The sequence below is a fragment of the Hemitrygon akajei genome, unplaced genomic scaffold (assembly GCF_048418815.1).
Source record: "Hemitrygon akajei unplaced genomic scaffold, sHemAka1.3 Scf000112, whole genome shotgun sequence".
In the NCBI taxonomy this organism is placed as follows: domain Eukaryota; kingdom Metazoa; phylum Chordata; class Chondrichthyes; order Myliobatiformes; family Dasyatidae; genus Hemitrygon; species Hemitrygon akajei.
The window spans coordinates 1606774-1668447 of NW_027331998.1; the positions used below are offsets into that span (position 1 = coordinate 1606774).

General features: G+C 47.9%; 1 long non-coding RNA gene across 2 annotated transcripts; it reads right to left on the minus strand.

The window, feature by feature from the left end:
• Positions 1–15637: 15637 nt before the first annotated feature.
• On the minus strand, positions 15638–41972 carry LOC140723399 (uncharacterized). Of its 2 annotated transcripts, none has more exons than XR_012097883.1 (3): positions 41860–41972; positions 23644–23750; positions 15638–15773 (listed from the first exon to the last, which is right to left on the minus strand). It is a non-coding gene; the product is annotated as an uncharacterized lncRNA (long non-coding RNA). The 2 variants fall into 2 exon arrangements; XR_012097884.1 differs by lacking the exon at positions 15638–15773 and adding an exon at positions 23455–23514.
• Positions 41973–61674: the final 19702 nt, after the last annotated feature.

A 61674-nucleotide genomic window follows, 5' to 3' on the forward strand; every position in this document is an offset into this window, starting at 1 on the left:
ACTCCTAAATCCTTTCGCATCATCTCAAAGTTAGCCTTTCTCCAATCAAAAATCTCAATCCTGGGTCCAGTCCTATCCTTCTCCATAATTATATTGAAACTAATGGCATTGTGATCACTGGACCCGAAGAGCTCCCTAACACATACCTCCATCACCTGACCTATTTCATTTCCTAACAGAGGATCCAACACCGCCCCTTCTCTAGTCAGTACCTCTATGTATTTCTGCAACAAAACTATCCTGCACACATTTTACAAACTCCAAACCATCCAGCCCTTTTACAGTATGGGCTTCCCAGTTTATGTGTGGAAAATTAAAATTTCCCACAATCACAACCCTGTGCTTACTACAAATATCTGCTATCTCCTTGCAAATTTACTCCTCCAATTCTTGCTCTCCATTAGGTGGTCTATAATACACCCCAATAAGTGTTACTACACCTTTTCCATTCCTCAATTCCACCCAAATAGCCTCCCTAGACAAGTCCTCTAATCTATCCTACCAGAGCACCATTGTAATATTTTCTCTGACAAGCAATGCAACACCTCCCCCTCTTGTCCCTCCAATTCTATCACACCTGAAGCAACAAAATCCAGGAATATTTAGTTGCCAATCACACCCCTCCTGCAACCATGTTTCACTAATAGCTACAACATCATATTTCCAGGTATCAATCCATGCTCTAAGCTCATCCACCTTCTTACAATGCTCCTAGCATTAAAATAAATGCATTTAAGAAATTCTCCACCTTTTCCTCTCTGTTTATCTCTAACAGTACAAAGAACTTTACTGTCTTCTTTTTCTTCCTTCTCCAATACATTTGTTCCTACACTCGGGTTCCCCTCCCCCCTTGTATCCAGTTTAAATCCACTGGAGCCTCTCTAGCAAACCTACCTGCAAGAATATTTGTCCCCCTCCAGTTCAGACGTAAACCGTCCCGCCGGAACAGGTCCCACCTTCCCTGGAAAACTGCCCAATTATCTATAAATCTGAAGCCCTCTCTCCTGCACCATGTCTTCAGCCACGTGTTGATCTGCACTGTCTTACTATTTCTAAACCCACCTGCACGTGGCACTGGTAGCAATCCTGAGATTGCTATCCTAGAGGTCCTGTCCTTTAACTTGGCACCTAGCTCCCTAAACTCACCTTTCAGGATCTCCTCACTCTTCCTACCCACGTCATTGATCCCTACATGGACCACGACATCTGGCTGCTCACCCTCCCTCTTGAGAATACTGAGAACTTGATCCAAAATATCGTGGACCCTGGCACCAGGGAGGCAACAGACCATCAGGGATTCTCGATCTCTTCCACAGAACCTCCTATCTGTCCCCCTAACTATTGAATCCCCTATCACTACTGCTCTCCTCTTTTCCCTCCTTCCCTTCTGAGCTGAGGGTCCAGTCTTGGTGCCAGAGACGTAACCACTGCAACTTGTCCCTGGTAGGTCGTCCCCACCAACAGTATCCAAAATAGTATACTTATTGTTGATGGGAATGGCCACAGGGGTGCTCTGCTCTTCCTGTCTACTCCCCTTCCCTCTCCTGACAGTCACTCAACTACCTGTCTCCTGACACCTAGGGGTGGCTATCTCCCTGTAACTCCTATTTCTGCCTCTGCCTCCCAAATGATCCGAAGTTCATCCAGCTCCAGCTCACGTTTCCTAACACGGTTTGTCAGGAGCTGCAGCTGGATGCACCTTTTGCAGGAGTAGTCATCAGGGACTTCCCACATACTGCAAACTGAGCACTCAACTGCCCTAACTGCTGCCTCCATTACCTACTCCTAATCTAATTAGATTAATTAAAGGAGCTTACCTGGCCCTACCTTACCTGGAGTGAAGCTCGTACTCAGCCTCTGCTTACTTTTAAAATTCTCCCGCTGCCTCACGGGCCAACTTTCACGTGCTTGAGCAGTCTAGCCTCTTTGCCGCGATCAGTTTAAAAAAAAAGCTTCTCTCCAAGCTTCTTTTACCTCTTCCCTCTCCGCCTCTCGCTGCAATTTAAAATCACCTAACAAACTCCACCCCATCTAGACCCCTTGCTCTAGGGAAATGCCAATCGATATTTGGGAAATTAAAATCTCCCATCACAACTCTGTTATTACACCTTTCGAGGATGTTTCCCTATCTGCTCCTTGATATCCCTGTTACTAGTGGGCAGCCTATAAAAAACACCCAGTAAAGTTATTGACCCCTTCCTGTTCCTAACTTCCACCCACAGAGACTCCGTAGACAATCCCTTCATGGCATCCACCTTTTCTGTAGCCGTGACACTATCTCTGATCAACAGCGCCATGCTCCCACCTCTTCTGCTTCCCTCCCTATCATTTCTGAAACAATTAAAATCCGGCACTTGAAGTAACCATTCCTATCTCTGAGCCATCCAAGTTTCCCTAATGGCCACCATATCATATCACCAAGTACTGATCCATGCTCTAAGCTCATCCGCTTTGTTTACAATACTCCTTGCATTAAAATAGACACATCTCAAACCGTTGATCTGAGTGCATCCCTTCTCTATCACCTGCCTATCCTCCCTCTCGCACTGTCTACAAGCTTCCTCTGCTTGTGAGCCAACCTCCTCTTCCCCAGTCTCTTCAGTTCCCACCCCCCAACAATTCTAGTTTAAACTCTCCCCAGTAGCCTTAGCAAACCTTCCCGCCAGGATATTGGTTCCCCTGGGATTCAAGTGCAACCCGTCCTTATTGAACAGGTCACACCTGCCCCAAAAGAGTTCCCAATGATCCAGAAATCTGAATCCCTGCCCCCTTGCTCCAATCCCTCAGCCACGCATTTATCCTCCACTTCATCCTATTCCTATTCTCAATGTTGCATGGCACAGGCAGTAATCCCAAGATTTCTACCTTTGTGGTCCTGCTTCTCAACTTTCTTCCTAACTCCTTGTCGTCTTTTTTCAGGACCTCTTCCCTTTTCCTACCTATGTCATTGGTATCAATACGTACCACAACCTCTGGCTGTTCTCCCTCCCACCACAGGATATCTTGGGCGTGATCTGAAACACCCCTGACCCTGGCACCTGGGAGGTAAACTACCATCTGAATTTCTTTCCTGTGTCCACAGAATCGCCTGTATGACCCCCTAACTATAGAGTCCCCTATCACTACTGCCTTCCTCTTCTGAGCCACAGGGACAGACTCTGTGCCAGAGGCACGGCCACTGCTGCTTCCCTCAGGCAGGCTGTTCCCCCCAACAGTATTCAAACAGGAGTACTTATTGTCAAAGGGTATGGCCACAGGGGTACTCTCTAGTACCTGACACTTCCCCTTCCCCCTCCTGACTGTGACTCACCTGTCTGTTTCCCGTGGCCCTGGTATGACCACCTGCCTATAACTCCTTTCTATCACCTCCTCGCTCTCCCTGACCACGCGAAGGTCCTTGAGCTGCATCTCCAGTTCCCTAACTCGATCCCTCAGGAGCTGCAGCTCAACACACTGGGTGCAGATATGGCCGTCCGGGAGGCTGGGAGACTCCAGGACCCACCATATCTGACACCGAGCACAGGAAACTGGCCTCATACACATAGTTCTTCCCTTCCACAATTAACACAGGTAAACCTACCTCGTCTCGTCCCGTTACCGCCTAAGCCCATTGAGCCAAAACCCTATCTCTCTGCCACCTTGCATTCTGCTGCCCACTGGATTCAGTGGTCTTTTTAAACCTTTTGCTTGCTACTGGCTGATGTCACGTGGCTTTTGACATCATGGGCATTTGTTAAATACCCCCTCTCCCAGTAAGGGCCAATAGTATGGTAGATTTTCAACAAACCAAACCAAAATGAAGACTAAAGAGCATTCAAGACAAGTGATAATATTGAAGCACAAATCTGGGGAAGGGTACAAGACCATCTCAAAGGCACTGAACACACTTAAGAACTCAGTGTAGTCCATCTTGAAACAGTGGAAAACATATGAAATCACAGCCACACTGCCTAGGTCAGGTGATCCCTCTAAACCTAGCTGCCGGAGAAGATTGGCACTTGTAAGAGAGGCGACTGTGACAACAACAGTCACTCTGAGTGAGCTGCAGGAGTCAGTGGCTGCAACAGGAGATGAAGTTCATGGCCCCACAATCTTTAAAGCCTTGCAAAAAACAAGTATTTATGGAAGAATGACAAAGAAGCAGCCCCAGTTAAAAAAAAAAGCTTATCCTTGGCTGTAAATACTGCAAAGAGTCACTCAGAAGAAACTGTAAAGGTGTGGAAGAAGGTCCTGTACTCGGATGAGACTAAAGTGGAATTTTTTGGCCTCAACACTAAGCACAAATCCAATATTGTGCATCAGCCAGGTAACCCAATCTGTACTGGAAAGTATGGCTTCCCATCATGCTAAGAAGATGATTTTCAGCAGCAGAGACCATAAGATCTTTCAGAAGGACAACAACCTAAATCACACTGTCTGAGAAACCATGGAGTGGCTTCAAATGAAGACAATTGATGTCCCTGAGTGGCCCAGTCAGAGTCCTGACCTTAACCCCATCAAACATCTCTGGCAAGATGTCAAGATTGCTGTCCACCAGCACTCCCAACTAACCTGGCACAGCTTGAGAAAATTTGCAAGGAGGAATGGACAAACCTTGCTCCGTCACATTGTGCACAGTTAATAGAGACTTATCTAAAAAGACTACCGGCTGTAATAGCTGTGAGAGGTGGTTCAACTGAGTACTGAGCAGAGGGGAATGAATGCTTTTGAACTGCTGACATTTCAGTTTTAGAATTTTTAGTTTTTCATGCTTTACAACTTTCCCTGTTGTTTGGGCTCTACTGTGAAAAAAGGGAGCATCTGATTCACAAATAAAAGTTCTCAGTTAAATTGATCAAAATCCCTGGTTGTAATATTCACATATGTGATCAAAAGGTTGGGGCTGAATATTTTTACAAGGCACTCTAAGTACTTGATGAAAATTTTTCTTTGTAATTTGAAGGATGACCGTCCAGTTGCACTCACATCTACTGTGATGAAGTACTTTGAGAGGTTAGTCATGGCCAGAATCAACTCCAGCCTAAGCGAGACCCTGGACCTGCTGCAATTTGCCTGTCACCACAATAGGTCTACAGTGGATACAATCTCACTGGTTCTACACTCGGCCTTGGATCACCTGGACAACAGTGATACTTCTGTCAGGCTGCTCTTTATTGATTACAGCTCAGTGATCAACACCATCATAGCCTCAGTACCAATCAACAACCTCCAAAACCTCCCTCTGTAACTGGATCCTTGACTTCTTCATCAGGAGACCTCAGTCAGTGCAGATGGAAAATAACATTACCTGCTCACTGACGATCAACACTGGCACACCTCAAGGATGCAAACTTCATGTGTATAACATTGACTTTTAGATTTCAAAAGTTGCTGCTCAATGGGATCAGTCAATAGCAAGTCACGGTGTGTTTGAAATTTCACCCTTTCCTTGTATAAATCTTCAGTAGGTGATACTGAATAAACTTTATTTCTTTAATCCTGTTAGTAATCACTAAAAGCTCACACTTTAGTTTTCCTTCTTAAAGCTGCTGAATATGAAATTATCTGTCCCCTAAGAAACAATTTCAACATATCCCAAATAACCAAATTTGACATACCCTCAGTTGCATTTAATTCAAAAAATAAAGAGATTTGCTCTTTAATAAAACTTACAAATGCTGAATCATGGAGCAATGCAGCATTAAATCTCCACTGAGAAGCATTCCGTGTATTATCAGGGAGTTTCAGTCTAAGTCTCATGGGCGCATGATCCAACAGTGCACAAACAGCAACAAAAGACACCAATCACATCTCCAACAGAAAATAATCAATTCTTCAATATTTATGCTGTACATGTGAAAATAAAGAAAAATTCTTATCTTTATGATAAAGAAATCTCCAAATATCCACCAAACCGTATTCTAGTAAAAAGGAATTAATACAGGATGTAGCCTTATTAGGAAGGCATGGATTGGTTGATAACCTATCAATCAAGGGATTGAGACAGCAGTTAAAGTCACCACCCATAATCAGCTTAAATTCATTTAAATTTGGCAGTGCAGAAAATAATCTCTTAAAAAATTCAGGGCTACTCTACTGTCAAGATGAAGCCACACTCAGGTTGGAGGAACAACACCTTATATACCGTCTGGGTAGTCTCCAACCTGATGGCATGAACATTGACTTCTCTAACTTCTGTTAATGCCCCTCCTCCCCTTCTTACCTCTTTCTTTTCCTCTCTCTGCCCATCACTCTTTGCCTGTTCTACATCTCTCTCTGGGGCTCCCCTCCCCCTTTCTTTCTCCCTAGGCCTCCCGTCCCATGATCCTTTCCCTTCTCCAGCTCTGTATCCCTTTTGCCAATCACCTTTCCAGCTCTTAGCTTCATCCCACCCCCTCCAGTCTTCTCCTATCATTTTGCATTTCCCCCTCCCCCTCCTATTTTCAAATCTCTCACTATCTTTTCTTTCAGTTAGTCCTGATGAAGGGTCTCGGCCCGAAACTTTAACTGTACTTCTTCCTATAGATGCTGCCTGGCCTGCTGCATACCACCAGCATTTTGTGTGTTAATTGAATTTCCAGCGTCTGCAGGTTTCCTCAAGTTTGCATTTTTAAACAATACATTCAGATTCTTTAGATGGAGAGGAATGAATAATATTCAATAATCTCTGAATATTAAAATATGAGTATCTATTCTTAATAAATCTAGTTTGATCCTTAGAAATAACCTTGGGTAAAAATTCTCAAGCCTGTTGACCAAAATCTTAGAAAGAATTTTAGAATCCACATTTAATAAGGAAATTGGTCTATAAGAGGCACATTCAGATAAATCTTTTCCTTTTGGGGGGAATTAATGAAATTGATGACTCATAGAAAGTTTTCAGGAGGATCCCAGAAGATATAGAACCAGTGAAAATTTGGCATAAAATGAGGTGTAAGTGTTTCAGTAAACGCATTGTTTCCCTTGATGCAGAGAAAGCCTTTGATAGGGTAGAATGGCCCTATTTATTCGAGGTTTTAGAAAGTTTTAATTTTGGTCCAGGTTTTATTTCCCGGATTAAGCGGATCTATCAAGCTCCTATGGCGGCAGTTATAACTAACAATTAAAAATCTCCTTATTTTAGGTTATATAGATGTACCCGGCAGGGTTCTCCTCTTAGTCCGCTGTTATTCAACCTGGCTCTAGAACCTCTTGCTATTGCTCTTCAGGACTCCAATAAGGTTCATGGTATTAAGAGAGGAGATAAAGTGCATAAGGTTTTGTTGTATGCAGATGACTTGTTAGTTTATATTTCAGATCCTAAGAAATCTACTCCTGCTATGTTATCTATATTTTCTGAATTTAGTAGTTTTTCTGGATGTAAATTAAATTTGCACAAAAGTGAGTTATTTCCTATTAACAACTATTTGGATCAATATGACCAAATTCCTTTTACTATTGCTAAAAATAACTTCACTTATCTTGGTATTAAAATTACCAAAAAATTTAACAACCTGTATAAATATAACTTTCTTCCATTAATTGAGTACACGCAACAAGTACTTCCTAAATGGTCTCCTATGACATTATCATTAATTGGTCAAATTACTGCTATTAAAATGATAGTGTTACCGAAGTTTCTATATGTATTCCAAGCAATCCCTTCTTTTGTTCCTAAACTGTTTTTTGATAGAATAGACTCTAAAATTCTATCTTTCATTTGGAATAATAAAAATCCTAGATTGAATAAGCCTTTACTGCAGAAATTAAAGAAGTATGGTGGTATGGCTTTGCCAAATTTTAGAATGTATTACTGGGCAATTAATATTCGATATATCTCTTTTTGGATTCATTTCTCAGACATACATGATTGTCCTTTATGGGTGGATTTGGACAAAAACTCGGTGAAGGGATATTCCTTGGCCTCTTTACTGGGAGTTCCTCTTCCTTTTTTGCTTTCTAAGATTGGTAGTCAAAACCTTAATCCTATTATTAAACATATATTAAGAATTCAGTTTCAGTTTTGTAGATTCTTTGACTTTAATAATTTTGTTCTTTCTAGTAAAATCCATCTCAATTATTTTTTTAAAAACATCAATTTCCAATCAGACCTTTTCAATTTGGAAATCCAAAGGAACAGTAACTTTTTTAGAATTGTTTATGGGGAATTGTTTAATGTCTTTCACTCAGTTAGGGGACAAATATGACCTATCTAATGCACACATTTTAGATATTTACAAATTTAGAATTTTCTATGTAGTTTATTTCCAAATTTTCCCTCGGCTTATTCACCCAATATAATAGATAATCTTTTTCAGGTTAAACCATTTCAAAAAGGACTGATAGCTATAATTCATAAATAGTTATTGAATTTGCGTATTGTACCTAATGATAAAATTAAAGCTGCGTGGGAATTGGAATTTCGAGAGTCGCTTTCAGATAATCAATGGCATAAAATTTTTCATCTATTTGTGTCCGTCATTTCTTGATGCAGTTCCAGGTAGTGCATCGGGCGCAAATGTCAAAGAACAAAGTAGCCCATATCTTTTCCAATATTAATACTATTTGTGATAGATGTAATATTGAGGTGGCTACTTAACACATATGTTTTGGTCTTGTACCAAGATAGAAAATTTTTAGAAAGGAGTCTTTAAAACTTCATCAAGAGTCTTGGATTTGGATCTACAACTGAATTTACTTACAGCAATTTTTGGGATCATTCCATTGGAAGCAGGATTTATTCCTGTTTCCACCCAACGGATGATAGCTTTATTCTCGCTTTCACTCTCAGTTTGAGCTGCCCAGTTCCTTTCATTCTTTCCCTCTTTTTTGTTTTTTTTTGTTTAGTGAGTTTTTTTTATGTATATTGAAATTATAAAAGTTTCTTTATCTTTTTTCTTTATTTTCCTAGATAAGAGAATCAATTATCTTTTTCTTTATTATATACTATTAGATTAATACTATGTATGATCTGGATGTTTATTTTACCTTTTATATGAGTTGTTATTTATATAGATATTTGAGATGATTCTGCTCTTGTTTTATATATATGTACTCTTTTATTTAATTAATAAAAAGACTGATAAAGAAAGAATGCAAACTCAGCCCACTGCTCTATTCTCTCTCTACACCAACAACTGTGTGGCTCGGCACAGCTCAATCACCATATATAAAACTGCCATTTACACAACTATTGTAGACAGAATTTGAGATGGTGATGAGGAGGCGTACAGGAGTGAGTAGATCAGCTGGTTGAGTGGTGTTGTAACAACAACCTTGCACTCAACGTCAGTAAGACCAAGAAAATGATTGTGGACTTCAGAAAGGGGAAGTCAAGGGAATACACACCAGTCCTCATTGAGGGATCAGCAGTGGAAAGGGTAAGCAGTTTCAAGCTACTGGGTGTCAACATCTCTGAAGATTGATCCTTAGACCAACATATTGAGGCAATTATAAAGAAGGCCCAACAGTGGCTACATTTCATCAGGAGTTTGAAGGACTTGGTCTGACTCCAAGTACACTCGCAAATCTCTACAGATGTACAGTGGAGAGCATTTTAACTGGTTGTATCACCATCTTGTATGGAGGGGCCACCTTGCTACTGTCAGGGAGGTGGTACAGGTGCCTGAAAACACAAACTCAATGCTTCAAGAACAGATTCTTCCTCTCCACCATCAATCTCTGAATGGACAATGAACCCATTTACACCACCATAAAAAATACTTTGCTCTCTCTTTGCTCAACTTATTTATTTTATTTAAATATATTTCTTATTGTAATATATAGTTTTTATCTTGTATTGTAGTACACTGCCACTAAAGAACAAATTACATGACATATACCAGTGATATCAGACCTGATTCTGATCAATCAAACCCTTTCCTCCTACACAGCTCTCCATTCTTCTACCATCCATGTGCCTATCTATGAGTTTCCTTCCATGCCCTATCAAATATTGAAAGGCTGGAGAGAGTGGATGTAGAGTTGTGTCCGAGAGTGGAGGAGTCTCGGACCAGAGGGCACAGTCTCAGAATACAACAATGTCCCTTTGGAACAGAGATAAGCAGGAATTTCTTTAGCCAGAGGGTGGTGAATCAGTGAAATTCATTACCACAGACGACTGTGGGGTCACGTCATTGGGGATACACTCAGTGGCCACTTTACCAGGTACACCTGCACACTTGTCCATTAATACAAACATCTAATTAGCCAATTACACTCTGCACATAATAAAGTAGTCTGAGGGTACACAGTGACACTGATTTCAAGAGCAACACACACAAAATTCTGGATGAACTCAGCAGGTCAGGCAGCAGAGATGAAAAAGAATAAACAGTCAACATTTCAGGCTGAGACCCTTCATCACGACGGGATAAAACGACTGGGGAGAAAAAAGATGGACTGCTCCTCTTGCTTTCCAGTCCTGATGAAGGAACTTGGCCTGAAATATTTTGTGTGTGTTGCTATTCACAGGGCAATTTATAAAGACCAATTAACTGACTAACCGGTACATCTTTGGACTGTGGGAGGAAACCGGATCACCCAGAGGAAACCCACAGAGGGTGGTACGTATGCAGAATGAGCTGCCACTGGAAGTCATTGGGACAGGTACGATAATGACATTTAACAGGCACCTCTGTCCCACTGTGATGCTTGCCTCTGTAACGTCACCCAGCTCCGCCCCTGACCCAGTCTGTCTCTCGTTCACACCGTCAGCCACCTCCCACTCCTGCACTCTGCTCTCCACACACTCTGCTGGCTGTGCCTGAAATTGTCCCGAGGCCCCTTCACCCACCATCCCTGTGTTCACTAACCTGGTTTAGTAACATACAACCCAACTTTGCTTTCACATCCCAACATAGCCCCAGCACTTCCTCCCAGTGTAATCTCCTCCAGCCTCTTAACACTCCTTCCAGTCCAGCCTCTCGGAGTGTAATCACTGCATTTCCAGCCATGCCTTCTCCTCAGTCTTCAAGCCTGAAATTCTCTGCTGAAACCTCTCTGCCTCCCCATCTCCCTCCACTCCCTACTGTTGTTTTACCAAACCGGGTATCTGGACGTTTCTGATCACCAGCTCTAATGCCGTGTGTCCCGGTGTCAAATTGGATTCATAATGTTCCCAAGGTCCCTTCAGTACTTTCCCCCATTAAATACAGGCTGTCTCTGCTCGTCTACAGAAACAATAAATAACATCTACTTCCTCTTACTGTACACAGCACGCAGTTTGTCCCTACAAGACATTACTCACCCAGAAAACCCAGGATCAGCAGCACAACCCTCAGTTCAGCCGGTGACATTCTGGAAATGAAAGATTGGAATTAACTTAGTGAGAAATGACGCACTGGACTGAGGACAAGGTGTTAATGGGGATGGGAACTGAGGATCAAAAGAGATATCTGTCGAAAGAGGGATAGATAGGTCACTCCCTCACAGAAACCCCACGGACAGAAGTGGGATCTCTTTTTCTCCCTCACTGAGAACCCAAAGGCAGAGATGAAACTTCCCTCAGTGAGAACCCACAGAGGCGAGATACCCCAGCATCCTCACGGAAGGAGGTGAGTTCTCCCTCTCCGGATCACACGTACAGTGAGATCTCCGTGACTGAGGTGAGAAATCTCTTCCTGAAACCTCAGAGATGGATGAGACAGAGGAGCTCCATCTACCTTCATTTATTTACAACCTCCCTCTCTCTTTCTCTCTCTCTCTGCAACACCCACACACAAACACAGGGCACAAGACAAATTTCCAGATTCGATCAGTTTTGGGGATGTCTACTCACGTGTGACTCCCGATGAGGTGTTGCTGTGTGAACTGGAGGGAGATGGGACCACCTACAACCTCCTCACTCTCTGCTGTGAGTGGTGTCAGACGCAGCGACAGGTCAACGACTACTTTCCGCACCGGCTTCTCGAAGCAATGAAACCAGAGCTGGGCAGTGGAAACAGTTGATGTATGTTTTGAAAAAATATGCAAAGCAAACAAACGTCATCTATCCTGAGGCTCTGTAATGAAGAGCCTATTGTTCCCAGTCAGTGAGCTTCCTCTAACAATCACAGTGATGGGTCAGTATTGAGCAGAGGGACAGGAATGGACACAGGTGCTAGAGAGGAAATAGTCACAGTGTTACTGTTGCTAGGTTTATAATGGGTCAGTATTGTGGAGTGGAAGGTGTAGATCGTCTGTAATGGACAGCAGACATTAGAGGGGGAGTGGACACAGGATAAACCCCCGGTCAGGTGGCAATGGGTCAGTAATGGGGAGTGGATCGTGTACAGGGTCTGTAATGGAGAAGGAATTTAGAGAGAATTTTATGAAAGATGCAAAGATGTTTATACACAGATGCAAGTGTGTAATCACGCTGGTCCACCGTGGGGTGTTTAGCTCAAACTGCAGGAAGGGGCAGCAGTAGTTAGGAGGGCCAATGGCACATTGATATTTATTGTATGGAAAGGTGTTGGTCAATAGAGTCATGAAGCATAGAAACAGGAACTTTGGCCCATCTAGTCCATGCCAGCCTGCTCCTCTGCCTCGTGCCCATCTCCCTGCACCCAGACCATAGCTCTCCATGCCTCTCTCATCTCATCCACCTACCCAAACCTTTCCTAAATGTTACAATTGAATTTCTGTCTATCACTTGTTGGCAGCTCGTTCCACTCACACCACCCTCTGAGTGAAGTTCTTCCACAGGTTCCTCTTAAATATTTCATCGTTCCCACTAAAGACACCAGTCAAAAACTAAGTTATGACTGCCCATGCACAAAGCCTTGTTGACTATCTCTCATCAGCCGTCTTTATCCAAATACTTATGTATCCGTTCGTTTGCAAAACCTTTGAATAATTCACTCACTACTGATGTCAGGCTCACCAGCCTGTAATTTCGTGGCTCATTCTTAGAGTCTTTCTTGAACAAACAGAACAACATTAGCAAACTTCTATCATCTCACCCTCGGGCAAGGATGTTTGAAATATCTCTAACTGGACCCCTACAACTTCTGCACCAGCCTCCCACAAAGCTGAGGGGATATCTTGTCAGGTCCCTGGGGATTTATCCATCCTAATTCACCTCAAAACATCAAACACCTCCTCCTCTGTAATCTGAATATGGTCCATGACCTCACTACTCTTTTGCCTCAGTTCGATAGAGTCTGTGTCTGTGTCTGGCCACAGTGATGACCAGAGTGATCTTCAAGAAGACCAATTTTGTCCCTTGCTATTCTTTTGCTCTTATTGTATCTGCAGAAGCCATTGACATTCACTTTTACCTTGTCTGACAGAGCAACCTCATGTCCTATTTTAGCTCTCTTGATTTCTCTGTTCAGTATTTTCTTGCATTTCTTGTATCCTCAAGCACCTCATTTGACAGAATCTTTCAATAACTTGATAATAATTTAACTGAACTAACTTAATAGTAAAAACACATAATTTTCATTATGGAGAAAGCAAGGCAGCACCTCCACTGTCTTAGAAGTTTGCGAAATTCAGTATGTCACAAATTTTTGATAAACTTCTGTAGATGTGAGGAAACAAAAGGTTGAGCACGGTGGGACTAATATTCTGAGTTGTGTATATTTCAATACAATCAGTATTATAGGAGAGGCAAATGAGCTCAGGGCATGGATCAGCACGTGGAATTATGACACTGCAACCCTTACCGAGACTTGATTACAGGAGGGGCAGGACTGGCTGCTCAATGTTCTGAGATCCATTGTTTTAGACATGACAGACCAGGGGGATTAAAGGGGGAGTGGTGACATTACTAGTCAGGGAAAATGTCACAGCAGTGTTCCAACAGGACAGGCTGGAGAGCTCGATTACTGAAGCTATATGGATGGAACTAAGGAATGAGAAATGGGTGACCACATTAATAGGATCGTATTACAAACCACTCAATAGTCAGCTGGATTTAGAGGGGTAAATCTGTAGAGAACACAGACAGTTACAAGAAACATAAGGTTGTGATAAAAGGTGATTTTAACTTTCCACATATTGACCTGGGACTCTGAAAGGACTAAATGGGATAGAGTTTCTCAATTGTGTGCAGGAGAGTTTCCTTATTCAATACAGAGAGAGTGAGTGAGAGAGAGTGCACACTTCATCTGATCTTGGGGAATGAGACAGGGCAGGTGACAGAAGTTTGTGTTGGGAACACTTTGCATCTGCTGATGACAATGCTATTAGTTATAAGATAATTATGGAGCAGGAGAGGAGAGGTCTGGTCGGGCTGGGATTCTAAATTGGATAAATTTTAATGGTATTAGAAAGGATGTGGATTGGGACAGGTTGTTTTCTAGAAAAGGTATGTTTGGTAAGTGTGAGGCCTTCAAAGGTGGAATTTTGAGAGTACAATGTATAAAGGCAAATATAACAGGTTTATGGAACAAGAGAAAATCTGCAGATGCTGGAAATCCCAGCAACACACACAAAATGCTGGAGGAACTCAACAAGCCAGGCAACATCTATGGAAAAATGTACAGTCGATGTTTCGGGCTGGAACTCTCCACCCCCCCCCACCTTTAAAATCTATTCCACAGTTTTTTTCTCTTGTCCTGCCAGAGGTTTTCAGCACGAAACTTTGACTGTACTTTTTTCCATAGATGCCGCCTGGCCTGCTGAGTTTCTCCAGCATTTTGTGTGTTGCTAGGTTTAGGGAAACTGGATTTTTGAGAGATATTCGGGTGCTGGGTAAGAAGAAGAAGGGGGCCCGAGCAGAGACATTTAAAACATACTTAGCAACAGGTGAGGTGCCAGAGGGCTGCAGGATAACAAATGTTGTTCCATTCTTTAAGAAAGGCTCTAAAAATAAATCTGGAAATTAAAAGCTGGTGAGCCTGACATCAGTAGTGGGTAAGTTATTGGAAGGTATTCTAAGGACCAGATATACAAGTATTTGGACAGGCAGGGACTGATTAGGGATCGTCAACACGGCTTGATGCATGGTAGGTCAAGTCTAAACAATCTTACAGAATTGTTTGAAGAAGTTACCAGGAAAGTTGATTAGGGCAAGGCAGTGCATATTGGACACATGGACTTGGTCCTGTATGGGAGGTTGGTCACGAATTTCAGTTGCTTGGCTTTAGGATGAGATAGGAAATTGGTATAGACACTGGCTTTGCAGGAGATGTCGAAGAGCAGGAGTAGATAGTTACCTGACTCTGACTGGAGGTCTGTGACTAATGGTGTGCCACAGGGATCAGCGTTGGGTTTGTTGTTGTTTGTCATCTATATCAACGATCTGGATGATAATGTAGTAAATCAGATCAGCAAATTTGTGAATGGCACCAAGATTCAGGGAGTAGTGGACAGTAAGGAAAACTGTCAAAGTTTGAAGCGAGATCTGGACCAACTGGAAAAATGGGTTGAAAATTGGCAGATGGATTTTAATGCAGACAAGTGTGAAATGTTGCACTTTGGAAGGATAAACCACGGTAGGACTTACACAGTGAGTGGTCCAGCATTGAGGAGTGTGGTAGATCAACGAGACCTGGGAATACAGATCCATGATTCCCTTCTCAGCCTCAACCTCTGGTTAAAACACCTCTTAGTTGGGATATATTTATGCTGGACCATCCCCTCTGACTTTTCTCTGCACGTCACGTCCTGACTCCTCCTTGATCTCACACTGACTCCTTCTCCTTGAAGATGATTCACACTCTCTCCAAATCTGTCACGCACCTGCACGCCTCAACCCTTGAGTCAGCCTGGCCTCTTCAGTACAGAGCAAAGTGGGATGTATACTTTTGAACTGCAGATATTTCCGTTTTTGAATTTTTAGTTTTTCGTGCTTTACAATTTTCCATGTTATCTTTTAAGCTCCACTGTGAAAAAGAGAAGATCATGTGATTCACAAATAGAAATTCTCAGTTAAGTTGATCAAAAATCCCTGGTTGCAATACTCATTAAGGTGAACTAGGTGTTGGAGGCCTGAATAATTTTACGAGGCACTGTAGAGAGACAGAGCAATAGATAAATAAATAAATAAATAAATACTGAGATCATGAGATGTAGACTCCTTGAAAATGAGTCTATAGGTTGTGGAATCAGTTTAGTACTGAGGTGAGTGAAGTTATCCTCACTAGATCAGCAGCCTGATGGTTGAAGGGTTAATGACTGTTCTTGACCTGGTGGTGTGAGATCCAAGGCTCCTGTACCTCCTGCCCAATGGGAGCAGTGAGAAGAGAGCACGGTCTGGATGGGGGTCACTGATGCTGTTTCCTTGTGTCAATGCTCCTTGTATATGTGCTAATGAGGGGGAGAGCTTTTCCTGTGATGGACTGGGCTGCATCCACCACTTTAAACAGACTTTTCCGTTCTTGTGTAGGACTAGGACAGATCAACATTCAGGGGCTGAGGCAGAATGCTCTTCACTGTACATTTATAGAAGTTTGAGTGTTACAGGTGACAAACCAAATCTCCTCAACTTTCACCAAATGTGACCAGTGTCTATGATGTAAAAACCCCTCTGTTCTCAGTCTGTTCACATCTGGAGGCAAACAGGAGAACAGAACAGGGATGTTCATATTAGATTTGTAATGGCCACAATAGCAAGAGTGAATAATTTGTAATGTTTTGCAGAGAAACTGAATATTCAGCCCCACCAATTACGTGGGCATCTCTCTGACCCTCTCTCACACTCCCTCCCCTTTCTGTCTCACTCTCTGTACCAGCTCATCACATTATTCCAGGAACTCCTCTCAGTTCTGACTGTGGGTGAATTTGCATCTGTGGCTTTCAACACGATACCTGCGTGTGTGAAATGAACAGTCCATTGTTCTCAATCTGTATGTTTTTTGTTGCCAATGATTTCCTGTTGTTTGCCTCTCACCCTTCAGAAAGAGTGGAGTGACATTAACAATTTTTCATTCCTCCCAAACCAGTCCAGAATCTAGTGATAGTTGAAAGATCACTACTGATGCCTCCACAATCATTTCAGCCACCTCTTTCAGAACCCCGGAGTGTAGTCCATCTGGTCCAGGTGACTTATCGACTTTCAGACCTTTCACCTACCCAAGCACCTTCTCCTCAGTAATAGCAACTACACTGACTTCTGCCCCGTGACACTCGAATTTCTGGTATAACAATGGCATCTTTCACACTGAAGACAAATACAAAATATTTATTAAGTTTGTTTGCCTTTCTTTATTCTGCATTATGCTCTCTCCAGTGTTATTTTCCACTTTTGTCTCTATTTTTCTTTTTGCAGACCTGAAAAAGCTTTTGGTTTCTTCTTTTATATTATTGGCTAATTAACCTTCACATTTCATCTTTTTTAGTTATTGCTTTTATCTTGCCTTCATTTGGTTTTTAAAATCCTCCAGCTCCCCACTAATTATTGCTTTATTGTGTGCCCTTGCCTTTGATTTTATGCTGTCATTGACTTCCCTTTACAGCCACAGTGGCCTCATCTTCCCTTTGCAGTATTTCTTCATCTTTGGTATTTATCTATCCTGCGCTTCTGAATTACTCCCAGAAACTCCAGCCATCGCTGCTCTGCCATCATCCCTACTATTGTCCGCTTCCAATCAACTATGGCCAGCTCCTCTCTCATGCCTCTGTATTTCCCTTTACTCCACTGCAGCTTTTCCCTCTCAAAATGCAGGGTGAATTCTATCATATTGTGATCACTGCCTTATAACACAAAGCTAAATCTAGACTTGTCTTTTCCCCATTGGGCTCAACCACAAGCTGCTTTAAAAAGCCATCTCGTAGGCATTCCACAAATTTCTTCTTTGGGATCCAGCACCAACATGATTTTTCCAATCTATCTGCAAATTGAAACCCCCATGGCTATCATTACATTCCCCTTTTTACATGCCCTTTCTATCTCCTGGTGTAATTTGTAGCCCACACTCTAGTTACTGCTCTGAGGCCTGTATATAATACCCATCAGGGTCTTTTTACCCTTGCAGTTTCTTCCCTTTACCCACAATGATTCTACATCTTCCTAATGCGATGCTAACTCTCTCTCAGAATTCAATTCCCACCCCACTCCCTCTGCTTCTCCTCCTGTCCATTGGATACAACATGTATCCTTGCAAGATAAACTCTCAACCAATCTTCGCTCAACCTCAGTGATGCCCACCATGTCATACCTACCAATGTCTGGGTTACAAAATTGTTAACATTATTTGTTCAGTGTGAGCATTCAGAGATAATACTAGCAGTACTGTATTCAGTTTTCCCCCATGTTAAATTTGTATACAAGTCAAATTTTTATCCCTTTCTCAGATTTTTGTCTTTTTATTTATTCTGGAGACTTTTGTAACCTCCCCTGCACTCTCCTTCCCTTTTACTTTATCCTCACTCTTCCAAAGTTAAAACTTTGAACCGAATGTTTAGTTTAAAGACAAACTTCAGCCGATCCTACTGACTGCAATTTTGACCGGTCGTCTGCCTAAATTCCACCACCATGTTGGTTTTGGTACCAGAGGTGAGAATACACTAGACCTGGTTTACACTAACATACCAGGAGCATATAAAGCTGTTCCCCCGCCCCACACTGGGCTCTCAGATCACTTGTCTGTTATGCTAATTCCAGCATACAAACCACTGATCAAACTGGCCAAACCAGTTCTGAGGGAGCAATCTCAGCATTACAGGACTGCTTTGAAACACAAACTGGAGAATGTTCAGAAAGGCTGCTACCTATGTCAACCATGTAACATCGAGGAATGTGTGGATTCTGTGACCAGATACACAGGGAAATGAACTGAGAATGTTACCATCACAAAACACATCTGTGTGGGGCCAGTCAGAATCCATGGCTCACTGCAGAGGGCCATGCACGGCTGAGGGATCGTGATGCAGTCTTTAGATCGGGGGGACGTGACAGCTCTGAGAGAATTTTCAGTCACTTTTGTGATAGCAGAGAAACGAGGCGCATGTAGCAGGGAACTCAGAAGATTACAGACAAGCTCACCCTGCACGTCAGCAACAAGGACACCTCACTCCCTGACAGGGTGAGTATATCTTTCACTCCCGGTTTGATACACGGAACAAAGTGCCGGTGAGAGAGACACCCGGGGGAGGAGACCCTCCGTCTGGCTGAAGCTGAGGTGAGGAAGACCCTGGCCAGTGTTAACCCATGCAAAGTTGTGGGGCCTGATAATATACCAGGTCGGGTTCTGAAAGACTGTGCAGCCCAGCTAACTGAGGTGCTGACGGATATATTCCACATCTCTCTCGAGCAGTCCATTGCCCCTCAGTTTTCAAGATGGCAACTATCATTCCGGTGACAAAGAAAGTGGCAGTAGCTGTCCAAATAACTATCGTCTGGTGGCATTACATCAAATATTATAAAGTGCTTTGAGCGGCTGGTCATTGAGCACATTAAAGCCTTTCTCCCACCAATACTAGGCCCTTTCCAGTTCACTTATCACTCAAATCGATCCACCGATGATGCATTAACCTCTGCCCTCCACTCTGTCCTGTCCCACCTGGAAAAATGGGGTCTCAGCATTTAACACCATCATACCCCAGAAACTGGTGTGGAAACTATCCTTGCTTGTCTCAACTCCTCCCTCTGTAACTGAATCATGGACTTCGTAACGGAAAAGCCACAGTCAGTGTGTGTGGGCAGCAATGTCTCTCTTGAAGGAGTTAAGTACACCAAGTTCCTGGGAGTTCATATCAGGGATGACCTCACCTGGTCCTTCAACATCACCTCCCTGAGTAAGAAGGTACAGCAGTACCTCCACTTCCTAAGGAGATTGAGGCAAGCCTCCAACCTCTTCTTAAACAAATTCTACAGGAGCACAACTGAGAGCTCCATTTGTTCAGGGAGCAGCAGAGCATCGGGCCAGAAGTCCCAACAAACGACTGAGAGGGGTCTCCCTACCATCCATCAGGGACATTTATCAGGACCAGGGCCCTCGGTATAATGAAAGATCCCACCCATCCGTCCAGTATCCTCTAATTTTCTACCATTAGGCATGAGACTCCGATACGTAACAACAAGAATGGTCAGGATGGGAAACAGTTTTTCTTCAGGCCATTCGGCTTCTGAACTCCCTGCCACATGATATTCAAAATGCCACCAGTTAATTTGTTCTGTACCCTAACATTTAATTTATGCACTTTACTTTGATTATTTATGTGCAATTCATTTGTAGATTTTATTCTTACTTTACTGAGTTATTGTGTGGTGGCGCACGGCCAAGTGGCTAAGGCATTGGTCTAGTGATCTGAAGGTCACTGGTTCGAGCCTCGGCTGAGGCAGCGTGTTGTGTCCTTGAGCAAGGCACTTAACCACACATTGCTCTGCGATGACACCGGTGCCAAGTTGTATGGGTCCTAATGCCCTTCCCTTGGACGACATCGGTGGCGTGGAGAGGGGAGATTTGCAACTTGGGCAACTGCTGGTCTTCCACTAAAAAAATCTTAACCCAGGCTTGCGTCCTGGAAACTTGCCAAGGCGCAAATCCGTTGTCAATCGAGACTAACGGAGGCCTACAGTACTATTGTGTGTTATATATCTGTTATGTATACTACTGTGTTTTACACCCTGGTCTGGAGAAACTTTGTCTCATTTGACAGTAACCATGCAAATATTTAATTGACAATAAACTTGTGTTGTCTATCCTTCCTCACCGTCTCACTACACACCGTATCTACTTGTCCGTCCTTCCTCACCGTCTCACTACACACCGTATCTACTTGTCCGTCCTTCCTCACCGTCTCACTACACGCCATATCTACTTGTCTGTCCTTCCTCACCGTCTCACTACACACCGTATCTACTTGTCTGTCCTTCCTCACCGTCTCACTACACACCGTATCTACTTGTCCATCCTTCCTCACCGTCTCACTACACACCGTATCTACTTGTCTCTCCTTCCTCACCGTCTCACTACACACCGTATCTACTTGTCTCTCCTTCCTCAGCGTCTCACTACACACCGTATCCACTTGTCTCTCTGTCCTCACCGTCTCACTACACACCGTACCTACTTGTCCGTCCTTCCTCACCGTCTCACTACACACCGTATCTACTTGTCCGTCCTTCCTCACTGTCTCACTACACACCGTATCTACTTGTCTCTCCTTCCTCAGCGTCTCACTACACACCGTATCTACTTGTCTCTCCGTCCTCACCGTCTCACTACACACCGTATCTACTTGTCCGTCCTTCCTCACCGTCTCACTACACACCGTATCTACTTGTCCGTCCTTCCTCACCGTCTCACTACACACCGTATCTACTTGTCCGTCCTTCCTCGCCATCTCACTACGCACCGTATCTACTTGTCCGTCCTTCCTCGCCGTCTCACTACGCACCGTATCTACTTGTCCGTCCTTCCTCGCCGTCTCACTACGCACCGTATCTACTTGTCCGTCCTTCCTCACCGTCTCACTACGCACCGTATCTACTTGTCCGTCCTTCCTCGCCGTCTCACTACGCACCGTATCTACTTGTCCGTCCTTCCTCGCCGTCTCACTACGCACCTTATCTACTTGTCCGTCCTTCCTCGCCGTCTCACTACACACCGTATCTACTTCTCCGTCCTTCCTCACCGTCTCACTACCCACCGTATCTACTTGTCTATCCTTCCTCACCGTCTCACTACACACCGTATCTACTTGTCTGTCCTTCCTCACCGTCTCACTACCCACCGTATCTACTTCTCCGTCCTTCCTCACCGTCTCACTACCCACCGTATCTACTTGTCTATCCTTCCTCACCGTCTCACTACACACCGTATCTACTTGTCTATCCTTCCTCACCGTCTCACTACACACCGTATCTACTTGTCTGTCCTTCCTCACCGTCTCACTACCCACCGTATCTACTTGTCCGTCCTTCCTCACCGTCTCACTACACACCGTATCTACTTGTCCGTCCTTCCTCACCGTCTCACTACACACCGTATCTACTTGTCCGTCCTTCCTCACCGTCTCACTACCCACCGTATCTACTTGTCCGTCCTTCCTCACCGTCTCACTACACACCGTATCTACTTGTCTGTCCTTCCTCACCGTCTCACTACACACTGTATCTACTTTTATACTATCTGCCCCATCCTCGGCCCCATCACTCCAGTTTCTACTCCCCTGACAAATTAGTTTAAACCCTCCACAACATCTCTACCAAACCCACCCACAGTGATATTGGTTCACCTCAGGTTCAGATGTAAACCAACATCCCTTCGACTGTTCTCTACTCTGCAGATGTCGGGTTTCCTGACGTGGATTCTACTGAACTACTTTGTCAGTCCCGAAGAGGGGTCTCAGCCCAAAATGTCTTATTATCCTATCTTTTTATAATAAAATTGCCTGCCCCAGCCTCCTAAATTAAAACCTGAATCCACATCTTTTACCAAAAGTATCTTAAATTGTAAGTGCACTCTTCTGAACCATCCCTATAGCCATACGTTTATTGACCAATTCTTGTGTTTCTAAACTCAGAGCGTGCGGCACAGAGATTATAAACGTTGAAATCCGGCTCTTTAACCATCAACAATCGACAATGTAGTGGGGGGAGCTAAAGATGGTACCAGAGGTTTTTGCAGACACAGGCAATGTCTTCCAGTACATCCAGAAAACGGCTTCTTTTTCTCTTCTGGTGTCTCTTGTTAAGGTGCCTGTGGTCCTGACGGAGTCCGTGATCTACAGCTGTTCTCAAACTGAGGTTTTTCACAGGGACGGGTTCTCACTCTCGGACTTGCTGAGCAGCCAGCTCTTTCAGCGTCCCGAGTGTGGCCTGGAAGATGTGATCCTTTGTGGTGTGGCCCTACCGATGACCCAATTCCTCACTGATGTCACCGACTGAAGTGTGGTGGCCCTACCGATGACCCAATTCCCCACTGATGTCACCGACTGAAGTGTGGTGGCCCTACCGATGACCCAATTCCTCACTGATGTCACCGACTGAAGTGGTGTGGCCCTACCGATGACCCAATTCCCCACTGATGTCACCGACTGAAGTGTGGTGGCAGATTAAGACAGTAGATTCTCTCTCGATTGTGACAGTCTGACGGTCTCCGGGTCAGGGAGTCAGATTATGCGAGCTGTTGGTCTCACCTCTCACTGTTGCAGGAGCGATACCCCTCTCCCTTGCTTGTGAGAGAGAGCCAGTCTGAGATGGCAAAGTGTTGGGACAGACAGAAGCTTTTGATGGACGCTAGACCTTGGTATCAACAAGGTGTAGGAGGGTATGAACCAAGGGTGTTTAATTGGGATTGGTGTAGATGGGTACCTGATGGTCAGCATGGGCTGGATGGGCCAAAAGGCCTGTCAGTGCTACAAGTTTTCATGGCTCCAGTGGTTTTAAAGTTTGAAGTAAATCACCAATGTACATACATACAATTGAAGTAGGATTTTTGAGCAAATCTATAAAACAGTTTGCATCATGTTGAATCAAAAGAAAAAATCCAAAACTTGTCAACAATTCACCAAAAATTAAAAACCAAAATTGTGAGGCTAAAAGAGCATTCCTCCCCTTTGTAATTACTACACAGACTTCCTTCCGGTGCAATACATTACCTTACCAACTCACCCAGCCTCCTGTTTTCCATGCATTCATAAGAATAAGTACCCCATCTCTCTGTAAGGTCCAAATATCTGGAAGATTTTCAACAGACCAAACCAAAATGAAGTCAATAGTGCATTCAAGACAAGTCAGGGAAATGATGATAGAGAAGCACAAATCGGGGAAAGGGTGCAAGACCATCCCAAAGGCACTGAACATACCTCAGAGCACAGACAGTCCATGGTGAAACCACAGCCACACCGTCTCGGTCAGGCTGCCCCCTCAGAACTCAGTCACCGGAGAAGATTGGCACTTGAAAGAGAGGCTCCTGTCAAGCCAACAAAAACAAAGTTCAAAGTACATTTACTATCAAAGTATGTATAAATTGTATAATTGACGAGATTTGTCTCCATACAGGCAGCCATAAAATAAGCAACCTGAAACAATCCATAAAAAAGACCAACTAACACCCAAAGCACAAAATGAGAGGAAAAGACCAAACACAAATCATGCGAACAATAAAAGCAAGCAACAGCATTCAGAACGAAAGTGAGTCCGTGGACACGAAGCCCAGAGCCGGCCCACAGCCTCAGCCTCAATGCAGCAGCAAACAGAACCAGCCAGACCCTGGCTTCCGGTCCCAACAACCTGCAATTTCAATCGATCTGTCCCAGCGTTTCAATTGTCCAATCTCCCAAATCAGGATTCGGGCCCTCTCACTTCACTACGGCCCATATCCTACTTTCCAAATAGGCCACACTCTTACAGTGATCAGACCTCGTCTCAGTTTATGTGGACGAGCTCCGAAACCCCTCTCCACTCCCCAAGCCCCGACTCAGTCTCGACCTCGTTCTGACTACTTCTCCTTAAACATGACTCGACCTCTCTCCGAATCCATCTCACACCCACACACCTCGATTCTCGAGTCAGCCTCGCCTTTCCTTGCCTCTTCATTATTTACAGTGAATGTTTACCACAATGTTCCACAGAAAAAGTGTTATTGATAAAGTCTTCAGTAGAGCCATCTTAAACTGAAGCCACCCTGTCACTGTGAGTGAGCTGCAGAACTCAGTGGCTGCAACTGGAGATGAAGTTCATGGCTCCACAATCTCTAAAGCCTTCCACAAAAAGGGTAATTATGGAAGAGTGACAAGGCAGAAGAAGTCTTGGCTAAAAAAAAACATATCCTTGCCCACAAAGCTAATACAGACTTATCCTAACAGAATATTGCCAATATCACCAGCTGTGAGAAATGTTTCAACTAAGTACAGGGGGATGTATACTTTTGAACTGCTGACATCTCAGGTTTTGAATTCTTAGTCTTTTAAACTTTACAATTTTCCATTCTTCCCAGTTGCACTGTGAAAAAAGGAGCACCTGATTCACAAATAAAAATTCTCAGATAAATAGATCTTAATCCCTGGTTGCAATACGCATTAATGTGAACAAAATGTTGGGTGCTGAATACTTTTACAAGGATCAGGGCGATAGTGAGACGATATAATATCTAAGGACCAGAGTGTTAAATCCATCTGGGTAGAGATGAGGAATAGTAAAGGAAAAAAATCACTGGTGGGAGTTGTCTATCGGCCACTGAAAAATAACATTACAGTGGCACAGGCAGTGAGCAGAGAAATATCTGAGGCATGTAAGAATGGAACAGCAGTTTTCGTGCAGGACTAACTTGCACATCAATTGGGTGGATCAAGTTGGTCGAGGCACTCTTGAGGAGGACTTCATAGAATGCACCCATGATAGCTTTCTTGAAATACATGTTACTGAAACTACAAGGGAATGCGCTATCTTTGATATGGTCTTGTGCAATGAGATGGGTAAAAATAGTGATCTTTTAGTTAGGGATACACTTGCAAAGGGTGATCACAGAACAACCGAGTTTCTCATACAAATGGAGGGTGCAATAGTTCAATCTAAAACCAGTACATTGTGCCTAAACAATGGAGACTGCAGTGGGATGAGGGAGGATTTGGCTTGTGTAGACTGGGAACACAGGCTATATGGTGAGACAGCTGAGGAACAGTGGGAGAGATTTTTCAGGGTGCTCGATAGCATATTGAGTTAAAAGCAAGGATGGGGAGAGTCAGCTTTGGATAACGAAGGAAATAAAAGGCACCAAACTTAAAGCTTGTGCGTACAAAGTCTCCAAGAGTTGTGTGAAAGTGGAAGATTGGGAAAACTTTAAAAAGCAACAAAGAACCACTAAGTAAGCAATAAAGAAATAGAAGCTATATTATCAAAATAAACTAGCATAAAATATAAAAATGGATAGTAAAAGCTTTTATAATTATACAAAGCGGAAAAGGGTGGTTAAAGTGAACATTGGTCTCGTGGAGGATGAGAAAACTGAATTGATATTAGGGAATGAGGAAACAGCCGAGGCTTTGAATGACTATTTTATCTTCATGGTGGAGGACACATCTAACATACCAAAGAGAGATGTTATGGATGCGATTAGAGGTGGGGAACATCTGTACAACAGCTATCAATAAAAGAGACTGCGGTAAGCGAACATGTGGGGGTGGAGATAGGCAAGCCCCCTGGTCCTGAAGGAATGCATCCCAGGGTACTGAATGAAATGGCAGTAGTAGAGGCTTTGGTGATAATTTACCAAAATTGTCTCGACTCTGTTCAGGTCCCAGCAGATTGGAAGACAGTGAATATCATACCACTGTTCAAGAAAGGGATGTAGGCAAAAGGCAGGTATCTATAGGCCAGTTAGTTTAACATCTGTCGTTGGGAAAATGCTTGAAGCTAACATTTAAGAAATAGCGAGGCATCTGGAAAGTAATGGATCCATCGGGCAGACGCAGCATGAATTCGGCAAAGGCAGGTCCTGTTTGACAAACTTACTAGAATTCTCTGAGGATATAATGAGCACAGTGGGTAGAGGGGATCAGATGGACATTGTTTACTTAGATTTCCAGAAGACATTTAATAAGGTGTTGCATAAAAGACTTATTCATAAGATAAGGATGCATAAAGCTGGGGGATGTATGAGCGAGCATGGATAGAGGATTGGTTAACTAATAGAAAGCAGAGAGTTGGGATACATGGGTGTTACTCTGGTTGGCAGTGGTGAGCGGTATGTCACAGGGGTCAGTGCTGGGCTCACAACTGTTCACGATACACATTAATGATCCGGAAAAGTGTAGTGTATCTAAGTCTGTAGATGATGCTAAATTGAGTGAAAAAGCAAATTGTGAGGAAGATAGGGAGAGTCTGCAAAGAGATATAGATAGGTTAAGTGAGTGGGCAAGGGTCTGGGAGATGGAGTACAATGTTGGTAAATGCAAGGTCATCCATGCTGGAAGGAAAAATGGAAGATCAGATCATTATTTAAATGGTAAAAATTGCAGAATGCTGTTGTGCAGAGGGACTTGGGAGTGCATGTGCATGAATCACAAAAGGCTGGTTTGCAGGCGCAGCAGGCTATCAAGAAGGCAAGTTGACCTTCATTGCTGGAGGGATTGAATTTAAGTGCAGGGTGGTTATGCTGCAACTGTACAATGTACTAGTGAGGCTACACCGGAGTACTGCGTGCAGTTCTGGTCTCCTAACTTGAGGAAGGATAGACTGGCTTTGGAGGTGGTGCAGGAGAGGCTCACCAGGTAGATTTCAGAGGTGAGGGGGTTAGACTATGAGGAGAGATTGAGTCACCTGGGACTGTACTCGCTGGAATTCAGAAGAACGAGAGGAAATCTTATAGAAATATATAACATTATGAAAGCGATAGATAAGATTGTGGCAGGAAAGTTGTTTCCATTAGTAGGTGGGACTAGAATGAGGAGACATAGCCTCAAGATTTGGGGAGTAGATTTAAGACGGAGATGAAGAGGAACTGCTTTTCCCAGAGAGTGGTGAATCCGTGGAATTCTCCACCCAATGAAGCAGTAGGGGTGACTTCAGTAGATGTACTTAAGACAAGGTTGGATAGATTTTTGCACGGTAGGGGAATTAAAGGTGATGGGGAAAAGGCAGGTAGGAGGAGTCGAGTCCATGGCCAGATCAGCCATGATCTTATTGAACATGGAGCAAGCTCGACAGGCCAGATGGCCAACTCCTGCTCCGATTTCTTCTGCATTGTAGATAAATAATACTGAGAACACGAGATGTAGAGTCCTTAAAAGTGAGTCCATAGGTTGTGGAATCAGTTTAGGATGGAGGCAAGTGAAGTTATCCACTCTGATTCAGCAGCCTGATGGTTGAAGGGTAACAACTGTTCTTGAACTAGTGATGTGAGACGCAAGACTCCTGTATCTCCTGCCCAATAGAAGCAGTGGGAAGAGAACATAGTCTGGGTGGTAGGAGTCCGTGATCATGGATGCTGCTTTATTCTATCAACACTCCTTGTAGATGTGCTCAGTGGTGGGGAGAACTTTTCCTATGATAGTCTAGGCTGACCCCACCACTTTTAACAGGCTTCTCGGTTCTTGTGTTCTGGTGTTGGACTGGGACAAATCAGTCTTGAGGGGCCGGGACATCATCTGCTCCTGGTGTGTTGTCTTCTTGCATAATGAGATGAGGGGCCTCAGGAGGTAACTCTGGAGCAGTGTCCTGGTTTCATTCCACACACTGATCAGTAGATTAAATGACCACAGAAAACTGCCACTGGGGGAATGTGGAGACAATAACGTGTGATTAGGGTAGGATCAGTGTCAATGGTGTTTGATGATCAGCACGTACCCAGTGGGCCAAAGAGCCTGTTTCTGTGTTGTATGACTGTGATTCTTTCTCCCTTCCTCTCTCACCTCTGTTGTCTTTCACTTTCTCACTCTCCCAATCCCTTCCCCTCAATGCATTGCTTTTGACCTGTGACCTTTCACCAAATGTGACCTGTGTCTATGATGTGAAAACCCCTCTGTTCTCAGTCTGTTTGCAGTCCGGTGGCAAACGGGAGAACAGAACAGGGCAGAATTAACCAGAGGGATGTTCCTCTGTTCCTAATCCTAACTCTTCCAATGTTGAAATGTTGATCCTAATATTTAGTTTAAAGACAAACTTAATCCAATCCCACTGATTGCAATTTTGACTGGTCATCTGCCCAAATTCCTCCACCATGTTGATTTTGGTACCAGAGGTGAGAATACACCAGACCTGGTTTACACTAACATACCAGGAGCATATAAAGCTGTTCCCCCGCCCCACACTGGGCTCTCAGATCACTTGTCTGTTATGTTAATACCAGCATACAAACCACTGATCAAACTGGCCAAACCAGTTCTGAGGGAGCAATCTCAGCATTGCAGGACTGCTTTGAAACACAAACTGGAGAATGTTCAGACAGGCTGCTGCCTATGTCAACCACGTAACATCGAGGAATGTGTGGATTCTGTGACCAGATACACAGAGAAGTGAACTGAGAATGTTACCATCACAAAACACATCCGTGTGGGGCAAGTCAGAATCCATGGCTCACTGCAGAGGGCCATGCACGGCTGAGGGATCGTGATGCTGTCTTTAGATCAGAGGGACCAGGATGCCTCACTCCCCGACAGGCTGAATGTCTTTTACGCCCGGTTTGATGCACAGAACAAAGTGCTGGTGAGAGAGACACCCAGGGGAGGAGACACTCCATCTGGCTGAAGCTGAGGTGAGGAAGACCCTGGCCAGAGTTAACCCAAAGCTGATAATATACCAAGTCGGGTTCTGAATGACTGTGTCGCGGGATACAGTCATACCCTGTCATCAGTGGTTGTGGCCTCATCAACAACGATGACCAGTCGGAGTACAGAGAGGAAGTGGAGAAAGTGGTGGACTGGTGTGAGAACAATCACCGCAGTCTGAAGGGGAGGTAAGGGGATTAGGAAGGGTTCCCCTGTGGCCATTCCCCTCAGTAACAAGTACACCTTGGGGGGTGACCCATTGGGGCTTGGCAACACCAGCCCGGTTTGTGGATGATACCAAGATTGGTGAAATTGTGGATAGTGTGGAAGACGTGCAGAGAATACAGTGTGATATAGATCAGTTGCAGATATGGGCTGAGAAATGGCAGATGGAGCTTAACCCAGATAAATGTGAGGTGTTGCACCTTGACAGGGAAAATGAAAGGAGACAGTTCATTGTTAAGGGCAACATCATTAGCGGTGTTGCTGAGCAGAGAGATCTTTGGACTCAAGTTCATAGCTCCTTGAAAGTGGCTACACAGTTCAATAAGGTGGTTAAGAAGGCTTATGGAATGCTTGCTCTTATTAGTCGAGGCATTGAGTTCCAAAGTCAAGAGGTTATGTTGCAACTTTATAAAACTCTGGTTGGGCCACATCTGGACTGTTGGAAACCGTTCTGGTCACATCACTACAGGACAGATGTTGAGGCTTTGGAGAGGGTGCAGAAGAGGTTTGCCAGGATGCTCCCCGGTTCAGAGGGCATGAGAGGTTGGATAAACTTGGGTTGTTGTCTCTGGAGCGGAGGAGGCTGAGGGGATATCTGATAGAGGTTTATAAGATTATGAGAGGCACAGATAGATTGGACAGAGAGTATCTGTTTCCCAGGGTTGAAATGTCTAATACAGGTATGTATTAAAGGTGAGAGGAGTTAGGTTCAAAGGGGATGTGAGGGGTAAGTTTTTTACTCAGAGAGACAAGGATGACTGGAATGTGCTGCCTGGTGTGGTGGTAGAGTCAAATACACAAGAGGCTTTTAAGAGATGTTTAGATAGACACATGGATGTGTGGAAGATGTTGAGATATGGACATTCTGTAGGTTGGAGGGATTAGTTTGTCTGATTTGCTTTGTGGCTGGATCGGCACAACATTATGGGTTGAAGGAGCTGTTCCTGTGCTTTACTGTTCTGTGTTTTATGTCTACATCTTTGAGTGGCCCAGTTCGTGTTCTGACCTTCACTTGATCGAACATCTCTGGCAAGCCGTCAATAAAGCTGTCTACCGTCACTTCCCAACTAATCTGGCACAGTTTGAGCAAATTTGCAGGGGTTAATGGGCAAATCCTACTCCATTACATTGTGTAAAGTGAATAAAGACTTATCTGAAAAGACTATTGGCTGTAATAGCTGTGAGAGGTGGTTCAGTTAAGTACTGAGCAAACGGGATGAATATTTAGACTAATGACGTTTCAGATTTTGAATTTTTAGTTTCACCATGCTTTACAATTTTCTCTGTTTTTTGGCTCCATGGTGAAAAAAGGAGCACGTGATTCACAAATAAAAATTTTCAGTTAAATTTATCAATATCCCTGGTTGCAATACACATTAAGGTGAACAAGGTGTTGAGATCAGTTTAGTATTGAGGTGAGTGAAGTTATCCTCACTGGATCAGCAGCCTGATGATTGAAGGGTAATAACTATTCTTAACCTGGTGGTGTGAGACCCAAGGCTCCTGTACCTTCTGCCCAATGGAAGCAGTGAGAAGACAGCACGGACTGGATGGGAGTCACTGATGATGGATGCAGCTTTCTTGTGTCAATGACCTTCTAGATGTGCTCAATGGTGGGGAGGCCTGTTTCTGTGTTGTCTGACTCTGTGACTCACACTCTCTCTCTCTCTCCCCTTCCTCTCTCACCTCTGCTGTCTTTCACTTTCTCACTCTCCCAATCCCCCTCCCCTCAAACCCCTCAATGCATTGTTTCTGACCTGTGACCTTTCACCAAATGTGACCTGTGTCTCTGATGTGAAACCCCCTCTGTTCTCAGTCTGTTTGCATCAGGTGGCAAACAGGAGAACAGAACAGGGCAGAATTAACCAGAGGGATGTTCCTATTGGAACTGTAATGGCCACAGAGGCAGAGTGAATCATTTGGAATGTTTTGCAGAGAAACTGAATATTCAGCCCCACAAACTGCATCGCATCTCTCTGACCCTCTCTCACACGACCCGTCCCACCCCACCTCTCCCTGTACCACCTCACCACCTCATTCAGGAACCCAGCTCACTTCTGTGGGTGAATTTGCATTTGTGGCTTTCAATACGTGATACCTGCGTGTGTGAAATGAACAGTCCATTGTTCTCAATCTGTGTGTTTTCTGTTGCTTTGATTTCCTGTTGTTTGTCTCCCACCCTTCAGAAAGAGTGGAGTGACATTAACAATTTTCCATTCCTCCAAAACCAGTCCAGAATCTAGTGATTGTTGAAAGATCACTATTAATACCCCCACAATCATTTCAGCCACCTCTTTCAGAACCCTGGGGTGCTGACTTATCGACTTTCAGACCTTTCACATATCCAATCACCTTCTCCTTAGTAATGGCCACTGAACTCATTTCTACCCCGACACTCGAATTTCTGGCAGACTGATGGTGTCTTTCACAGTGAAGACTAACAAAAATACTTATTAAGTTTGTCCACCTTTTTTATTCCGCATTACAACCTCTCCAGCGTCATTTTCCACTCTTGTCTCTACTGCACTCTTCGATTATCTGAAAAAGCTTTTGGTTTCTTCTTTTATATTATTTCATCAATTCTCCTTATTCCTTTTTTTATTGCCTTCACTTGGTTTTTAGAGTCCACTAATTATTGCTTTATTCTGTGCCCTCTCTTTTGATTTTATCCTGTCTTTGACTTCCCTTTTCAGCCACAGTTGCCTCATCCTCCATTTACAATATTTCTTTATCTTTGGTATTTATCTATCCTGCAACTTCCAAATTACTCCCAGAAACTCCAGCCATTGCTGCTCTGCCATCATCTCTGCTAATGTCTCCTTCCCATCAATTTTGGCCAACTCCTCTCTCGTGCCTCTGTAGTTCCCTTTACTCCACTGTAATACTGATACATCTGATTTTAGCTTCTCCCTCTCAGACTGCAGGGTGAATTCTATCATATCATGATCACCGCGTCATTACACAACACCTAGACCTGTCTTTTCCTCTGTGGGCTCAACACAAACTGCTTTAAAAAGCCATCTTGTAGACATTCTACAAATTCCATCCTTTGGGATCCAGCACCAACATGATTTTCCCAATCTACCTGTAAATTGAAACCCCCATGGCTATCATTACATTACCCTTTTTACATGCCCTTTCTAACTCTTGGTGTAATTTGTAGCCCACACTCTTGTTGCTGCTCTGAGGCCTGTATATAATTCCCATCATGGTCTTGTTACCCTTGCAGTTTCTTACCTTTACCCCCAATGACTCTGCATCTTCCTAATCGTATGCCAACTCTCTCTCAGCATTCAATTTCCACGCCACTCCCTCTGCTTCTCCTCCTGTCCATTCGATACAACATGTATCCTTGCAAGATGAGCTCTCAACCGATCTCCGACTCAGCGATGTCCACCATGTCATACCTGCCAATGTCTGGGTTATGATATTGTTGAAATTGTTCATTCAGTGAGAGCATTCAAAGATAACATTTTCAGTACTGTATTCATTACCCTTTTCAATTTTACCTCTATGTTGCCGTAGGTTAAATTTATATCGTTTTCTAAGCTTTCTGTCTTTTTATTTGTTCTGGAGACTTTTGTAACCTCTCCTGCACTCCCCTTCCCTTTTACTTCATCCTCACTCTTCCAATGTTGAAATGTTGATCCTAATATTTAGTTTAAAGGCAAACTTAACCAAATCCCACTGACTACAATTTTCACTGGTCATCTGCCCAAGTTCCACCACCATGTTGGTTTTGGTACCAGAGGTGAGAATACACTAGACCTGGTTTACACTAACATACCAGGAGCATATAAAGCTGTTCCCCTGCCCCACACTGGGCTCTCAGATCACTTGTCTGTTATGCTAATTCCAGCATACAAACCACTGATCAAACTAGCCAAACCAGTTCTGAGGGAGCAATCTCAGCATTACAGGACTGCTTTGAAACACAAACTGGAGAATGTTCAGAAAGGCTGCTACCTATGTCAACCACGTAACATCGAGGAATGTGTGGATTCTGTGACCAGATACACAGAGGAGTGTACTGAGAATGTTACCATCACAAAACACATCCGTGTGGGGCAAGTCAGAATCCATGGCTCACTGCAGAGGGCCATGCACAGCTGAGGGATCGTGATGCTGTCTTTAGATCAGAGGGACCAGGATGCCTCACTCCCCGACAGGCTGAATGTCTTTTACGCCCGGTTTGATGCACAGAACAAAGTGCTGGTGAGAGAGTCACCCAGGGGAGGAGACCCTCCATCTGGCTGAAGCTGAGGTGAGGAAGACCCTGGCCAGTGTTAACTCACACAAAGCTGATAATATACCAGGTCGGGTTCTGAATGACTGTGCATCCCAGCTAACTGAGGTGCTGACGGATATATTCCACATCTCTCTGGAGCAGTCCATTGCCCCTCAGTTTTCAAGATGGCAACCACCATTCCAGGGCCAAGGAAGGTGACAGTAATCTGTCTAAATTACTATCATCTGGTGGCATTAACATCAGCCATTATGAAATGCTTTGACCGGCTGGTCATGGAGCACATTAAAGCCTCTCTCCCGCCTACATTGCCCCCTTTCCGGTTCACTTTCTGGTTCGGATTGAATTGATCCAATGATGATGCATTAGCCTCTGCCATCCACTCTGTCCTGTCCCACCTGGAAAATGGGGTCTCACATTTATACTCCAGTTTGGCATTTAACACCATCGTACCCTAGAAACTGCCCTCTCTGGGTGTCAACACGTCCCTCTGTAACTGGATCCTGGACTCTGAATGAAAGGCCACAGTCAGTCTGTGTGGACAGTAAAGTCTCCAGTCCCATTACACTGAGCACTGGTGCTCCCCAGGTCTGTATGCTCAGCCCGCTGCTGACACATGACTGTGTCACGGGATTCAGCTCAAACCCTGTCAACAGCGGTTGTGGCCTCAGCAACAACGATGACCAGTTGGAGTACAGAGAGGAAGTGGAGAGGGTGGTGGACTGGTGTGAGAACAACAACCCCAGTCTGAAGGGGAGGTAAGGGGATTAGGAAGGGTTCCCCTGTGGCCATTCCCCTCAGTAACAAGTACACCTTGGGGGATGACCCATTGGGGCTTGGCAACACCAGCCCGGTTTGTGGATGATACCAAGATTGGTGAAATTGTGGATAGTGTGGAAGACGTGCAGAGAATACAGTGTGATATAGATCAGTTGCAGATATGGGCTGAGAAATGGCAGATGGAGCTTAACCCAGATAAATGTGAGGTGTTGCACCTTGACAGGGAAAATGCAAGGAGACAGTCCATTGATAAGGGCGACATCATTAGCAGTGTTGCTGAGCAGAGAGATCTTTGGACTCAAGTTCATAGCTCCTCGAAAGTGGCTACACAGTTCAATGAGGTGGTTAAGAAGGCTTATGGAATGTTTGCTCTTATTAGTCGAGGCATTGAGTTCCAAAGTCAAGAGGTTATGTTGCAACTTTATAAAACTCTGGTTGGGCCACATCTGGACTGTTGGAAACCGTTCTGGTCACATCACTACAGGACAGATGTTGAGACTTTGGAGAGGGTGCTGAAGAGGTTTGCCAGGATGCGGCCCGGTTCAGAGGGCACGAGAGGTTGGATAAACTTCGGTTGTCATCTCTGGAGCGGAGGAGAATGAGGGGACATCTGATAGAGGTTTATAATATTATGAGAGGTACAGATAGATTGGACAGAGAGAATCTGTTTCCCAAGGTTGAAATGTCTCATACAGGTATGTATTAAAGATGAGAGGAGTTAGGTTCAAAGGGGATGTGAGGAGTAAGTTTTTTACTCAGAGAGTGATGGATGCCTGGTGTGGAGGTAGAGTCAAATACACGAGAGGCTTTTAAGAGATGTTCAGATAGGCACATGGATGTGTAGAAGATGTTGGGATTTGAACATTCTGCTTACTTTGTAGCTGGATCGGCAAAACATTTGTGATGGTAACAGTCTCAGTACACTTCTCTATGTAACTGGTCACAGAATCCTCGTATTCCTCAATGTTACGTGGTTGACATAGGTAGCAGCCTTTCTGAACATTCTCCAGTTTGTGTTTCAAAGCAGTCCTGCAATGCTGAGATTGCTCCCTCAGAACTGGTTTGGCCAGTTTGATCAGTGGTTTGTATGCTGGAATTAGCATAACAGACAAGTGATCTGAGAGCCCAGTGTGGGGCATGGGAACAGCTTTATATGCTCCTGGCATGTTAGTGTAAACCAGGTCTAGTGTATTCTCACCTCTGGTACCAGAACATTATGGGCTGAAGGAGCTGTTCCTGTGCTCTACTGTTCTATGCTTTATGCCTGCATCCTTGAATGGCCCAGTTAGAGTACTGAGCGAACGGGATGAATATTTTGACTAATGATGTTTCAGTTTTTGAATTTTTAGTTTCACCATGCTTTACAATTTTTCCTGTTTTTTGGCTCCATGGTGAAAAAAGGAGCACATGATTCACAAATAAAGACTTTCAGTTAAATTAATCAATTATTAAGGTGAACAAGGTGTTGGAATCAGTTTAGTATTGAGGTGAGTGAAGCTATCCTGATGATTGAGAGGTAATAACTGTTCTTAACCTGGTGGTGTGAGATCTAAGGCTCCTGTACCTCCTGCCCAATGGAAGCAGTGAGAAGAGAGCACGGTCTGGATGGGGGTCACTGATGATGGATGCAGCTTTCTTGTGTCAATGACCTTCTAGATGTGCTCAATGGTGGGGAGGCCAGTTTCTGTGTTGTCTGACTCTGTGACTCACTCTCTCTCTCCTCCCCCTTCCTCTCTCACCTCTGCTGTCTTTCACTCTCCCAATCCCCCTCCCCTCGAACACCTCAATGCATTGTTTCTGACCTGTGACCTTTCACCAAATGTGACCTGTGTCTATGATGTGAAAACCCCTCTGTTCTCAGTCTGTTTGCATCCGGTGGCAAACAGGAGAACAGAACAGGGCAGAATTAACCAGAGGGATGTTCCTATTGGAACTGTAATGGCCACAGAAGCAGAGTGAATAATTTGGAATTTTTGCAGAGAAACTGAATATTCAGCCCCACAAACTACATGGCATCTCTCTGACCGTCTCCTTTCTCTCCCCCGTCCCACTCCACCTCTTCCTGTACCACCTCACCACCTCATTCCAGGAACTCTGCTCACTTCTGTGGGTGAATTTGCATCTGTGGCTTTCAATACGTGATACCTGCGTGTGTGAAATGAACAGTCCATTGTTCTCAATCTGTGTGTTTTTTGTTACCAATGATTTCCTGTTGTTTGCCTCCCACCCTTCAGAAAGAGCGGAGTGACATTAACAATTTTCCATTCCTCCAAAACCAGTCCAGAATCTAGAGATTGTTGAAAGATCACTACTAATGCCTCCACAATCATTTCAGCCACCTCTTTCAGAACCCTGGGGTGCTGACTTATCGACTTTCAGACCTTTCACGTATCCAATCACCTTCTCCTAGTAATGGCAACTGAACTCATTTCTGGCATACTGACTGCATCTTTCACAGTGAAGACCAACACAAAATACTTATTAAGTTTGTCCACCTTTTTTATTCCACATTACAACCTCTCCAGCGTCATTTTCCACTCTATTGTATTCTTCGATTATCTGAAAAAGCTTTTGGTTTCTTCTTTTATATTATTTCATCAATTCTCCTTATTCCTTTCTTTATTGCCTTCACTTGGTTTTTAAAGTCCTCTAGATTCCACTAATCATTGCTTTACTCTGTGCCCTCTCTTTTGCTTTTATCCTCTCTTTGACTTCCCTTTTCAGCCACAGTTGCCTCTTCATCCCTTTACAAAACTACTTCATCTTTGGTATTTATCTGCCCTGCAACTTCCGAATTACTCCCAGAAACTCCAGCCATTGCTGCTCTGCCAACATCTCTGCTAATGTCTCCTTCCCATCAACTTTGGCCAGCTCCTCTCTCATGTCTCTGTAGTTCCCTTTACTCCACTGTAATACTGATACATTTGATTTTAGCTTCTCCCTCTCAAACTGCAGGGTGAATTCTATCATATCATGATCTCTGTGTCATTACACAATACCAAATCCAGACGTCTTTTCCCTGGTGGGCTCAACCACGAGCTGCTTTAAAAAGCCATCTCGTAGGCATTCTACAAATTCCTTCTTTTGGGATCCAGCACCAACATGATTTTCCCAATCTACCTGCAATTTGAAATCCCCATGGTTATCATTACATTCCCTTTTTACATGCTGTGGTGAACTACATATACCTGTCTGGACACGCCCCCTGCTGACTGCTCCTGTGGCTCCTCCCACAGACCCCTGTATAAAGGCGATTGAGGTCTGAGCCCGGCCTCTCTGTCTCCAGGATGTAGTATGGTGGTCAACCACTGCTTGTTCCTTCTTCCAGTCAATAAAAGCCGATATCTCGCCTTCACGTCTCAGAGAGAGTTATTGATGGTGCATCACATGCTCTTTCTATCTCCTGTTGCAATTTGTAGTCTACATCCTAGTTACTGTTCTGAGGCCTGTGTAAACTGAATTGGAATTGACCTTACAACTTACAACCTTCATATACAGGAGTAAAAATCTTGTGTAGGGCTCTCAGTAACTGTGGTGTTAACTGTTCAGGCTAACAAAATGGCTTCTTTGTATTGTTATAATGAAATGGCTTCTCTGTAATGTTACTTAATGCTGTAATGGGTTTCTGTATCTGGAATGTTTGGGTTATAACTGTAGCTAAGGGGGGAACTAGCCAATGGAGAATTGTTATACTATCTTGTATCTGTGAGCTGAGCAGGAGTTCACGGTCTTTTTTCGGGAGGTGAGCGAGGAGGATGACGTGTGAGGAGTGGACAGCGGTTCCAGGTCAGTGGATACTGGATGTCAGCGGTTCGGACGGTGGCCGAAGGCTCGGAAGGTCGTTGTGGTTGGAACCGGAGGCGTGAGCTCCAACGTATTAAAATATTATGTGCACAAACTGATAAACTTACTGATTTGGCGCCTTTAGGTTATCTGTTTCTACTAACCCATCACTAAGAAATAACTATAAAGTTGTATTTATTTACTGGCCTTTGGTGTATTGTCTGATATTTGTGTTGTGAGCGTGTACTCGGGGGGACATTACACTGTATTTACAACGAAGTATTGCACTATTGGCGGGGCGACGGCAGTTCACCCTAGGTGAACGGGGGTAAATTGGGGGCACAGATGCTACACTTATGTTATGGCTCTGTAAATGTGCAATTTATACTAATTTATAATAAAAATTATGTACACCAGGACAGTCAATATAACATAGAAATACAGTTGTATCAGTGTGAATTAATCAGTCTGATGGCCTGGTGGAAGAAGCTGTCCCGGAACCTGTTGGTCCTGGCGTTTATGCTGCTGTACCGTTTCCCGGATGGTAGCAGCTGGAACAGTTTGTGGTTGGGGTGACTCGGGTCCCCAATGATCCCTCGGCCCCTTTTTACACACCTGTCACTGTAAATGTCCTGAATAGTGGGAAGTTCACATCTACAGATGCGCTGGGCTGTCCACACCACTCTCTGCAGAGTCCTGCGATTGAGGGAAGTACAGTTCCCATACCAGGCAGTGATGCAGCCAGTCAGGATGCTCCCAATTGTGGCCCTGTAGAAAGTTCTTAGGATTTGGGGGTCCATACCAAACTTCTTCAACCGTCTGAGGTGAAAGAGATGCTGTTGTGCCTTTTCCACCACACAGCTCCTATGTACAGACCATGTGAGATCCTCGGTGATGTTTATGCCGAGGAACTTAAGGCTGTTCACCCTCTCAACCCCAGATCCATTGATGTCAATAGGGGCTAGTCTCTCCATTCCTCCTGTAGTCCATAACCAGCTCCTTTGTTTTTTAACGACAGTGAGGGAGAGGTTGTTTTCTTGACACCACTGTGTCAGTGTGATACAACTCTCATCAGGGATTTTTTAGCCTTGCAGATTCTGAATTTTACTCACAAGGATTCTACATATTCTCAATCCTATGCCAACTCCCTCTCAGAATTCAATTCCCACCCCAACCCTTCTGCTTACCCTCCCGTCCATTCGATACAAAGTGCATGTTAAACTCCCAACCATGACTCAGTGATGCCCACAACATCATACCTGAGCATTAAAAGATAACACTTTCAGTGCTGTGTCCATCACCCTTTTCAATTTTACCCCCATGTTACCAGAAGTTAAATTTATATCCCTTTCTGGAGAATTTTGTAACCCCTCCTGCACTCTCCTTCCCTTTTACTTCATCCTCACTTTCCAAACTGTTGAAATGTTGAACCTATTATTTAGTTTAAAGACAAACCACCCTATCCCAGTGATTGCAATTTTGACCTGTCATCTGCCTAAATTCCACCAGCATGTTGGTTTTGGTACCAGAGGTGAAAATACACTGGACCTGGTTTATACTGACACACCAGGAGCATATAAAGCCGTTCCCCAGCCCCACGTTCAATTGACTGCTTCTCTTGCTGCTTCTCCCTACGTATTGTATGCTCCACCCTTTCCACCATGAGGAGATACCTGGTGACCCTGACAGAGTCTCTGCCACAGCTCCAGCATTCAGTCCCTTCCTACCTACATCCATCACACTTCAAGTGCTCTTGATCTTTTCTATGTCTTTAAGCTCCCTGGCCCCGATCGTCTCATTTTCACTGTGGATGTCCAGACCCGATACACTTCCATCCCCCTTCAGGTGGGCATTAAAGCTCTCCACTTCCCACAGAACAACAGAGTCAACCAGTTACCCTCTACCACCACTCTCCTCCGTCTGGTGGAACTGGTCCTCATCCTCAATAATTTCTCCTTCAGTTCCTCCCACTACCTTCAAACCAAAGGTGTAGCCATGGGCACTCACATGGGTCCCAGCTGTGCCTCCTTTTTTGTCGGCTACATTTAACAGTTCCTGTTCAAAGCGTACACTGGTATTGCTCCCCAACTCTTCCTCCGCTACATCGAAGACTGCATTGGTGCTGATTCCTGCACCCGTGCTGAGCTCGTCAACTTCATCAACTTTTTTTCCGACTTCCACCCTGCCCTCAAATTTACCTCGGCCATTTCTGACACCTCCCTCCCCTTTCTCAATCTCTGTTTCCATCTCTGATGATAATCTATCTACTGATATCTTTTACAAACCCACTGATTCTCACAGCTACCTGGACTATACCTCGTCCCACCCTGTCACTTGTAAAAATGCCATCACCCTTCATTCCAGAACTACTGAGACGTCTTCCTCCTTCAAAGGGATTCCCTTCCTCCTCCATCAACGCTGCCCTCACCCACATCTCTTCCATTTCACACACATCTGCCCTCACCCCATCCTCCTGACACCACACCAGGGATAGAGTTCCTTTTTCCCTCAACTACCTCCCCACCTGCTTTCATGTACAGCACATAATTCTACATAACTTCTGTCAGTTGCAACATGATCGCACCACCAAGCAAATCATTCCCTCCCCTGCACTCCCTCCACTTTAAATGGGGATCGCTCCCTACACAACTCCCTGTCCACTCGTCCGTCCCCACTGATCTCCTCCTGGCACCTCTCCTTGTGTAGGGCTCTCGGTACCAGTAACTGTGGTGTTAACTGTTCAGGCTAACAAAATGGCTTCTCTGTAATGTTACTTAATGCTGTAATGGGTTTCTGTATCTGGAATGTTTGGGTTATAACTGTAGCTAAGGGGGGAACTAGCCAATGGAAAATTGTTATGCTATCTTGTATCAGTGAGCTGAGCGGGAGTTCGCAGTCTTTTTCAGGAAGTGAGCGAGGAGGATGGACGTGTGAGGAGTGGACAGGGCAGCGGATACTGGGCATTGGCGGTTCGGACGGTGGTCGAAGGCTCGATAGGTTGTTATGGATGGAACCGGAGCTGTGAGCTCCAATGTATTAAAATATTATGTGCACAAACTGATAAACTTACTGATTTGGTGTTTTTAGGTTATCTGTTTCTACTAACCCATCACTGGGAAATAACTATAAAGTTGTAATTATTTACTCGCCTTTGGTGTATTGTCTGATATTTGTGTTGCGGGCGTGTACTGGGGGGGGCATTACACTGTATTTACACCAAAGTATTGCACTATTGGCGGGGTGACGGCAGTTCACCCTAGGTGAACTGGGGTAAATTGGGAACACAGATGCTACACTTGCAAGCAGAACTAGAGCCACAACTGTCCCTGCACCTCCTCCCTCACTACCGTTCAGGGCCCCAAACTGTCCTTCCAGGTGAGCTGACACTTCACCTGTGAGTCTGTTGGGGCATCTACTGTATCCGGTGCTCCTGGTGTGGCCTCCTGTATATCACAGAGACCCAATGAAAATTGGGAGACCGCTTCACCGAGCACCAACGATCCAACTGCCAGAAAAAGCAGGATTTCCCAGTGGCCACCCATTTCAATTCTGTTTCCCATTCCCATTCCAACACATCAGTCCATGGTCTCCTCTACTGTCGTGATGAGGCCACACTCAGGTGGGGGGAGCAACACTTTATATTCCGTCTGGGTAGCATCCAATCAGTTGGCATGAACATCGACTTCTCGAGCTTCCTCTCAATAACTCACAAACAGACAAACTCACACACACAGACAACACACACACACACAGATACACAGAGACAACACACACACCCCTACCTATCAGATGAAGGGATGTACTTCTCATCCTCGGGGTTATCGGAGAACTCGTAAACATCATCGGAATCCACCTCACTCAGTTCCTCCTCATCCTCCTCGCAGTCATTGTCACTGAGGGGTAGAGGACATGGGAGATGAGGGGAGGGAGGCAGGAAGGTGGCAATACAACTCAAGTGTGTGTGATGGGATAGTATGGAGGGAGCTTCACTCTGTGTCTGACCCCGGGAGAATGTGATGGGACGATGTGGAGGGAGATTCACTCTGTGTCTGACCCCGGGAGTGTGTGATGGGACGGTGTGGAGGGAGATTCACTCAGTGTCTGACCCCGGGAGTGTGTGATGGGACGGTGTGGAGGGAGATTCACTCTGTGTCTGACCCCAGGAGTGTGTGATGGGACGGTGTGGAGGGAGCTTCACTCTGTGTCTGACCCCGGGAGTGTGTGATGGGACGGTGTGGAGGGAGCTTCACTCTGTGTCTGACCCCGGGAGTGTGTGATGGGACGGTGTGGAGGGAGATTCACTCTGTGTCTGACCCCGGGAGTGTGCGATGGGACGGTGTGGTGGGAGATTTACTCTGTGTCTGACCCTGGGAGTGTGTGATTGGACGGTGTGGAGGGAGCTTCACTCTGTGTCTGACCCCGGGAGTGTGTGATGGGACGGTGTGGAGGGAGCTTCACTCTGTGTCTGACCCCGGGAGAATGTGATGGGACGATGTGGAGGGAGATTCACTCTGTGTCTGACCCCGGGAGTGTGTGATGGGACGGTGTGGAGGGAGATTCACTCAGTGTCTGACCCCGGGAGTGTGTGATGGGACGGTGTGGAGGGAGATTCACTCTGTGTCTGACCCCAGGAGTGTGTGATGGGACGGTGTGGAGGGAGCTTCACTCTGTGTCTGACCCCGGGAGTGTGTGATGGGACGGTGTGGAGGGAGCTTCACTCTGTGTCTGACCCCGGGAGTGTGTGATGGGACGGTGTGGAGGGAGATTCACTCTGTGTCTGACCCCGGGAGTGTGCGATGGGACGGTGTGGTGGGAGATTTACTCTGTGTCTGACCCTGGGAGTGTGTGATTGGACGGTGTGGAGGGAGCTTCACTCTGTGTCTGACCCCGGGAGTGGGTGATGGGACGGTGTGGAGGGAGATTCACTCTGTGTCTGACCCTGGGAGTGTGTGATGGGACGGTGTGGAGGGAGATTCACTCTGTGTCTGACCCCGTGAGTGTGTGATGGGATGGTGTGGAGGGAGCTTCACTCTGTGTCTGACCCCGGGAGTGTGTGATGGGACGGTGTGGAGGGAGCTTCACTCTGTGTCTGACCCCGGGAGTGTGTGATGGGACGGTGTGGAGGGAGATTCACTGTGTGTCTGACCCCGGGAGTGTGTGATGGGACGGTGTGGAGGGAGCTTCACTCTGTGTCTGACCCCGGGAGTGTGTGATGGGACGGTGTGGAGGGAGCTTCACTCTGTGTCTGACCCCGGGAGTGTGTGATGGGACGGTGTGGAGGGAGATTCACTGTGTGTCTGACCCCGGGAGTGTCTGATGGGACGGTGTGGAGGGAGATTCACTCTGTGTCTGACCCCGGGAGTGTGTGATGGGACGGTGTGGAGGGAGATTCACTCTGTGTCTGACCCCGGGAGTGTGTGATGGGACGGTGTGGAGGGAGCTTCACTCTGTGTCTGACCCCGGGAGTGTGTGATGGGACGGTGTAGAGGGAGATTCACTCTGTGTCTGACCCCGGGAGTGTGTGATGGGACGGTGTAGAGGGAGATTCACTCTGTGTCTGACCCCCGGAGTGTGTGATGGGACTGTGTGGAGGGAGCTTCACTCTGTGTCTGACCCCCGGAGTGTGTGATGGGACGGTGTGGAGGGAGCTTCACTCTGTGTCTGACCCCGGGAGTGTGTGATGGGACGGTGTGGAGGGAGCTGCGCTCTGTGTCTGACCCCTTTTTTTTTAAACCACTTGGCTATTTATTTTCAATTTATGTACAGCTGTTTTAAATTCTTGTTGGATACAGCGGAAGGAGATTCACTCTGTGTCTGACCCCGGGAGTGTGTGATGCGACTATGTGGAGGGAGATTCACCCTGTGTCTGACCCCGGGAGTGTGTGATGGGACAGTGTGGAGGGAGCTTCACTCTGTGTCTGACCCCGGGAGTGTGTGATGGGACGGTGTGGAGGGAGATTCACTCTGTGTCTGACCCCGGGAGTGTATGATGGGACGGTGTGGAGGGAGCTTCGCTCTGTGTCTGACCCAGGGAGTGTGTGATGGGACGGTGCGGAGGGAGATTCCCTCTGTGTCTGACCCCAGGAGTGTGTAATGGGACGGTGTAGAGGGAGCTTCACTCTGTGTCTGACCCCCGGAGTGTGTGATGGGACGGTGTGGAGGGAGCTTCACTCTGTGTCTGACCCCGGGAGTGTGTGATGGGACAGTGTGGAGGGAGATTCCCTCTGTGTCTGACCCCAGGAGTGTGTGATGGGACGGTGTAGAGGGAGCTTCACTCTGTGTCTGACCCCCGGAGTGTGTGATGGGACGGTGTGGAGGGAGCTTCACTCTGTGTCTGACCCCAGGAGAGTGTGATGGGAGATTCACTCTCTGTCTGACCCCGGGAGTGTGTGATGGGACGGTGTGGAGGGAGATTCACTATGTGTCTGACCCTGGGAGTGTGTGATGGGACGGTGTGGAGGGAGATTCACTCTGTGTCTGACCCCGGGAGTGTGTGATGGGACGGTGTGGAGGGAGATTCACTCTGTGTCTGACCCCGGGAGTGTGTGATGGGACGGTGTGGAGGGAGATTCACTCTGTGTCTGACCCCGGGAGTGTGTGATGGGACGGTGTGGAGGGAGCTTCACTCTGTGTCTGACCCCGGGAGTGTGTGATGGGATGGTGTGGATGGAGATTCACTCTGTGTCTGACCCCAGGAGAGTGTGATGGGAGATTCACTCTCTGTCTGACCCCGGGAGTGTGTGATGGGACGGTGTGGAGGGAGATTCACTATGTGTCTGACCCTGGGAGTGTGTGATGGGACGGTGTGGAGGGAGCTTCACTCTGTGTCTGACCCCGGGAGTGTGTGATGGGATGGTGTGGAGGGAGCTTCACTCTGTGTCTGACCCCGGGAGTGTGTGATGGGACGGTGTGGAGGGAGCTTCACTCTGTGTCTGACCCCGGGAGTGTGTGATGGGACGGTGTGGAGGGAGATTCACTGTGTGTCTGACCCCGGGAGTGTGTGATGGGACGGTGTGGAGGGAGCTTCACTCTGTGTCTGACCCCGGGAGTGTGTGATGGGACGGTGTGGAGGGAGCTTCACTCTGTGTCTGACCCCGGGAGTGTGTGATGGGACGGTGTGGAGGGAGATTCACTGTGTGTCTGACCCCGGGAGTGTGTGATGGGACGGTGTGGAGGGAGATTCACTCTGTGTCTGACCCCGGGAGTGTGTGATGGGACGGTGTGGAGGGAGCTTCACTCTGTGTCTGACCCCGGGAGTGTGTGATGGGACGGTGTAGAGGGAGATTCACTCTGTGTCTGACCCCGGGAGTGTGTGATGGGACGGTGTAGAGGGAGATTCACTCTGTGTCTGACCCCCGGAGTGTGTGATGGGACTGTGTGGAGGGAGCTTCACTCTGTGTCTGACCCCCGGAGTGTGTGATGGGACGGTGTGGAGGGAGCTTCACTCTGTGTCTGACCCCGGGAGTGTGTGATGGGACGGTGTGGAGGGAGCTGCGCTCTGTGTCTGACCCCTTTTTTTTTAAACCACTTGGCTATTTATTTTCAATTTATGTACAGCTGTTTTAAATTCTTGTTGGATACAGCGGAAGGAGATTCACTCTGTGTCTGACCCCGGGAGTGTGTGATGCGACTATGTGGAGGGAGATTCACCCTGTGTCTGACCCCGGGAGTGTGTGATGGGACAGTGTGGAGGGAGCTTCACTCTGTGTCTGACCCCGGGAGTGTGTGATGGGACGGTGTGGAGGGAGATTCACTCTGTGTCTGACCCCGGGAGTGTATGATGGGACGGTGTGGAGGGAGCTTCGCTCTGTGTCTGACCCCGGGAGTGTGTGATGGGACGGTGCGGAGGGAGATTCCCTCTGTGTCTGACCCCAGGAGTGTGTGATGGGACGGTGTAGAGGGAGCTTCACTCTGTGTCTGACCCCCGGAGTGTGTGATGGGACGGTGTGGAGGGAGCTTCACTCTGTGTCTGACCCCGGGAGTGTGTGATGGGACAGTGTGGAGGGAGAGTCCCTCTGTGTCTGACCCCAGGAGTGTGTGATGGGACGGTGTAGAGGGAGCTTCACTCTGTGTCTGACCCCCGGAGTGTGTGATGGGACGGTGTGGAGGGAGCTTCACTCTGTGTCTGACCCCAGGAGAGTGTGATGGGAGATTCACTCTCTGTCTGACCCCGGGAGTGTGTGATGGGACGGTGTGGAGGGAGATTCACTATGTGTCTGACCCTGGGAGTGTGTGATGGGACGGTGTGGAGGGAGATTCACTCTGTGTCTGACCCCGGGAGTGTGTGATGGGACGGTGTGGAGGGAGATTCACTCTGTGTCTGACCCCGGGAGTGTGTGATGGGACGGTGTGGAGGGAGATTCACTCTGTGTCTGACCCCGGGAGTGTGTGATGGGACGGTGTGGAGGGAGCTTCACTCTGTGTCTGACCCCGGGAGTGTGTGATGGGATGGTGTGGATGGAGATTCACTCTGTGTCTGACCCCAGGAGAGTGTGATGGGAGATTCACTCTCTGTCTGACCCCGGGAGTGTGTGATGGGACGGTGTGGAGGGAGATTCACTATGTGTCTGACCCTGGGAGTGTGTGATGGGACGGTGTGGAGGGAGCTTCACTCTGTGTCTGACCCCGGGAGTGTGTGATGGGATGGTGTGGAGGGAGATTCACTCTGTGTCTGACCCCGGGAGTGTGTGATGGGATGGTGTGGAGGGAGATTCACTCTGTGTCTGACCCCGGGAGTGTGTGATGGGACGGTGTGGAGGGAGATTCACTCTGTGTCTGACCCCGGGAGTGTGTGATGGGACGGTGTGGAGGGAGATTCACTATGTGTCTGACCCCGGGAGTGTGTGATGGGACGGTGTGGAGGGAGCTTCACTCTGTGTCTGACCCCGGGAGTGTGTGATGGGACAGTGTGGAGGGAGCTTCACTCTGTGTCTGACCCCGGGAGTGTGTGATGGGATGGTGTGGATGGAGATTCACTCTGTGTCTGACCCCAGGAGAGTGTGATGGGAGATTCACTCTGTGTCTGACCCTGGGAGTGTGTGATGGGACGGTGTGGAGGGAGCTTCACTCTGTGTCTGACCCCGGGAGTGTGTGATGGGATGGTGTGGAGGGAGATTCACTCTGTGTCTGACCCCAGGAGAGTGTGATGGGACGGTGTGGAGGGAGATTCACTCTGTGTCTGACCCCGGGAGTGTGTGATGGGATGGTGTGGATGGAGATTCACTCTGTGTCTGACCCCAGGAGAGTGTGATGGGACGGTGTGTAGGGAACTTCACTCTGTGCCACCTGTGTCTTCGCCCTCTCCCGCACTCCCCCCCCACCCTCCAAACGTCCCACAGGGATCGCTCCCTACACAACTCCCTTGTCCACTCGTTCCTCCCCACTGATCTCCTCCTGGTACTTACCCTTGCAAGCAGAGCAAGAGTCACAACTGCTCCTACATTTCCTACCTCACCACATTTCAGGGCCCTAAACAGTCCTTCCAGGTGAGCTGACACGTCACCTGTGAGTCTGTTGGGGCATCTACTGTATCCAGTGCTCCTGGTGTGGCCTTCTGTCTATCAGAGAGACCCAATGAAAATCGGGAGACCGCTTCACCGAGCACCTACGATCCATCTGCCAGAAAAAGCAGGATTTCCCAGTGGCCATCCATTTCAATTCTCCTTCCAATGCCCATTCCAACATGTCAGTTCATGGCCTCCTCTACTGATGCAATGAGGCCACACTCAGGTTGGAGGAGCAACATCTGTCTGGGAGCATCCAACCAGTTGGCATGAACATTGATTTCTCAAGCTTCTGGTAATTGCCTCCACCCCCTTCACCATTCCCTCTTTCACCTCATCTCAGCTGCCCATCACATGCCTCAGGTGCTCCTACCCCTTCTCTTTCTCCTTTAACTCTTTCATTAAAACTTCCCAGTTCTTTACTTTACCTCCTCCCCCTCTCCCAGTTTCCCTGTCACCCACCACCTTGTACTTCCTCCTCCACTCCCCCCATCTTCTTAATCGGACTTCTCTTCTTTCTCTTCTGTCCTGACGAAGGGTCTCAGCCTGAAACGTCGACTGTTTACTCTTTTCCACAGATGCTGCCTGACCTGCTGAGTTCCTCCAGCATTTTGTGTGTGTTGCTTTGGATTTCCAGCATCTGCAGATTGTCTCGTGTCTGTGAGTCTTCTCCTGCTCCTATTTCTATGTTCTGACATTGTACAAGATGTTGGTGAGGCCAGATTTGGAATACTATGCTCAGGTTTAGTCACACTGCGACAGGAACAATATCATGAAGCTGAACGGAGTGCAGAGGAGATTTACCAAGATGTTGCCAGGACTCGTGGGACTGAGTTATGGACAGAGGGTGAGCAGGTTGGGACTTTTTGTTCTGTCCCCACTGGAGTGTAGGAGAATGAGTGGTCATCTTATAGAGGTGTAGACAATCATGAGGGACATACACTCAGTGGTGGAGGGGTCTCGGGAGGTAATTCTAGAGCAGAGGGTCATGGTGGACAGTGTTGTAGAGATTAATTCAGGATAATAGGGGCAGGGATGGGACAGCAGTGATATCTCAGTGGGGAGTGAGACCAGAGGAAATGTTCACCCTCCCAGTCTCAGCTCCATCTCTCACCTCAGCCTGGTTTCCATCTGTTGTTCAATGTTCCCCTGTGGCTCCTCACCAGACGTTGCCTCTGCCTCTGACACGGAGAGTCCATCGCTCTCAGTCTGACACCTTCCTGTAACAGACCCGTCATCAGTGGACTCTGACCATTGGGACTCTGCCCACCTCAGACTCGTCCCTCACCCTCGGGAGCTCCCTCTCAACACCGTCCCTCACCCTCGGGAGCTCCCACTCAACACACCGTCCCTCACTCCCACGAGCTCCCTCTCAACACAGTGTCCCTCACCCTCGGGAACTCCCTCATCCCAGACTATACTGGAGCTCACTCAGATCCATCCCTCACCCCAGAAAGCACCCTCATGTCAGACCCTTCCACTGCTTCAGAAGTTCCCTTAATCTGAGCTCCTAAAGCCTCAGAACCCCATCCATGATCCCTCACCCCAAGATCCCCTCTAACCTCAGGAGCTCCCTTGTCATCAGACCCTCCCCTCTACCTCAGAACCTCCTTCAATTACCATAAGCTCCCTCACCTTCAGTAAAACCCTTAGCTCAGACACTTTCTCAAGCTCAATTCGACCCTCAGCGTCAAACCTCTCACCCCAAAACGCTCACTGCATCACAGGAGCTCCCTCATTCTAGATGCAGACCTCAGAGCTTGTGGTAGGTTCAGAGGTGAGGGAGAGCCGGAGAGGAGGGAGCTTTGGCCACAATGAGGATCCATGTGTCCCTGCAGATTCTCAGCCCCCACAGGAGTTGAGGTGGTCGTCTCCCTCAGTCTGTCACATCTTAAGGAATTCCCTCACCTCAGACCCTCCCTTTGTTTGCACACTGGTCAGGTGAGCTAAGCAATAACTCCGGGTGCTCCCTCCTTCCCTTCCCACCATCCCTCTATCCCTTTCCCCTTACTTCCCCCCCCCCCCTACCTTTCATGAAAGAGGGACCTAAAGGGGAAGATCAAGGTGGCTGAAGAGGAATACGGGAGGGAGCTGGAGAACAAGCTTGGGCAGAGCAGCACCAGAGGTGTGGAGAGGCACGAGAAACATCACTGGCTTCAATCAGCCGAGCTGTCGAGCCTCAGGATGAGTGAATGAGTTAAACCAATCCTTCAATAGCTTTGATAATTGCCCTCCTGTGCACACACCCCCCTCAGCACAGCAGTCCAGGTGCCGAGGCACCCAATCCTCCCTCAGCACCAACTCCTCCGCCCTCCAGTTCAACACGTAGATGAATACAGGCCACCACTGTCTACCATCCACACCTCCACATACCAACCACTAGTGTCACCACTAATCCACCCCACCCCGCCCCACCCTCCACCAGCTCCCCGGCCATCACAGACTCTCCGTCAGTACTGAGCAGGTGAGAAGGTCTCTGGGGAAACTCGGACACGGCAAGGCACAGGGACCGGATGGTGTGAGCCCCACGGTCCTGAAGGAGCGTGCTCAGCGGCCGTGTGGAGTTCCCCAGCGCATCTTCAATCCGAGTCTCGGCCTGGGAAGGGTCCCGGCTGTGTGGAAAGCATTATGTGTGGTCACGTCACCCAAGAAGAGCCGACCAAAAGTATTGAATGACTACCGTTCAGTGGCCCTGACCTCACACATCATGAAGACCCTGCAGAGGCTGCTCCTGGCTCACCTCCGACCCCGGTCAGACCAGCCCTCGACCCTCTGCAGTTTGCCTACCAGGAGCACACCGAAGCTGGCGATGCCGTCATCTACCTGCTGAACAGAGCCTACTCCCCTTTGGAGAAGCAGTGCAGCACGGTGAGGATCGTGTGTTTTGATCTCTCAAGTGCCTTCAACACCACACAGCCCTCGTTGCTGGGGGGAGATCGGCACTTCCCTTGTGTCCTGGATAATGGACTCCCTGACTGACAGACCACAGCTTGTGGGGCTTCAGAGACTGGGTCCCTTCCTGTTTACCCTGTACACCTCAGACTTCAGATACAACACTGAGTCGGGTCACCTGCAGAAACCCTCTGACTCGGCAATAGTTGGGTGCATAAAGAGAGGACGTGATGATGAACACAGGACCCCGGTGGTGGACTTTGTCAAACGGTGCGAGCTGAATCATCTGCAGCTCAACGTCAGCCAGACAAAGGAGGTGGTGACGGACTTCAGGAAGACCGAGACTGCACTGCTCCTGTTAGTACTGATGGGGAGGGCGTGGACGTGGTGAGGTCCGACAAGTGCCTGGGGGTGCACCCGGGTGACAGACTGGAGCGGAGCCCCAACACGGAGGCCGTGTACAAGAAGGGCCAGAGTCGCCTCTACTTCCTGAGGAGGCTGAGGACCTTTGGAGTGTGCAGGCCTCTCCCTCACATGTTCTACCAGTCTCGTGTCGCCAGGACAATCTTCTATACGGTGGTGTCCTGGGGCAATGGCGCCAACACGGGGGATGCCAACAGGCTCAGTATACTGATTGGAAAGGCTGGCTCTGTAACAGGAGTCAAACCGGACACACTGGAGACTGTGGCAGGACAAAGGACCCTCCGGAAAATCCTGGCGATTCTGGACGATGTTTCTCACCCTCTGCAGGCCACCCTGGCTGAACAGAGGAGCACTTTCAGTGACAGTCTAGGACAACGGCGCCACTCCAAAGGGTGCTCGCTATGTGACGTCATTCTCACCCTCGGCCGCGAGGCTCTGTAATGAGTCAACCGAGAGCAGGGGAAATGATGCCCCTCCTGTTGGACTACTGAAGGTAACATTTTCAATTCTTTCTGCTTCTCGTCTAATATTTGCACATCTGTGTGTGCACTTGTAATGCTACTGTGACACTGAAAAATCCTTTGGGATCAATAAAGCATCTACCAATTTTTCCATCTCATGTCAGTCCCCTTCTCTCTCAGTCCACTCTTCCTCCCCGTCACACCCTCCATCTATCTCCCCTCCAGCACTTCCACACCCTCGTTCCTTCCTTCCTTTCTACCATATTTCACACCAAACAATCCTTCCCTCCCTACGTCCCTCTCCACACAATCTCTCTCTGTCTCTCCTCCAATACAAACCACCCTCCCATCACTGACCCCACAATCCTTACCAAACCTCAGACTCCCTACGCCACAGACCCTCACTAAACAGGGGACACTCCCTCACCTCAGACCCTCCCCTCAAGACCCTCACTAAACACCGGTCAATCCCTCACCTCAGACTCCCCCCGAGACCCTCACTAAACACCAGTCACTCCCTCACCTCAGACCCTCCCCTCGAGACCCTCACTAAACACCGGTCACTCCCTCACCTCAGACTCTCCCCGAGACCCTCACTAAACACCGGACACTCCCTCACCTCAGACTCTACCCTCGAGACCCTCACTAAACACCCGTCACTCCCTCACCTCAGACCCTCCCCTCGAGACCCTCACTAAACACCGGTCACTCCCTCACAGACTCTCCCCGAGACCCTCACTAAACACCGGACACTCCCTCACCTCAGACTCTCCCTGAGACCCTCACTAAACACCAGTCACTCCCTCACCTCAGACCCTCCCCTCGAGACCCTCACTAAACACCGGTCACTCCCTCACCTCAGACTCTCCCCGAGACCCTCACTAAACACCGGACACTCCCTCACCTCAGACTCTCCCCCCGAGACCCTCACTAAACACCGATCACTCCCTCACCTCAGACTCTCCCCGAGACCCTCACTAAACACCGGTCACTCCCTCACCTCAGACTCTCCCCGAGACCCTCACTAAACACAGGTCACTCCCTCACCTCAGACTCTCCCCCCGAGACCCTCACTAAACACAGGTCACTCCCTCACCTCAGACTCTCTCCCCGAGACCCTCACTAAACACCGGTCACTCCCTCACCTCAGACCCTATCCCTTCCCTCCGAGACCCTCACTAAACACCGGTCACTCCCTCACCTCAGACTCTCCCCGAGACCCTCACTAAACACCGGTCACTCCCTCACCTCAGACCCTATCCCTTCCCTCCGAGACCCTCACTAAACACCGGTCACTCCCTCACCTCAGACCCTATCCCTTCCCTCCGAGACCCTCACTAAACACCGGACACTCCCTCACCTCAGACTCTCCCCGAGACCCTCACTAAACACCGGTCACTCCCTCACCTCAGACTCTCCCCGAGACCCTCACTAAACACCGGTCACTCCCTCACCTCAGACCCTATCCCTTCCCTCCGAGACCCTCACTAAACACCGGTCACTCCCTCACCTCAGACCCTATCCCTTCCCTCCGAGACCCTCACTAAACACCGGACACTCCCTCACCTCAGACTCTCCCCGAGACCCTCACTAAACATCGGACACTCCCTCACCTCAGACTCTCCCCGAGACCCTCACTAAACACCGGTCACTCCCTCACCTCAGACCCTATCCCTTCCCTCCGAGACCCTCACTAAACACCGGACACTCCCTCACCTCAGACTCTCCCCGAGACCCTCACTAAACACCGGACACTCCCTCACCTCAGACTCTCCCCCCGAGACCCTCACTAAACACCGGTCACTCCCTCACCTCAGACTCTCCCCGAGACCCTCACTAAACACCGGTCACTCCCTCACCTCAGACTCTCCCCGAGACCCTCACTAAACATCGGACACTCCCTCACCTCAGACTCTCCCCGAGACCCTCACTAAACACCGGTCACTCCCTCACCTCAGACCCTATCCCTTCCCTCCGAGACCCTCACTAAACACCGGTCACTCCCTCACCTCAGACCCTATCCCTTCCCTCCGAGACCCTCACTAAACACCGGTCACTCCCTCACCTCAGACTCTCCCCGAGACCCTCACTAAACACCGGTCACTCCCACACCTCAGACCCTATCCCTTCCCTCCGAGACCCTCACTAAACACCGGTCACTCCCTCACCTCAGACTCTCTCCCCGAGACCCTCACTAAACACCGGTCACTCCCTCACCTCAGACCCTATCCCTTCCCTCCGAGACCCTCACTAAACACAGGTCACTCCCTCACCTCAGACCCTATCCCTTCCCTCCGAGACCCTCACTAAACACCGGTCACTCCCTCACCTCAGACTCTCCCCGAGACCCTCACTAAACACCGGACACTCCCTCACCTCAGACCCTATCCCTTCCCTCCGAGACCCTCACTAAACACCGGTCACTCCCTCACCTCAGACCCTATCCCTTCCCTCCGAGACCCTCACTAAACACCGGTCACTCCCTCACCTCAGACCCTATCCCTTCCCTCCGAGACCCTCACTAAACACAGGTCACTCCCTCACCTCAGACCCTATCCCTTCCCTCCGAGACCCCCACTATAACCAGACCCTCCCTCACAGACTAACGGCAGGGGCCGGGGCTCGCGCAGTGGGCGGGATGCGCTGACCAATGGCGTAGAGTGATTGGACTTCGCCCCGCGGGCGTGAGTGTCTGACCAATGGTGCAGGGCGGAGCTCGGTGCGCGCGCGGTGGGCGGCTGTCCCTGACCAATGGCGGTGGGGATATCTCGGTGCGCGCGCGGTGGGCGGGTGTCCCTGACCAATGGCGGTGGGGATATCTCGGTGCGCGCGCGGTGGGCGGGTGTCCCTGACCAATGGCGGTGGGGATATCTCGGTGCGCGCGCGGTGGGCGGGTGTCCCTGACCAATGGCGGTGGGGATATCTCGGTGCGCGCGCGGTGGGCGGGTGTCCCTGACCAATGGCGGTGGGGATATCTCGGTGCGCGCGCGGTGGGCGGGTGTCCCTGACCAATGGCGGTGGGGATATCTCGGTGCGCGCGCGGTGGGCGGGTGTCCCTGACCAATGGCGGTGGGGATATCTCGGTGCGCGCGCTGTGGATGGTGTCTCTGACCAATGGCGCAGGGCGGAGCTCGGTGCGCGCGCGGTGGGCGGCTGTCCCTGACCAATGGCGGTGGGCGGCTGTCCCTGACCAATGGCGGTGGTGATATCTCGGTGCGCGCGCGGTGGGCGGCTGTCCCTGACCAATGGCGGTGGGGATATCTCGGTGCGCGCGCGGTGGGCGGGGTTTTTACCGGGTGGGTTCGCCATTTCAGAAACACTTCTCGGAGGGCGGTGTGCAGGTGAGATTAGGCGCCGGGTTTCAGATGGCGGTTTTTTTTAACGATTAAAACATTTTTATTGAACAAAAACACTAAACATATGCTAACAAAGGTAGGGAATCACACATAATCAGCAACAAATATATAACTGTTAATTTTAAATACACAAATAAACAAGAAAATCCACTCTAAATACTGTTGGACAGATGGAACTATCTCGAAAAGGAGTCACAAAACAGAAACATTTACAGAGGTAACCCGAAACGTTGACAGGTTTGTACAGCTTTCTGGTTATGGGAAGTTTTCAGAGTATTAACTTATAGTTTGAAGGCTGACTTAAAAAATATAAATTAAGGTTTCTTATTCCTGTATTTGCATTTATGGATATCAAATTTGCTGTAAGTTAAAAGATTTGTGATAAAGAAATGATCCCTATGAGATTTGGTATTGTTAGTGAACCCAAATAAGACATTTTCAAAACAAAAAGGAAAATCCATATTAATATATTGATCTATAAATTGACAAACATCAACCGAAAATGTTGGTGGTTTCAGATGGTGTTTCTGTCTTTGCAACAGAATTATTAGCAGTCCTCTGGGCCTTATGGTGGATAGAAGACTCACGACCATGCAGGGTTGTCATCTGTTTGGATTCTTCTGCTGCTGCCTTAGAGGCTATAGAAGGGAATAAATCAAAAGCTGGTCCTGACACAGTTACTGAGATTCTATTAGCTTTGCTTAGAGTAAGGAAGAGGGGTTGTGAAGTCAGATTTACATGGACACCTGGGCATGCTGGGGTGGAGGGAAATGAAGTTGTGGAGGGCAATGCAAAGTCTTCCTTACAGAGCGGGCAAGTAGGAATTAGAATACCCTTAGGCAGAGCAGAATTGAGAAGTAAGATTTTTTAAAAAAGGTATAGAGAAGCAATGGCAGGAGGATTGGAAAAATGAATTAAAGGGAAGGCATTTAAGGGGGTTCCTTATGTCCAGACTAATCCGCAATTTAGTTTTCGTGGCTCTCAACACTTGATCGCGTTTTTTTTTCTGCTCAAAAAACTCAACGGATTCGTCTCTAAGTGTAGGGTGCTTGGACTCAAAGTGCCGAAGCAGTTTTGAGGGCTTCATTGCCTCATTAGGCAGCCTCTGGGCCCAAACTCCAGCCTCCCGCCCGCCCGCCATCAGATGCCTTGGCCAGGTGCGGCTGGTCGTGGGTGGGGTGAGAGGACAAGGTCAGGACCGGAGGTCACCGTGCCGGGGCCGCGGCGGTCGCAGCGAGCAGTGCGACAGGGCGTGCACCAGCCCTCCTTATAGGTAGGTAGGATCTATCGGCCGACAAAAGTTTGGCTGGACGGGTGACTTTCAGTAGATCGCAGCAAGGTAGCTGCTCTGCTACTTACGAAACCCTGAGCCCGAATTAGGTCGTCTGCGAATATTTTAGCACCGGGTTCCCCACGAACTTCGGTGTGCTAAACAGGTTTAGAGGGGGTGCCCATCTGTCCGCGCTCCAGGCCAGTAGCAGAGGCACTTTCTGCCGGCCGCGTGAGGCGACTGGTTACCCAAGGCCAACCAGTGATCCCTGACGTGAGGGTATCGCTGTGTTTAGCCGAATGATGACCTTGCGTGCGTTCAAGTTCAACAGTGGGCGTGACAGGAAATGAGGAAAGGTGCAGCTGACTCATATTGTTTGATATCGCCAAATTACATCGTTTCCTCGCGGCCCGGTAGCACATGCTTTGAGGCCCGGTGGTTGGGGACCACTGGTCTACGACAATAGTGCACCAAGCCTTTCCTGCTCATCCCAATGGGTTTGAACACTTCCCATCCAATCCCACTGGAATCCTGCCCTTTCCATCCCATCCTACTGTATCCTCACCCTTCCCATCCAATCCCAATGGATCCCCAACACTTCCAATCCAGTCTTAATGGATTCAACCCTTATGATCCAGCTGTAAAACACCAATCCTTACCATACAATCCCAATGGACTCAACCCTTCCCATTCCATCCCATTGAATCCTCACCCCTCCCATTCCATCCCATTGAATCCTCGCTCTTACAATTCAATCCCATTGAACCCCAACCCTTCCCATTCCATCCCATTGAATCCTGGCTCTTACAATTCAATCCCATTGGACCCTAACCCTTCCTATTCCATCCCATTGAATCCTCCCTCACCTTCCCATTCCATCCCATTGAATCCTCACCCTTCCCATTGGACCCCAACCCTTCCAATTCCATCCCATTGAATCCAAGCACTTGCCATTCAATCCCATTGGACCCCAACCCTTCCCATTCCATCCCATTGAGTCCTTGCTCTTACTATCCAATCCCATTGGACCACAACCCTTCCCATCCAATACCAATGGATCCACAATGCTTCCCCTCTGATTTCCATGGATCCCATCCCTTCCCATTGACTCCCATCGCACACCCTTCCCATTCTATTCCACTGTCGCACCAGGCACGATTATAGCAAACACTCAAAATCTGGAGGAAATCATCAGGTCTGACAGTATCTATGGAAGGGAATAAACAGCAGATATTTCAATAAGTACAGTTAATGTCAGAGAAATGTATACAATACACCTCCTGAAATTCTATTTTTTCACAAACAACCACGAAAACAGAGCGACAAGACCCTTCATCGATTCTCGATAAAATGTGAGGGGTTTGACATAAACTACCGATGTTTACAATGATGTCGATTATTTCTGTGCTTTCAGCCTGACTGGTGGTTTCATTGAGTTTGGGTAGGGTGAAGGGCTGGATGGCAATGGTTGTGCTCCTAGGGATGAATACTAAAGGTTTACGGACCCATCGTGATGGGATTGGAAGGATCCAGTTCACAGTCCCATCGTTGAGAGGTGAGTCGGGGTCATTTGGAATGACGGAGGGAACAGCAATGGGGGAGATTCCTTGGGAATGGGACCAGAGTTGCTGGGGATGAGGTGCACGTCACCGTGCCTGGGAATGGAGAGAGGACGGGTCACGTGCAATTGCAAGGCATCTTAGGGATTAGAGACGCGTGATGGTGAAATGGAAAAGGGCGTTAGGAATGGCGCAGGAGGCTCAATGGGAGCAGGACGGGTCATCAGGAACGGGGGAGGAGTCATTAGGAATGTGGACTGGTCGCGGCCATGGAAGGGGTGGGCTGTCCATCTGTCTAACGGCCCTCGTCCCCGGATAAACTGACAGCCAGAGATTCACTCTGTGTCTGACCCCGGGAGTGTGTGATGGGACGGTGTGGAGGGAGATTCACTCTGTGTCTGACCCCAGGAGTGTGTGATGGGACGGTGTGGAGGGAGCTTCACTCTGTGTCTGACCCCGGATGTGTGTGATGGGACGGTGTGGAGGGAGCTTCACTCTGTGCCTGACCCCGGGAGTGTGTGATGGGACGGTGTGGAGGGAGATTCACTCTGTGTCTGACCCCGGGAGTGTGTGATGGGACGGTGTGGAGGGAGATTCACTCTGTGTCTGACCCCGGGAGTGTGTGATGGGACGGTGTGGAGGGAGATTCATTCTGTGTCTGACCCCGGGAGTGTGTGATGGGATAGTGTTGATGGAGATTCACTCTGTGTCTGACCCCGGGAGTGTGTGATGGGACGGTGTGGAGGGAGCTTCACTCTGTGTCTGACCCCGGGAGTGTGTGATGGGACGGTGCGGAGGGAGATTCACTCTGTGTCTGACCCCAGGAGTGTGTGATGGGAAGGTGCGGAGGGAGATTCACTCTGTGTCTGACCCCGGGAGTGTGTGATGGGACGGTGTGGAGGGAGATTCACTCTCTGTCTGACCCCGGGAGTGTGTGATGGGACGGTGTGGAGGGAGATTCACTCTGTGTCTGACCCCGGGAGTGTGTGATGGGACGGTGTGGAGGGAGATTCATTCTGTGTCTGACCCCGGGAGTGTGTGATGGGACGGTATAGAGGGAGATTCACTCTGTGTCTGACCCCAGGAGTGTGTGACGGGAGGGTGTGGAGGGAGCTTCACTCTGTGTCTGACCCCGGGAGTGTGTGATGGGACGGTGTGGACGGAGCTTCACTCTGTGTCTGACCCCGGGAGTGTGTGATGGGACGGTGTGGAGGGAGATTCACTCTGTGTCTGACCCCAGGAGTGTGTGACGGGAGAGTGTGGAGGGAGCTTCACTCTGTGTCTGACCCAGGGAGTGTGTGATGGGACGGTGCGGAGGGAGATTCACTCTGTGTCTGACCCAGGGAGTGTGTGATGGGACGGTGCGGAGGGAGATTCACTATGTGTCTGACCCCAGGAGTGTGTGACGGGAGAGTGTGGAGGGAGCTTCACTCTGTGTCTGACCCAGGGAGTGTGTGATGGGACGGTGTGGAGGGAGATTCACTCTGTGTCTGAACCCGAGAGTGTGTGATGGGACGGTGTGGAGGGAGATTCACTCTGTGTCTGAACCCGAGAGTGTGTGATGGGACGGTGTGGAGGGAGATTCACTCTGTGTCTGAACCCGAGAGTGTGTGATGGGACGATGTGGAGGGAGCGTGTGTTGGGACGGTGTGGAGGGAGATTCACTCTGTGTATGACCCGGGGAGTGTGCGATGGGACGGTGTGGAGGGAGATTCACTCTGTGTCTGACCCCGGGAGTGTGTGATGGGACGGTGTGGAGGCCTGGTTACAGTGCAGCATATAACTCTGTGATCCTACGCAACTCATTCCCTCTCCTCCCCCTCTTCCTTTTACCCTCCTTCTTGTACCCCCTCCCCTTTCATTCCCCTTCTCCCCATCTCTCTCCTCCTCCCTTTACACACCTCGGCACCCTCTCCCTCAACCCTGTCCGCTTCTTTCACCCTATCTTCTCTCCCTCTGCCCTATCATTCCTCTCCTCCTCCCTTTCTCTCAGTTTCCCTAGCTTCCCATTCCCTCGCTCTTTGCTCTCCTCTACCTCTCTCCCATCCTTCCCGATTCTCCTCTCTCCCCTCCGTCCTCCCCATCTCACCCTCTGCCCACCACTGTCTGCTGCGTCCTCATACCCCACTCCCACTTCCTCTCCTACCTCCACTCCCCCTCCCTTTCTCTCACCTTCCCTTTCCGTTTTGCCCATCCCCACACCTCTTTCCCAACCTACTCCACGCCTCGCTCCCAGCACTCAATTTCCCTCCCTCAGCCACTCACCCACCCCCCCCCCCCACCTGTACACACCAACCACTCTCACTCTCTCACTAAATGATCAGATTCTGAACATCAGGACCTCCCGCTTTCACCTTCCGAGAATGTAGATTCTGACCTGACCGCTGGTGTCCTGCTGAGGCTGGACAGGACATCCCCTCCCCCTCTCCACTGCGTACCCCATCAGGCTCTTCAAATCGTTTGTCAGAGGGAGGGCACACAGGTCCGAAAAGGAGATGAGAACTCCGTCCTGGCACCGGTTTCACACCGATGTTGGAGACTGGATCCGGGGCAGTCCTGATGGGAGCTGAATGGGTGGGGGGGGGGGGGTGAGAAGAGCAGAGAATTCATACCTTGCACGGGGAGAGCCACGGTAATGCCCCAAAAATGTTTGGTGCCCACACAATGATGATCAGGCAGGTGCCCACAGGGATGTAATGTATTCAGGGAACAGCTGCACTGTTTCTGTCTCCAGTCGTGCCTGGTGCTCGTGCTCGGGATTGGGCCGGGCGGGATGCCCAATCCACATAATGCGCCATTCCTGCCCCCCGGGGGTGCTGGGTGCCCATACTGATGGGGGTGCGTGGCCACTGCAATGTGCCGTGGGAGCTCCGTACTGTCCCCATCCTTGAGAGCACTGGTTACCGAGAATGCGGATCAAGTGGGATTGCCCGTTGGATGTAATGTACTGAGAGAGCACAGGGTTTTACCCCTTTTACCGCAAGTAGTCGGTGCCAGCACTGACGATGGAGTTTGGGGGGGGGGGGGGGTGGGAGGTACCTGGTGGATGCATTGAGAGAACACCGTACAGATCTCTGCCCCTGGATGCTAGGTGCCTGCACAGGGGGTTCCCGGATGACGTAACATACTGAGAAAGCTCGGTACTTTTCCCCCGGCTGACTTACGAGCCTCCTGTTTCCTGTGTTTGATGTCGTGAGGCTGCAGCTCCTCGGGCTCTGTTATGACCACCTCCTCCTCCGGGTGGAGGAGTGCAGGAGGGGTGGCACCACGGGCGAGTCGGAGTGGGGTGGTCCTTGCCCGATCTCTACTCTTTGAGGGGTTCTCCGTCTGGGTCTCAGGAACAGACGAGGGGACTGGGACATTACTACGGTACCCCATGCTAGATGCGAGGTGGTATTTGACTACTGGTACTGGAAGGTGGCGCTCCACGTGGGGCTTGGGAGCACAGCGCCACGGTGCGGTGTGCCAGCTGCACAGCCGCTGAGCGACAAGACCTGCATCGCGTGGTGAAGGCGGCCCAGCGAATTGTCAGGATGGAGCTCCCAGGACTGGACACCATCTATTCCAGCAGACTCAGGAGGAAAGCAATCAGCATAACCAGAGACACCACACACCCCAGCCACTCCCTGTTTGACCCGCTGCCGTCCAGCAAAAGGTTCAGGACACTAAAAGCCAGAACAAATAGACTGAGGAACAGCTCCTACGCCAGAGCTGTGGCCTCCATCACACCACTCCCACAGAGCAATGACAAACTGTGAGCACACACATGCACACACAAGGACTCAAATACTCGCACTAATGGCACTTTGTGCATTACTGTGACATTCTGGTGCTGTTGCAACTTATTTTCTGCTGCTTATCTATTTAATACTGTTTTTCTATTACTGTCTTGTTTTTATCTACCGCTTTGTTTAACTGCCTGAGAGGAAGACAAACAGAGTTTCATTGTACCTATGTATAATGACAATGAAGATAACTCAATTCAATTCAGTGCTGGGTGACTGATTCCTGAACCTCGTACTCCACATGGGGTTCTCCAGCCATGTGCTGCCCGTGGGGCTTTGCAATGGGCTGCTCGATCACGGGGTCCACCGCTCAATGTGGGGCTTTGACTTCAGTGCCTAGAACCCCAC